At 34.2% G+C, this 61,464-nt stretch overlaps 4 protein-coding genes across 8 annotated transcripts in view; 3 read left to right on the forward strand and 1 right to left on the reverse strand.

Annotated features, from left to right (window-relative positions):
• Positions 1-3,716, forward strand: part of LOC136800497 (endoplasmic reticulum-Golgi intermediate compartment protein 1-like) — an 8,491-nt gene extending 4,775 nt beyond the window's left edge. Inside the window, exon 2 of the mRNA XM_067057154.1 lies at positions 2,538-3,716. Coding sequence (XP_066913255.1) covers positions 2,549-3,409 — 861 coding nt within the window. The 5' untranslated portion in view covers positions 2,538-2,548 and the 3' untranslated portion in view covers positions 3,410-3,716. The remainder of the gene's footprint in view (positions 1-2,537) is intronic.
• Positions 3,717-7,710: 3,994 nt separating this feature from the next.
• On the reverse strand, positions 7,711-15,730 carry LOC136800501 (peroxiredoxin-1-like). Of its 2 annotated transcripts, none has more exons than XM_067057160.1 (6): positions 15,514-15,730; positions 11,073-11,179; positions 10,620-10,773; positions 9,651-9,773; positions 8,972-9,137; positions 7,711-8,168 (listed from the first exon to the last, which is right to left on the reverse strand). In XM_067057160.1, exons 1-6 carry the CDS (start codon positions 15,666-15,668, stop codon positions 8,121-8,123), a joined length of 753 nt encoding a protein of 250 aa, XP_066913261.1. In that variant the 5' UTR covers positions 15,669-15,730; the 3' UTR covers positions 7,711-8,120. The 2 variants fall into 2 exon arrangements, with proteins under 2 accessions (XP_066913261.1, XP_066913262.1); XM_067057161.1 differs by lacking the exon at positions 15,514-15,730 and adding an exon at positions 14,927-15,045.
• Positions 15,731-19,088: 3,358 nt separating this feature from the next.
• On the forward strand, positions 19,089-24,188 carry LOC136800499 (uncharacterized). Of its 2 annotated transcripts, XR_010845716.1 has the most exons (7): positions 19,089-19,879; positions 20,092-20,361; positions 21,160-21,319; positions 21,679-21,798; positions 22,301-22,522; positions 23,038-23,668; positions 24,107-24,188. XR_010845716.1 is itself a non-coding variant. In XM_067057155.1 (6 exons), the coding sequence occupies exons 1-6, from the start codon at positions 19,172-19,174 to the stop codon at positions 23,418-23,420; spliced, it is 1,863 nt and encodes a 620-aa protein (XP_066913256.1). In that variant the 5' UTR covers positions 19,089-19,171; the 3' UTR covers positions 23,421-24,188. The 2 variants fall into 2 exon arrangements, 1 of the variants encoding a protein (XP_066913256.1); XM_067057155.1 differs by having other exon boundaries at positions 23,038-24,188.
• A 10,558-nt stretch (positions 24,189-34,746) lies between these two features.
• Positions 34,747-52,696, forward strand: LOC136800500 (uncharacterized). 3 transcript variants are annotated; one of them, XM_067057158.1, is made up of 2 exons: positions 34,747-34,814; positions 50,716-51,646. In XM_067057158.1, the coding sequence occupies exon 2, from the start codon at positions 50,718-50,720 to the stop codon at positions 51,501-51,503; it is 786 nt and encodes a 261-aa protein (XP_066913259.1). In that variant the 5' UTR covers positions 34,747-34,814; positions 50,716-50,717; the 3' UTR covers positions 51,504-51,646. The 3 variants fall into 3 exon arrangements, with proteins under 3 accessions (XP_066913259.1, XP_066913257.1, XP_066913258.1); XM_067057156.1 differs by lacking the exon at positions 34,747-34,814 and adding an exon at positions 41,081-41,306 and having other exon boundaries at positions 50,716-52,696; XM_067057157.1 differs by lacking the exon at positions 34,747-34,814 and adding an exon at positions 46,749-46,831 and having other exon boundaries at positions 50,716-52,696.
• Positions 52,697-61,464: the final 8,768 nt, after the last annotated feature.

Consider the following 61,464-nt stretch of genomic DNA (forward strand, 5'->3'; position numbering starts at 1 on the left):
CAATCAAGAAGGGTGCAAGCACTGTCTTTTTATTCCAAATACTTTGAAAGTTACATACTGTTAGACGAAGCTGTTTCGATTTTTTCTTTGGAGTGCCATCATCGATGGAATGGTTAGAGCCATCTGACGAGATTGATGAAACAGAAGTGTCGAATAATGATGTAGATAGTCCTTTCAGTGCACATTGGTAGCAAGTCCAGGAGAGGCTTTTGTCAGTAGAATAGCAGTCAAATACTTGGTCCCCCATGCGGCAGCAGTTCTTATGGTACCAGAGGTCACACATGTCGCAAGCAATGGAAACATCGGTTCTTTTGACGCGTTTTTGACAGTCACCACATGGAAATTTAATCTTATAGGTTCTTGGTCCTGGGTTCACTTCAACTGAGCCACTTATGATAAGAAGTATTTGTTGTAGCAAGCCATAAGGGTGGATATTGTAGCGACGCGAGTTATCCTGATAATAAAATGCAATTGACATCAAACAGGTTTCATTGTTTGAGAAGACTTTACAACATAAAAGAGAGTCTCCTTGAGGTATTGTAGTCAGTTCAGTAATTTGGAATTGCCAGAAGAAGGCAAATAAAAAGGATACAATTTTTAGGAGATTCATTGTTGGTGAAGCAGATAAAACAATAAAATAAGTAAGGAGGTACCTGCTCAGCTGTACGTCGATTCCAAACCGTACGTACAGCTGGTCCACGGTTATTTGCAAAAACCTCAAATCTGTTCAGTGTAAATGATAAGGACACACATGCGACATGGGATGTATACTTGCAAATGTTTGAGTGTAGATATATTGAACAGTTGATTGATTGGTTATGATTGATATTGAAGATCCAATTGATTACAACCAACACCAACAAGGAACTTCGCACTTCTCTAAGAGTGCCAGGTTGATCGCAACCCTGTTAGCGCTGTATTTGTCGGATTTCACAGCATCTACCGTTCTTTTTGTACTTTTTATCTTAAACCTTAGACTTATTCACTAATTCTTAATGGAGTGAATTTTTTTATCTGTTTATTTACTCCCAGTTCCCATTTTTGATCAGGCGCATTTTGAGAGATTTTTTCAGGTTTTAATGACGTCATAACCCAAAATGCCCAAAATTTTAGCCAATTTTCAAAGTTGTCCTGAGGCCTTATAACTCCTACCATAGACCTTTTTTCAAAGAGGCCACCCTGTTGAATAATTATGTAGTCCAGCAGAAAAACAATGATAAAACCCTGCATAATTATTACAATATGCATGATACAGTAATTATGCATGGCTCTATCATTGTTTTTATGGCTGGACTACATTATTATTCAACAGGACGTCCTCTTTGAAAAAAGGTCTATTGAACTCAGGGCTTATCTGACCCCCGCTATTGATGATCTGATGGAAGCTTTGACGGGGGATATAAGCCCTGGTACGCCTTAAAAACGTACTTTTGGGCATGATGCGAAACAGATGCCGATAAGCATAACCTCTCTGGTGAGTTAGGGCGTGTCTAGATTTTTAAAAATCCCAAATCCCAAATCCGCGACCAATAGCACCCATTCTCAGGGATTCATTTATGGATTTTTAGATGACCTATACCTGAAGGTTTCAGGACCCGGTTGTTACGTAATTAAATATTAACCTAAAAATTAATTATCAAAGAAAGTGTGAATTATGACGTCATCAAATTATGGCATCATAAATCGTAAATTAGCTCTAACTCTATAAGTACATGTCGAATCTTTCTCAAATTTGGACCAAAGATGCATCTTTAAATGGTGTCAAACTTTTCAATTAAAAATATTTTGAAATTTTTGACGACGTCAGCAAAAAATGCAAAAAATCGAAAAATGCAATTTTTTGCTGGCGTCATCAAATTTTCCCAAAACTTTTTTCAAAAAGTTACATTTCAGTTAGATGCATCTTTGGTTCAAATTTGGGAAAGATTGGACATGTATTTTTAATATTATAGCGATTATACGATTCATGACGTCACCAAAATTCGATCAGATTATGACGTCATGATTACAATTTCTTTAATAATTAATTTTTAGGTTAATATTTAATTACGTAACAACCAGGTCCTGAAACTTTAATGTATAGAGGTAATTTAGAGCCCTAAGTGGATCTCTGAATTTGGCTGCTATTGGTAGCGAAAACTTAAGGTAAACTGTTAGGTTTCTGAGACTTACCCTAAGTCACTCGAGCTGCCATATTTACAAATTCTGGGAATTTCTCTGAAAGCAAAATCAAAACAATTTCCAAATAAAAAAGGGAAAAAAGATTTTAGTATGTCTTTTTCACAAGAACCAGTAAATTTTCATGAAGTGAAAGCTGCAAAATCTCTAAAAAAAAATCTTGGTGCCACAAACCAAAATTTTATTTTCAAAATCAAAACCCTAAGCAGAAATGAGTGAAAATATACTTTCAAGATTCAAAAAAGAAAATCAAGTTCATTTTATATCTTATTACTGCTTGGTGTAAAGTAAATGTCATGCTGAAAAAAAGTTAATAATAGGATTGCAATCAACTGACTTTTTGTTATTATTTATTTCAGGAACCAAAATTATGCAGTTTGACATTCGTCGCTTTGATATTTATCGCAAGATCCCAAAGGATCTGACACAACCAACAAAAACTGGCGCTTGTGTTTCTATTCTAAGTATCATCTTTATTGTGTTTTTGATGCTATCAGAACTTTCAAGTCTGTTATTCATTGATGTCAAAAGTGAAATGTTTGTGGATATTTCATCATCACAAAAACCAGTTTACGTTAGATTAAATGTATCTTTACCAAAGATGGCTTGTGATTTTGTTGGGCTTGATCTTCAAGATTCTCAAGGGAGACACGAAGTTGGATTTTTGAAAGATTCAAAGAAAGTTCCTATAAATAATGGAGAAGGATGTCGATTTGAAGGTCATTTTGAAATAAACCGAATCCCTGGTAATTTTCATCTTTCAACACATAGTGCAGCACAACAGCCACAGAACCCAGATATGACACATATTGTTAATTCTTTACAATTTGGCGACATCATCGAGACAACAGGTGCTTTCAATGCAATGGGAGAATTAGATATGACTGAATATCCAGCAATGGCAACTCATAATTACGTCATCAAAATCGTCCCAACCAAGTTCAAGCGTCTTTCAGGTCAGATTGAAGACACTTTTCAATATTCGTATGCACAAAAAGAATTCATTGCTTATAATGGTCACCGACAACAACTAATGCCTGCTATTTGGTTTAAGTATGATTTCAACCCAATCACCATTCAGTACACTGAACAAAGGCAACCCTTTTATCACTTCATCACAATGTTTTGTGCTATTATTGGTGGCACTTTTACAGTTGCAGGTATTATTGATACAATTATTTATACAGCACACAACATCATAAAGAAAGCTGAGATTGGAAAGTTATCATGAGTGTTGAAAATTTAAATCTTTTCGTACAATTTAAACTCGTATATGTTGAATTTTATGTCAGACACTTTTAGAAATTTTGTTTTAGAAAAAGATGTATGAGATTTTAGACCTTCTATAAAAACAGTATATATATAAAAGTTTAGGATTTGCTCTGTATTTTGCTTTATTTTGAACATGCTTGTACAGTAGCGTAGACAAGACGGGTGCACAATTTATGTTAGATAGTATGTTTTATAGCACAGTAATTAGCTTTTTATATCATGAATGGATGATAATAGTGTCAAATCTGATCTCCAACACAAATTTTGCACCCCTCGGGTAACTTAATGCATGTCCTAGAATTGCATTAATTTTTCCGCCCCAGTTCCAGTCCCTAAACCATAACAAACTATACATTTTTGGAAGCGTATTTGGATATAGAATACCGTATTCGGTGTAACTTAAATTCTTTCTCAGTATAATTAGAGATATCTTAAGGAAACCTGATTATGACGTCATGATTAATGACGTCATAAATACAAAAAGTTGAATATCTCGAGAAATATAAATAAAAAGTTTATGAAATTTGAACCAGTGATAAAGTACATTGAGATGTTTCAAAAAGTTTTGAAAGTATTTCCCAAAATTAATGACGTCAGCAGAAATTGCAAGAATTCGAATTTTTGCGATAAAATGCTGACATCACCAAATTTTCAAATTTTTTGAAAAGAATTCTCCTCCTCTTAATGGGTTCTATCATTGGTCCAAATTTCATAAAGCTTTGAGTATTAGTTCTTGAGATATTCAACTTTTTAAAATTATGACGTCATAAATAATGACGTCATAATCACGTTTTCTTACAAAACTCAAATTCTGCTGAGAAAGAATTTAAGTTACACCTAATACGGTAATCTACATCTAAATACGCTTCCAAAAATGTATAGTTTGTTATGGTTTAGGGACTGGAACTGGGGCGGAAAAATTAATGCATTTTTGGGACATGCATTAAGTTACCCGAGCCCTGTCCTTCCGAGTTAAATTTTTAATAGATCTTCGTTTTTGCATTCAAAATTTAGATCTTTTACCCAGTCTCTTAGTTGGCTTTTTTCTTTCTTTCTTACATTGCTAGCACTTATGAAAAGGGCAACGTATACCTGTATTAAATTAAAAAAATGCTTCTTGCACAAAATGGTCTCGTAGCGAAAAAAGCGGAATTTGTTTATGAATTTAAATTTTTCAAGGTTCTTTATAAATTGATGTATTGCAGTTAAAGAAACAATTTTGAAAAGAGCTTCCCATAAGGTCAGCCCAGGTCTAGGTCCCAGGCAAAAAAATAGGTGCCCCCAAAGATTTAGGTGCTCCCAAATATTAAAAGTTTTTTAAACAGCCCCCAGTCCTACCTAGTTTAAAATATTTGTTGATTTAATATCGTTTTTTAGGAAAATCACATTTCTATTCTTTTGCCATTCTTGAAATCTATTTCGTGGGTGAAAATGACTATTATGGTTAATTCAAGATGGTAAGCACAAGTTAAAAGGTTTTTGGATAAAAATGTGGTGATATAAACAAAAATAATAGAAGAATAAGTCGGCCCCAGCCTTGCCATTGAAATTCCAGCCCCCTAAACATATCAGGTCCCCCAAAATATTTAGCTGTATTTTAGCTAGCCCCCCCCCCCCCCCAAAAAAAAAAAAAACGGGGGTTGACGCTATGCTTCCTTGAAGGAATCTGGTTGATGTAATAGTATTGTTTTTATAAGTGGTTATGTAGTCAGTAATATTTTGTAGTATTTTGCAATCTAACTTTTGAGTATTTGAATATAATTTTTGTATTACTTCGTTTGGTAACAATATTTTTGTAAATGTTTTTGTTTTTATTTAAGAATTTATTGTGTATTAAGTCAATTTCTGTCATATTTTATATTCTGTAAAAGTATTTTATATTTGCATTTCCATTTTTCAAATATCCACTTTCATCGTTTACAATAAACGACCAAAATTGTTCAATTCTTTAATATTTTGCACTCTCAATCATGGTATACACCAAGACCAAGACTAAAAGATATGTCATATTATAAACTAGCGCCGAATTTAAAGCCCTGTTCATCCCGAACATTGTGTCAAAATGTTTACTTATGGTAATAACTTAATTTCAATCATAGGTCGTAGCAATCAGTTTTTGCACTGAAAAGGCTTTGTTGTGATGTTTCTCTCCATTTTCGAACATACTTTTGTTTGAAGGGCTGTAACTTTTGGTCCTAGAATTATATGAATACATTCTGAATAATTAACAAATTGCAAGGCTCCTAATTTTTCGGAACAACTTATACATTTTTTTTAAGCAGCCCCAATTTTCGGTTTAGGGCTGGAGTTGGTAAGGATTTTTCAGATTTCTGCCAAAAAGTTGCTAATGAGCCAAAAATGCCCAGCAACTTCAAAAAATTTGGCTTTTTATCTCATCTTATGTCTAAAAATAGCTAAAATTTAAATCAGTACACATTTTAATGCTGAAAATGCCTCTTTTTGTTGGATACTTTTGGTTGCTTTACCGGTTCATATCATATGCTCAATTTCAGGAATAGGTTACTAAGGCCAAGTTGCTTAATTTTTTGGCCATTTTCAGGACCCTTATCAACTTGGTTGCTTATGAATAAATGTGCACAGTTTCTGCACCCGAAAAATTTCGGTCAACCCCAAAATGTAGGTTTTTAGTTTGACGTCCACTGGGATTTACCAGTGTGCTGTGGTTAAAAGAAAAAACTATACCAGGAAACTTTGGAAATGGAAATGGAAGGGCTATGAATATATCAACATATCTTTATCGAATTCGCTTATTTTGATAATTCTCTTATGAAACCAAAGATTTTTTCAAAGTGACGTCTGGATTTTCGGTCAAATTTTCAATCAATTGCCAATATTGGTAAACCAAGACATGTTCATTCCGCACATTGTGTCAAAATGTTATGTCGATAACTTAATTTCAATAAATGGTATGTCATTTTAAAGCCATCCTCATTTTTCGAAATTTTGACAAAAATGACGTCGACTTCAAACAGTACTTTACAAAGTTAAACATGGAACTAAAACTAATCAAAATGCTACTTTACAATATCAAATTTTGTTCATTTTTTTTCAATTGGCCGCTTGAAAAATTTCTAGATCTTCAGATTCGAAAATAGTTGACCTAACAGAAAATGCATAACATGCTAAGGTTTTGTTGGCTACATCAGGCAGAAATTTGTATTTTGTAAATGCCAAAAATATGAAAAATTTACTATGGTCAGACTCAGAGCCCTTAAGTGACTGCCGCAAGAAAAAGGGTAGTGGAAAAATGCTAGAATAGGACGAAACGAACTTTGTAGGTTAGACAAGATACGAAGTTCTCCTTTTGATAAGTAAGGTGTGGATAAACCCTTGCAATGGTACAATTCAGTTCCCTTCAAAAAATTTTAAAATTTAGATGGTTGAAGAAAGGGTTTTATTAAAGTCTGTCTTAATATAATTTGCAGCGGAGACTAAAAAAGCTGTAACTTTAAAAGATTGAAAGACGAAGATGAAAAATGAAGAAGAAAAAAATCAACCTCTTGTAGAATAATGCTATTATGTTCATTTTTGTATCAGAAATTCTTTAATCTTAGCATCTTAGAACGTCATGCAAGGCAGGCAAAAAAATCAGACCAGGAAGGTAATAAAGATATAGATGGAGAGAAAACGTCGCGATAATGACCTACGGTAATTAGTCGTTTAAATCTTTTATAAATCTATTCAAAGCGGATTTCCTTTGATGTACCATCATTGAAAGTAAAAAAACATTAATTTATAATTTTATAAGAACAGAAGAGGCTGTTTCCGTTGATTTAAAAAAACTTAATTTCGCGGCAAATTCTTGTTAAAATGCGATTCTAAATAGTTTCAACTGATGAACGACTGGATAGCCCTGAATTAGTAGTATCCGAAAATGGTATGGTTTGTTAACTTTCGAAGTTTTTAATCTTGAGATATTTCATTTTTGGTGGTAAACATGCTGAAAAACTGCCGACTATATCGAAAATTTTCAATATTTAAACCAAAATATCTGGAGATCTAGACATCGAAAGCTGACAAACCAAAAATCGATTCACTCGAAATTTGCAGGAGATTTGAAGGGCAATTTTTTTGTCAATTCTACACCCTATTAGCTGCATAATATCAAAATTTTGCCCTGATCTAAGGGGTGCCCTACCAAGTGACACAATTCATTACCTCGGCCGCTGGTCTACCGCTGCAAATTTTATTGAGGCAGACTTTAGTGGGACAATTTTGGGTAAAAATTTAATACAGCGGTTTTCCTCGAAATACAGTTCTTTACTCTACTACCAATAATAATATTAAAGAAAATAGAATTTGTCCTAAGTAAGTACAGAGCAAAAAAAAATATGTAACAAAAAGTATAAAAACATTAACAAAACATAAAATAGTGGTTATGTCCCCCCTTTAGGCAGTTTGGATCAAGTTTGTGTTCACGAACAAACCGCAAATGCTCTTACCACGTTCTTTTAATGGTTTAAAAAAAGACATGATCTTACAGCCTCCTAAACTTTCCCGACAATACGTTGGGTAGAAAGAAAAATTAAAAATAACAACATGTCTAATATATTAGTACTAATATTTAAAATCCATCAAGTCGTTCTTCGATCAAAGGGGTAACGGTCCCTAATGATATTGGTCTTTCTCATTTTTCGATTGAAGACAATCTATTGTTTTCCAAAATATTCTTTCGACTCGTCAACTGATGGCTTGATCTGAAAAAAGAAAATTAAACGTGGACTCTAAAATTCTTTATCTTTTCATCTTTTGAAAGTGTTTTGTCTAGTATCTTCAGTTCAATAAAACAAGCGAGAGAAAAAGAGAATTCGCGACGTGATTTGTGACAAACTTCAAAATATCGTTTTCGAAAAACATTTAAAATTGGAAACTTAATATTTTACAAAGATATAGATATGAGAAAAAAAATCATCTTTCGTTTCCAAGGTGTAAAGTAAAAGAAATCGGTAATTCAAAAAGTTCAGGAAAATCTAGTAAGATTCACCAATATATATTGTTGAGATGATGACGTCAAACATAAAAGATTTTTTCTTGATAATGCATGTGAAACAAAGTCTCTACACTTCTTCATATCGGGATTAAGACGGGTAAGGTTATGTATATAACTCAACTCAACTCAAAAAGTAAGATAAAACTTAAATGTTTTTAATCAAAAACGTTTAAATATTACCACAAAAATTTTCTAAACTTTATAATTTAATTCCTTCAACGGGGAGATGAGATTAATTAAGCCTCAGCGTAGCAGCCTGTAAATCTAAACTCATCTGATGGCAAAACACTTTGCAGAAACACTTAAGCCCCTGAACACCAAAAAACCTATCAGCTTTCCAGCTTATGGGTTAGACAAGGTCAAGGTCAGTTTACACTCCTGAGAACCTCGCTGACATTTTTAAAGCAGTTTTGATGAATTAAGTTGCATCACATGAACAGCAAATGCTATCTTCTGAACTGGAGACCTGGAAACTCAAGAGCTAGACAGCAAAACAAAAAAAGAACTTACGGTGTCAGATCCTGGTTTCCATCCAGCAGGGCAAACTTCTCCGTGTTCGTCAGTGAATTTGAAAGCTTGTACTAATCGCAAAGTTTCGTCGACAGATCGTCCAACCGGTAAATCGTTGACGGTGATTTGTCGCAGTGTTCCTTTGTCGTCAATAATAAATAATCCTCTAAAGAAAACAAACATGGTTTAAATCGCCAAATATAGGAAAGATTGATCAATCTTAGACATAGATTAGAGAAGGTTCATCCATGAAAAAAATCTCATTTTCGTACTACCAACCAATTGAAAAAATTCAATTAAAATCATTTTATTCAAAGCCATGAAGGGGCTAGACTTCAAACTCCAAAAACGCATGACTCGCCTGGTTTTTACATGAACCCGTCATTCTTAATGCGGCGCAGATCTTAAAACTTCACTTTTTCTTACTTAAGAAAGATTAAAGATTAATCTCTAGCCCATTTGGGGCTAAAAAACCATTTCCAGACTTATGGATTCCTAGGAAACGCCTTAAAAATCTTAAAACATGGGTTTGATCTGAAATCATCAAAATAAGGGTTAGAAAGTACATCGCACTTTTATGGCAAGCATGCTTTTTGAATCTTGAAATGGATGAAAATTAGTTGAAAATTACAACTTTTAGCTTTTAAGTAATCCAAAAACGTATCGAAACCAATCTTACCTGAGAGAGATGCCTGCATCTTCAAGAAGGATTCCGTAGTCTTTGGAAATTTGTTTTGTTAAGTCAGATACAAGTGGGATATTCATTTTACCTAGGCCTCCTTTGTTTCTTGGTCTCTCAGTCCTGACAGGAGAAAAGAAAATAAAATCAAATATTGTTCAAGGTTGATCAATGCAGACTAATGGTTTAATAAAAAATACATGTGTTATCAAGACCATAAGGTTGCTATGGAAGCCAAATTTTAATCATGTTTTTATTTGCTATTCATAAGAAGTTCAGCTAAACATTTTGGAATCCATGGGAAATATATTTCATAGTAATTGTAAATACCTTCAGTGGATTAAGTTTTGTAACTTTTGGTCATTTTCCATAATTCAGTCCTTGCCAAAGATTTAGGATCAGGATTTTTGTTAAAGTGAAAAAGAGGCTAATTCCTGAAATGCTATCTACTTAAATCTTGACCTTTGATTAGCGAAATATCAATTTAAAAAATTAGCCACTAAGTTATTCTTTAACATGCAGCAATGCACAGAAAATAAGATCCATAACATAACATTAGGCCATACTATTGGAAGAATATTTTCCATGGGATAATGGGAGAAGAATTTCCAGGACGTATAAAGGAGTATTTTTTCATTTTTCCAGGGAATAAAAAACTATTTTAAATTCCCAGGTGTTTAAAAGATTGATTTTTATTTGTCCAACCTCACTTTTAAGGTTTGAAAAAAAATTTCCCAAGGGTTCTTTTGCAAACTTTGCCATTTTCCAAAGGGTATCCACATGTGTCTAAGCAGGTCTAAGAATCTTTTTCTGCCTTAAAAAGGTTCATCCCAGTTCGCTGAGTATGACAGCCTCAAAATTTGCACCTGCACTCGACTTTTCTCAAGTTGTGCACTCAAGATGCCAAACACTCTGCAAATTGGGGTTCATCCACCCCCTGTTTGGAAATTTAATGAAACAGCCAATTACCATGCAAGATGTGAGAAGTGTGAGTCGACTGAGCATGCGAGGACTTCACAGTTGATTGCACGGAATTCGGCAGCACGGTCACTAAAAGCAATGATTTCTGTTGGGCACACAAATGTGAAATCCAGAGGGTAGAAGAACAGGACAACATATTTTCCTATGAATGATAAATGAAAAACAACATGAAATACATTATACTTACAGATATATTTCATAACATAGCCTGGACGTAACATTTAAAAAAACAACATGAAATACATTATACTTACAGATATATTTCATAACATAGCCTGGATGTAACATTTAAAAAAAACGAATTTCTGAATAGTCATTTACTTTTGCTTGATAATTTACCCTAGGTAGACATGGGCTTATTGCTTATTGAGCTGATTGTGAAAGGTGCCAAAGTGCTGACAGCTACCAACACTTAATAAAAAGATCTTTAAATCAGTTTACCTTTGTAGTCAGAAAGTTTGACCTTGCCAAAACTGCCATCAGCTAAAACAGATTCAGCTTCAAAGTCAGGTGCTTGTTTTTGGACAAATGCTTTGCTCATGATTGCTCTGCAAACAAAAAATAAAAAAAAGAAATTAGAAAACAAGTTGTATTTTGCCGAATTAACTTCCCTAATAGTACATGTCCAAAACGCAAGAATTTGTTCTTTCAAGGGTATCTAATTTTACATTGAAAATCCAAGCACAGCAGAAAAATATTATTGTGCCTCAAATCATAAACAAGTCTTAAGGATCATCACGCACCGGTGTATTTTTATATTTTTTTAGGCATCCATTTATCTGATGCCGTCCCTATTGAAATCAGCCTATCTTGACTGATCTTGAGAAAAACACTACAAAAAATTCTCTTTCTGATCACCAACGGGGCTACCCTGTAGCTTTCTAAGATTTCCCTGGATTTCCCTCAAAATGTTTATCTCATGCAAAATGAATATCTCAAGTTGGCAGGTCTGCTTTAGTTGTTTGATTAGATTCAAATTTTTTAAATATTATTTGGCATAGCCAGACGGTGTCAATCAAACAAATGGAATGCCAAATCAATTGAACACAATCAAATATTACCCAAGATTTGCTGTTCAAATGCTTGATTTTAAGTTTGATTGTATTTAATTACGTTTGATTGATTCAGTTGCATTTGCTCGCATAAATCGCTCCCTTATTTTCAAGGATTAAGCATTGTATTTGTAAAAATAAAAAGAAATGTATTGAATTGGATTTATTTTCAATCATCATAGAGACTGATAGAGAGATTACATTCTGATTTTGCTCACTATCATCATCTTTTTGAAATATTTTGACACAAAATAAATTTTTTCCAAATATTGAGTTTTAAAACTCAATTCAAAATTAAGTCTCTTGGCCGTATAACAGCCACAAAAAAGTGCTTGGAATTTTCTAGGGCATTTTCAAAAAGTGAGTATAATAAAGAAAATTACTGACTTCGCTTGAAACACAACATATTGGGTGTAAACATACCAAAAATAGCAAGGGGCCACTCACATATTGATTCTTCCTACGACTAACGTCAAATTGACGAGAATGTTACAGTCTGTGACGTGAAGAAATTTCACCAGAAATATCAATTTTTGAGACGTTTATTCTGTGCCAAATGTTACTTTCCATATTTCTTCTCCTCCTTTTATCAACTAAGATCTGCTAAGATCACATACCTAGGTATTCATCCGCTTTACTATTTCACCGAACAATTTTATCCAAAACAAATGGCCTGATGTTTATGTCTCGTGTTCCTTTTGTTTAGACGGTCCACAGTACTAAAGTGCGCATTTTTACCTACCGTTTTCACGGTGGAGATAGTGAAACTCTTTTAAACGGTGTATTTGGCGTTAGTCGTGGGAAGAATCGATAGGTGAGTGACCCCTAACAAAGCTAGTGACAATAATGGTCAGTATAGACTTGAACTCGTATATCAAGATTACGGGATTTGGAGTACACGGGCTGATTTTATTTTCGTTTTGAGTGGTTTCATTTTCGATTTCAAGCCAACATCTTAGCAACGGAGTGCTCGCACATAATTACAGGGGTTTGTGCAAAAATTAAAATTAAGAAAATTTTCCAAATCCCCCTATTCGATTAATGCAATGAAAAATGAAACTTTTCTATGTTTCACTTTTTTGCACCTATTCTTCAAGATGAAAATATTTAACATTTTAAGTTCTTCTTTTATTCAGTGATTCTTTATACTGTTTTGATAAACACCTGCAAAGGAGCACAGGGAAGCAATCAGTAGTAGAAGAGACCATTTCCGTTTTTGTTGCAGATTTTGAAATAAACTTCTCTCAGGGATTACTTGTCAATGTACATGTACACATATGTTGTGTCAACTTGTCAGCATTGTATTATTGTAAAGGAAAAGATAAAAGAGGTAAGGCTAGCCTAGTTTCTAATCCTGATATAGAAGTTTGAGTTTAGACTGATGGTAATTAAGTGTAACAAATAAGAAGAAAGTCTTGGTCCATGTTGCAGCCCTGTGAATTCAGACAATCGGCACGCAAGTTTTGCCAACCTAGAGGTCATTTAGGTCGGCAAAGCCGTCCTAAGTAGCTTGTTTAGGTCGGCAAAGACGAACTGCTCTATAATTGTGTTAATAAGTTTTATGTTTTATAAAGAGAATGAAACGAGGCTCAATTATCATGTGTTATCAAATGATAACACAATTTTAGATTAACCGAACAAATAATATTTTCCCCCTTTAGGTCGGCTTTGCCGACCCAAAACATTTCTTTTGTCGGTACGCCAACCTAGAGTGTAAATTACGTCGGCAAATAAAAGCCGACTTCAGCTCAAGTTACGTCGGCTTGCAGGTCGGCATTGCCGAATGCCGGCCTTGATTCACAGGGCTGATGTTGTATTTCATTTTTGAAAATTTTGCGATTTTTTGACAATTTTTAAAATTTTTCACGTGTATTTAATTTTGCAATTTTGTATTTGATGACAATCACAAATATCTTCGTTTTGCGACGCCTGACTGACTCTTGAAAATTGAGTAGAATTGAGTCGGTAAGTCGGTAAATTTGTCGGACCTTTCCTGTCAATGACGTTTCCTTCGTTCAAAAATTTTATATTGCCGGTTTTTTGAATTTGTTTATCATTATATGCACCATTTTGAGTCGGCGGTCACAGTGTTCCAAGTTCATAATTTGAAACCACCCATAAAACGCCGTTGTTTTGGCTGCTGGCTAGCAGGCAGTTTCCTTCAATAATACGGTAGATGTTATATCGGATGACCAATCGTCACCTTTTTTTATTTCCTATCTCTTATCCTATTTTTCTCTTTTCTGACTATCTGAGACTTTGTTTTTTATTTTCTAACTATCTAAGTTTTCTAGGTTTTGATCTGTCAATCATATTTTGTCCAATCAAATCATCGCACCGTATGGGGTTGGAACCCTCAGTTCCGGAAGACAGCACTCTATCCACTGTGCCATCGTTGCATATCAAATTCCACAATTTGAATAAAGTTATATCAAACGGACAAATCTCTGGATGAAACTCCCAGCCCTACTGATGCCCCTACAAGGATCCCTTCGGGATCCAAAGTAAAGCCACAGGGTACGAGTGCCCCTATAAGGACCTTCGGTCCTTTATTGTGACTCTCGAGCTCCAACACTGACCCTAACTGATGATAACCAAACCCCTGTCTTCCAGGGTGACTTTTAGCGATGCGCGGATAAGAAAATAAATAAGGTGACTTTTGGCCATTCGATCTAAGAGCATCACAATAATACACTGGAGGATGGATGAAAACCCGAAAATTCTTACAACCGACCGACCGACCGACTCACTTTTTAGACTCAACGAGAAGACAAGATATTTGTGATTGCCGCCTTTTTGAAAATTTAGCATACTAAATTTTGCAAAATTTGACCTAAAGAATTGCGAGTACCTGCAAAATTTTACATTATGCAAAATTTAATACCATAGAGGTAATTTAATTACAATCAATCTAATTGAACATTGTAATCAAACTAATCGAACATAATCGAATCTCAACCTAAACTAATTCAAACGCAATCAAACATACATTCCAAATAAACACTCCCCCCCCCTGCTTGTTAATTTTTCAAAAATTTTCCAACCCCCAGACCTTATATTTTATTAGGACCCCCTAACATCATGCAAGTTATCTGGAAAAGTCTTTGGCTTGGAAGTAGAATCTTACCCCAAACTACTACTGAAAAACCAAAACACCTTTCACAAACATCAAAATGAGACTGTAAATGGATGAACATGATTAATACTTATAGAGAATTAAGAAAAGTGACGTAATTTAATTACTTCTGCTAGAAGATTCCTTCCTTTGAAACTTGGATGGTCAGTTTCGAGTTGGCCTGTTGCTTCCTCTTTGTTTGAGGAAAACGTGAAAAGTGATGTCAGCAAGAAATCGCAGAAAAAAGAAAAAGGTTTGGACGACACAGCGTATATTTTACCGAACGATTCGAAATTCAATATGGTGGATTTCACGTGAACGAAGAGATCAAATTACCAAATTACGCGCTTTGTTTACTTTCATTTTGCAAGTTGAGATCAGGGCAGGAAGGAATTGAAAAGGAATCTTTGATTATTCTTAATATGAAATGACATTAAAAGTATTTAATTTCTTTACTAATATACCAGTAAAAATTGTACGTTAAACCTGATCTTGCCGTGATGCCTTTTTACGTTATTATGATGTAAAACTCGTAACCCTTAGCTAACGCTGTCATAGGCAAAATCGGCAAAAATTAATAGGGTGATGGAAAATTTATATCGCTCTTTTTTATCCATTTGGTGCTTAATCTGTTCACGCAGTGGGGTATGCAGTTTAATTAAATTTCGGATAGTTTGAATTAGAAAAAATGAAAAGCAAACATCTAAAGGTTTACCTTGAGTATGATAAAAGTCTCGTTTGCTGGAATGGCGTAACATTCACAGGTGTTATTGCGGCGGCCAATTTCGCCCGCGTGAGAAGGTTTTTCGAGCCTGTTACTGTTGATACATTTTTAGCGTGTTGTAATGCCCTTCTTGCAAAAGTTGCCATCTCTTAAACTGCAGAAAATCTCTTCTATTGCTTTCGAAATGATACTCCCTCGCGATTGCTGTTTAATGTTTATGTTTACAAGAATGAGACCGTTCTGCATTTTACAAAAACCCACGATACAAACATAGGCAATATCATTTAAAGTCCAAATAGGGGTTCTTGTGAGAGAATTTTAGGTTTTATGAAATAATATGCCAAAATGTATGAGAGCTTAGAAGTTAGATGAAATTTGAGTCCTAAATTCAGAAATTATATAAGTTTTCATTGAAATTCAGCAACTTTTATCATATCTTATTTGCTTTTATGGGTGGTTTCAACTTATAGCTTCTAAAGAGTCGTTATTTTAGCACGTGCGCTTTAAAAAATTCAGATTCGGAACTTTGTGGAGCAAGACACAAAGCTATGATCCAATCCAGCGGCATCAGCATACATTTCACCTGCCATCCTTAAAAAACTGCAAACAGGCAGAAAAAAGCAGAATAGAATGAAATGGACAACCAAATACATCTTGCTTTCAAATTCTTCAATGTATCCACGTTGGTAAGAGAATATCTTCTATTTAATTTGGTCCCTTTAAGAAATAAAAGAAAAAACGGAAGCTGTTTAAAAAATTCTTCTTTGGTTTGAACAATGTTTCTCGGGTAGGTTTTATGGCGGCATGTCTCAAAAACTGAATATTATAATAATTTTTAGATCGCATTAGTCGACAGAAAATGACCAAACAAATGACTGAACGGGTTCCCGACTGAACACGAAGGGTACTATGACGAAGTTTCTAACCTGATGTGTAACCTAAATGTTTTTTCACTGAATTTTTGAGAAAAACTGCAAAAACTGATTATAATGCGGCTAGTTCGAAACACGGGTCACAGGGCACAGGTCCGGGTCACGGGTTACGGGGCACAGGTTACGGGGCACAGGTTACGGAGCACAGGTTACGGGGCACAGGTTACGGGGCACAGGTTACGGGGCACGGGTCACGGGGAACGGGGAACGGGATGAGGGGGCAGCTCAGATCAAAGTAATTCAAACAGAAAATGTTTTAAAAACACTGAAAATTATCAAAAAAATCAATTTTAAGGTATTTTATCCACTTATGACTATTTAAAACGTCTAAATCTAACCACATGCTTTCCACGTGCTTTTCGAAGTTTGTTTCGTGTACAATGCAGACCAGAAAACACCGCAACATATTACATGCATATAACAAGCTTATAATATCAATATAGCGCTTTATGCATGTTATATGTTATATGTTAGTAATATACATATTACAATTCCCATCGCCTGAAAACCAAGCTTTCTCAAGGAAATGATAGTACGGCTATTGTTAAATCATATCTCATTATATCCCCTCCATCACCTTGAGTATGAATATAATTTTTAATGGATAATAACGTAAAAAGATGGTACTTTATATTTTCCACCTACCATTATGAATTTTTAATAAAAATAACGCAATTGTACTCATATCTCTATAACCACTATCTTGCAGCATTTAATTGTTTTAAAACATGTCAATCTATATCTAGTCACATAATTAGCATCCTATTGAGTATGAAAAATAATTATTAATAATATTTATATACTATTCGTATATAATTGTTTTAGACATACTATACTAGTACTATTATATGTGCTATGTAGTACGTATATATGAATTATACATCATAATTTCGTGATATTTCTTTCTGGTCTGTAATTTGTATGCCCCGTGACCCGTACCCCGTGACCCGTAACCTGTGTTTCGAACTAGCCAATTATGATGTCATATCAATGACGTCATAAAAACTAAAAATTGAATTTCTCGAGAATGGTTTATCCAATTGTCTATTTCAAGATTTTGATGACGTCAGCAGAAATTAGTAAAAAATGGAAAACTCTTTTTTTGCTGATGTAATCAGAATTTTGAAAGAAATTTTTTTCTCAAATGATCGACTTTAGTAGGATACATCTTTGGTGAAAATTTGAAGACAATTAGGTAAACAATCCTTGAGAAATTCAATTTTAGTTTTTATGACGTCATCGATTATGCCGTCAATGATGAAATTTCATGTTTATACTACCAGTCAAACTGGAGTTATTCAAAAAACAAGTTTTTTGGTTTTTGCCTATTACCTATTTTTGGGTCAGAAAATTGATTATGATACAGCCATTCCAGTGACCTACACTCCAATACGCTTCTTTCGTAGTAATATGATTTGATAAGTGGGAAAGGTGATTAAAAATTACGGTAAATTTGAATGTGCCTTAATTTGCCCAAGTTTTAAATTTTGTGACGTCATCGAGTATTTTCTGCGCCAAACTTATGTCCTTTTTTGACATGCCTTAAGTTACACGAGGAGTAGCATGCATGAGAAAAAAGCCACTGGACAACAGTTTTCTTGAAAGATTTAGTACTTAGTTTTAGTGATTAACATTTTGAATTCTCAACTAAGAAGTGAAAGTTTTTAAATTTAGTTATTTTCCAGATCATATTTTTTCATCCTTTGAGCTTCAGACTAAGAAAAAGCAAATTAGATGAATAAATTATTCCATGTGACCCATAAAAGAAGGGTATAATAGCTTATTAAGGTGTCTGTAATTATGTGAATTTTTATTGAATTCTTGTTTCATTTTAAAGAGAAAGACAATCTTAAAATTGGTCTATTATTGGTTTAAAGCTTATGAAGTCAAAATGTCTTGGTAAAAATAAATGTTGTGTTTATTAGCTGCAGAGAAAAAATATTGTTAATTCTTGCCTCTTAGGTTTTAGATATTATCAGGTGTTTGCAACATAGGGAAATAAGTAATGGTAGACTGAAATACCCAAAATTATATGTTTCAAAGAAAATAAAAAGTGAAATTTTCCTTAAATTGTAAAATTGGATTGGGATATCATTGGTGATGCAATCAGGGTCTGAAGTACTGGCTACATTGACCACACCATTGTATAACAAGCTTAAGACAAGAATTTGACATGGAAAAACAAGATAAAAAAACAGAACAAGGAAGATCAAGTGAAGGAGAAGAAAAGGGAAGATTGGGAGGGGCAATTAATTGTAGTTGTAGATGAGTATAAGGCTGACTTAAAAAACCCTTATAAGGCCCCAATTAAAAAATGCCAGTAGCTGAATGTCTATTTCATACCGCCTTAGTATGGGTGGTGACTCATCAGTTGTAAATCCACAAAGATCCGATCAAAGAATAAAATGCTCATTTTTTTTACAAATTTGAGCTCAGTATGCTTATAAGCGTTATGCTTATAAAAAAATAGATTGTATACAGGAAAGCCCATCTCATCAGGATTAAAGATTTTTAAGTATTGTTATTCTTCCAAACACTACAAGTTTTAATAAAAACATAATGTACACCAATTTGTTTATTTTTGTCAATGAACAATAAATGACTTATAGTAGAGGCCTTTTTGCTTACAGGGGAAAATATCATATTCTGTTATAAAAGTAAATGCTAAATGCAAGTATTTTTCAAAGAGATTAAGCTTTTCTGTTAAGGAATTTATAATGGCTACCAAGGTAGACCCAGAAGAAGCTATTGTACCAATAAACTCTGAAATCCATCGCAATAATTATCACCATACAGTTCAAAATGACAACTGTAGTAATCAGACAAACAATGGTAAAGTGGCTGAAGGTTTATCAAACAAAGGTTTTAGCTTGAATGCGGAAACAGAGAAACAAGGATCGCTGCAGGATGAAAGTTTAAAAGATGGTTGTAACAGTAACGATGCGGATTATGATAACTGTGATAATCAGCTCCAAGGAGATATTATATTTTGTCCAACAAATGCTGAATTAGATAAACATAACTTGGTTGATAAAAGCGATGTTCCGAATCACAAACCATCTGAACAAAACACAATCAAAAATAATAGTAAGACTACCCAACAAAAAGAGCGCAAATCTTCAAATGATGTTATCACTGACCAAGTTGACGAAAAGAAACCATTGCTACAACCACCAACTTGCTCAGAAAATACAGGAGAAAGATTACCTACATGTAGACTTATTATCACTTCAATGAAGCACGTTCTGTGGATTGGCCTTTCAGCTCTACCAACTATTATTATTGTTTGTATGGCAGGTTTTGGTTATTCTCATTTAAAATGGACAAGAAAAATTCTAAATAATGGAACTACAACAGACGATGGTGGTATTAACTATTATTTTAACCGTTGGACTGTATTCTGGTTTGATGACGTCATGAGAACAGTAAGATTTAAATTGATTATTATGCATGAAAGATCTTATATCAGCTCCTACATGAAGTAATTTGAATTTTGACATCAAATGAATATTTTGTGTTTAAATTTTTTCAAATATCTTTCAAAATATTTTATCAATCTTTTATTATAATCAATCAAATTAAATTCATCTACTTAGTTTTCATTATCTTAATATTTCTATTTCTATTTCGATTTCAGTTCCTGATTACTCTATTGAATGTTATCGTTGCATGTGTATTATACAACCTAAGTATGCGTAAAACATTATACCTTATTGTAAGTGTGGCACTACCTATCACTTTGACTGGCTCGTTTTGTTTTTATTGTATGTTGCAATGGTATACTTCAGATCCTTATGCTGTGTGGTTTTACTACATAGACATTGTCATTTTCATGATGGCGTTCTTCCTGGTTGTACCATTGGCTCAATTACTAGCAGCAAAACAAGTGGGCGCAAAACTTTTAGAGGTAAGGTAGGAAATTACAATGGTTATACTGAAGGTACTCAAAATTAATGACGTGGAGATCGCTTCTTTTGTTATAATCCCTTTTATGGGAATGATTGCTCTTAGTTTTCGAAATCTTAATATTTCTGGGTTATATACCAGAACAATTTTTGAGTACCTTCTGTACCGCCATTGAGTTTTATATCAGTTAAGCCAGCTTATTTTTTAATTCGCAACTAATCGATAATCACTTTATTTATTATTTTACTTCTTCTTAGCCACTTATATTACAACAGTTGAAGTCGTCTATAAAAGCCTCTGTAATGAAAGTTCCTTTTGCTTGAAAAACTCAAGTTTCGAATCAAATGAAAAGTAAATTTCTAAATTATTTGGTGCAATCTCTTTTAAGCTCATCCATCGACATGTGAGTAATCTCAAAATCATACCGACTTCGTATCACGTGACTATGTAATAGGCTGAGAAGACTATGACTATGTTATAGACTGAGAAGCTCCAAACGAACAAAAATAGATTCATGATACTTTCTTGGTATAATTTTGATAGTGTTGCAATTTTTCCTTCTTTAGGGCAAAAACTTGTTCAATTAAAATACAAATACACAAATACAGGCACATTGCTATTACGAGGAATGTTCTGGCAAATAACCCACTAAGCTAATTATGTCTGAAAACCAGAAAATTCCATAAGAAGAAATCTTACTAAAAATTATATCAATAAAAATAGAATTCAATTATCAAAACAATTCTCACTTGGAAATTTGTTTATATTCTAATCTATAATTTCCTGTATACATTTTCAGGCGACCAAGCTCTACATTTTACCAATGTTTTTGATGGCCCTTGGGATAGCATTTGTGGATATTTATTTCTCAAAGAGTTATCGTGTTGAGGAAGATGGATCACTTTTGAAATACAGTCAACGACTTATTGTGTATCCAGTTCTAATGGACAGCTTTTTGAGTAAGCCAACCTCTTACTTTCTTGAAAATCAGAAACTTTATATCTTTATCTTCTTTGGAATGAATTTATCGTTCAGTAGAATTCGGTATATTTTAGGAAATGTGTTGTCTGAACATAGTCAGAACCTAATAATGGAGGGTTATGCTTCAGTCAAAATATAGACTATTGGCGAACAGATTTGGTTGGAATTTGTCAACAAAATGGCAATATAAATTGGTACTTAAGGGCCTACACTTATGAGATAGAACAGGGAGGGTGCGATATAAATTTTGGGTTGAGACCTTCCTGTACACTTTGACGAGATTTATTATCAATTTAAAATGGATTTTTTGAATACTTATCAAATACTTCTACCGCAGGTCTTGGTGAATTCTTTGTCAGGAGATTGGAAGGTACAACCGTTCGTGGTGAAGCTCATTCATTGTATCTTATTCAAGTTCGCTTCGGAATCCTTGGAAGATACATGAATCTGACTGCAGGTATTCCTCATGAAAATATTATTCATTTTTTAGTTATTTGTGAAATGGCTTATTTCTAAACAGCTCATTCCAAATTTTGAAATTTGCTTTATGCTTATCGCACTAAATGACTGGCGGTGTACTCTGAGGAAAAAAAAAGTTCATTGCAAGTATCTGTTGATAAAGAATTAAAGGCAAATGTCTGAAATTAAAAATCTATTGTTCTTTTTTGCGATGGAATAAAGAATAATCAGTATATAAAATAATCAATAATGTATCACTTATTTATTTTGGCCCTATCGCAAATATAAGAATAGAGGTCTGACTTGTGTCTGGATTTGTTTTTTTTGTGCTAATCAAATCCGCGACGAATTTTTTTTCATCCATCGCTTTAATTAATATCGGCGAATAGCAAATATCCTTAAAACATTTATTTATTTTAGCGGGGACTTATTATGGAGATTTGACGATTATTTTTTATTTTTTGTGAGAACTAATTTTTTTCTAATTATTTTCATTTTAGGGAATTTAACCATGCTGACCATAACATGTAGCCTGGTCATGCTCAAAGATGTTGTATTGCACAGAATGGGTCGAATACAATGTTGGATGTTCTATAAAATCCGTCGGTTTTTTAAACGTGAGCAAAGTTCAACTGAAGAATTTCGTGCATGGTATTTTGAGGAACGTTTCTGTAATTTTCGTGCTTGTGTTTTGAACAATGACTTGTTACATGAGTTCACAGGTAGGGATAATTATAATACTCTTAGGTGCCAAATAAACGGGCCCCCCGCTTGTTAATTTTTCGATTTTTTTCCACCCCCCCCGGACGTTATTAGGACCCCCCCGGACGTTATTAGGACCCCCCACGTTTTAGGACCCCCCCCCCGGACGTTATTAGGACCCGCGTTTATCCTTTTTGAAAAAATTCCCAGCTCCCAAAAGGAAAGTTTCTTATTTTACTCTAAAAGGCCTAAATTTAGTCTATTTTGACCCTTTTTATGGGTTTTTTTAAAGTCCATTTTCCGACCTCCCCGGTAATTAGGTCCCCCCGTTTATTTGATTTGAAAAATTTTTCCAACCCCCCCCCCCGTTTATTCGAACCCCCCCCTCCGGACACAATATGTCTTTCACAAAATCTTTCCTTTTTTGCTATTAGACTATAGCAATGGCAGATGCTTTTATTCGTTTTAGTTTACTTATACTACTCGCCTTTTTTGTACCAAGGGAGTTAATGTTTTTAAACCTTTTTCATTTCAGCCACCATTGTGACGCCCATTCTCTTAGTTTTCTTCCGCCCTCACCGCCTCTTATTCCGCTTTGATGACGATCTCTTCATCAACACTAAATCGGGATTATTCGAACCGGGATTATTCTACGCCCAGTTTTTCATCCAAATCGGATTTCTATTCATCACATACGTTTTTATAGTATTTATTGAAGGACGTTTTAATGGAGTGCATCTCCGCTATGCTTTCGCTCAACGCAATCTGCTTCAAGAAATATCCCAGATTGTTATTTATTTGTGGGGCATGTTGCAGATTTTATCGGCTGTTCGCGTCATACCGAACTACTTTCAATGCGACACATCGAACATTTGTAGCTGTCATTTCAATATCAATAAAACTGAGTATGGATGTTGATTGTGAGTGCTTACGTAATCATCATACTTTAATGAGGCGAAATTTTGCGAGGATTATTAAATTTCGCGATTTATCTTGCTTGCTTTAAATTTTAAGATTCTGCGGGAATCTGGGGAATTAAATGCGGAGATGGTACTATTGGGTGTCAAGATTTTATAACTACAATTTTATTAAGGAAACCTTACAGTGTGAACGCGCCCTATACCTCCACGATTGACGGAAGAGCTGATGGAAGAGCACGAATAAGAGTAATCCCATCCCAGCTGACACACAACGTTGTTTAAACGTTTATCTAACGTTCACAACGTCCACATAACGTTAGATTAACGTTGAAACAACGTTGTGTACCAGCTGGTACACTTACGACTTTTTCTTTTATTCTTCTTTTCACTCGTCAATAGTTTTCCTTTTTTGTTCTTCTTTTAAGATTTTGATTCCAATCTGACAAATGGAGTGAAAGCATATGCTTTTATACTATTTTGAAAGGTCGAAAAAAGGTCAAAACAAATAATTTTAAAATAAACAAAATATTTACTTATATTTTTGTTGTTTACCCGTACCAGGTTAAAAACGTCATAGAATATTGGTTTTGGCTTTGAGCTGATGGTTCTCAGAAAACCTCTTAATTTTGTGCCTAACTGCACGCTGTTTTTTTCATTTCATAATGGATATTCTTAACTTTTTAGGGAAAATCCTGAAATATTCTTGATGTGTATTCTAAGTTTAGGATCCAACCCAACCTAAATCTAGCATGTAATACATACCTCACGCAAAATGTGCTTTATTTTGTGAAGGCTTTTAGCATTGCTCGAGGATAATTGGCAATTTAAAGGTAAAATGCTCTAAAAATTGGATTTTTTTTATTCAGTTGCCAAATTCCATGATAGTGTTATTCTTAGCATATTCTTAATTTTTTGGCCAATGTCATCATGAATATTCTTATAAAGTATAATTCTTACAAAGAAAGCGTAGTGTATGTGTTTCCCAGAAAACCTCTTAATTTTGTGCCTTACTATATTCTGAATTAGGGTTATATGAAAATATAACAAACGTGTGAGAACCAAAATTGAGACAAACTTCCAAGAGAAACTTTTAAATTTGGTACGTACTTTGAGGCCCCCTTATTAAAGAAAAGAATATATATATGGATAATTACGCGAGAGAATCGACCACGAAAATATTTTGATAATTTGCGACCGACCGAGTAGTAAAACTCTTGTTTAACTTCACGAATATTTGGAATTTTCAATTATTAAATTCATTCGCCACTTACAGTCTGTGCCACTAACTCGATCGGGAAGATTCTTCCAAAATTGGAAGATTCTTCCGAAATGGGAAGAATCCTCCCGAACGGGAAATTAACTTAACACCCAAACGGGTTAGCGGACTTCCAGATCGGGGAGAAGCGAGAAACTAAGGAAAACTCGATCGGGTTGGAACTTCCCGTTTGGGAAGTTTACGCAGTTTTTTCACAATTTAACAAGATTTCTACGGTAAAGTCTACTTTTCTTTGGGTGAAAAACCTTAAAATTTGATGCTTCTTCGCCTCCAAAAAGTTTCAACTTTCGCCGGTCATCGTACAGCTTCGCCGAGATTCAGTCAATTTTTAACTTCCCAAAGAGGAAGAATCTTCCGAAACGGGCAGAAAAAAATAGAGTAAGTTCTTCCCGTTCGGGAAGGTTCTTCCCATTTCGGAAGAATCTTCCCGATCGAGTTAGTGGCACAGACCAAAGAGATAGAAAATAGAGGAGGTTGCACGATTCTCTTTCTCTATTATACTATGTTAGTTATGATCCATGAATAATTAATGAGGGAAGAAAAAAAGAGGGAAAGTTTTACGGAACCGACTAAATTAAAACAATCGGTGTTTTATTCAAAAAGATATAATCAATGCCGTAAAAAAGTGCTTGAAAACGAAAGTAGAACGGGCAAAGAGACAAATATGAAAAAATGGCTGCACTGCTGTTTTCCTTGACAGCTCGAGTCTTTTGGAAATTGTTTCTTAGATATTAGCTCTCTTGAAATATACTGTTCACTTTCTCACGTTCTAAAGAAAGGTTTACTCCAATGAAAGTCTATATAGCTGCAAATAGGTAGGTAAATATAGGGAGAATCTAGCACCAGTTGTCAATTTTCTTTTTTATTCAGCTAAGAAAATGTTTGTTTTCAACAAAACCATAATATATAATATATAAAATATATTAACATAATTTATCATATAATGAACTATATCAAAAGATAAAATCTATGCAAATGTATGAATCTATAATTTCACAGTGTAAAGGTAAGAGGGATCCTTCTGTCGTTTTATCTATGTTTATTTACTTTTTCTGCTTACTGTAAGAATTTTTTTCGAAATTCCACAAAAAATAGGGAATTTATCCAAATCAAATCCAGCTAAAATCTAAAAAAAAATATTTTAAACAATAGAAGAAAACCCATAGAACGACCTGCCCACATAAGTTGAGGTTGGCGGACTAAGACGACCTGATCCCAAAAGTAAAATCCAGGATATTCAACAGCAGCTCCTGCAGATGAAAGTGAAAAGTCGGATGAAAGAATAAAAGAATGAGAAAAATGTCGGTTTTTATATTAAAAAAAAACACACTAAAAACATGCAAGGCCAGGACACTCACAAACATTATTGCTAAAATTAACATTGTACTATTTCAACTAAAAAACCTTTGAATGCAAATCATAACAACCTGTAGTTTGCATGCGCCTTTCAACAGTTGAATAGCCAGGTAACAGTCTCCTTTTTTTTCTTCTTTTGAACCCAGGTGTAGGCCTCTGTTTCCATTTTCCAAAATGTATCTGTCACCACTAAAATGAGAAAAGTTATAATTTGGTCACAAGTGAACCTTGTGACTCTAGTACTGAGCCTAAAATAAAAATGAAGTAACTTTCAAAAGGAATCCAGGACAAATAATGAAAATAAGCTAGAGTCTTTGTCACCATCCAAACATTCAATATGTGTGTTTCACAGCTGAAAAAGCCACTCGAGAAGTTTTGATGTTGAGCCAGAAAAATTATTCAAATTTCGTTTATATCACTAGTCATCAAACTAAAATTATCTAGACCAGACTTGTAGCTATAGTCATTTCAATGTCATTGACAACAACTGAATACATATCATGGGATTTTTTTTGTTATAAAAAGGCCATTTTATTTCAGACAGACCTAATTTTCAGACAGACCTAATTTTCAGACAGACCTAATTCTCAGACTTTACCTAACCTGATTAGATAACATATATATGCACATTTTTTGAGCGGCTAGTTCGAAACGCAGGTCACAGGTCACAGGTCAACAGGACAAAGGTCACAGGTCAACAAAGTGCAGACCGGAAAAAAGATAATAAGATCATAACATATACATAACATAACATCAATACATAACGCATTAAATTACAAAAAAGTAATACATGTTATTTAGATATTATAAAATATGATGCCTAAAAAGACAAAAGCGCGAAAAATATTTATTATACAGAATGTGATGTTGATAGTGTGAATGGATATAAAACGGCACCAATCAGAAGCTTGTGAGGTCCCTAAAGAGTGGTTTTTTAGAAGATGAAACTAATCAATCATAATTGTTATTTAATGACTTAAGACATTTTTGAAAAAATGTTGAAAGAATCACAAAATATCATGTCTTACAAGAGAAAAACACCAAAAATTTAGCATACCGAAGTGATGATAAACAATATGGGCTGAAAAATTACACCAATCAGAAGCTGTTTGAGTTCTCTGAGAGGTAGTTTTAGAGAGATGAGTTTTTATTATATGTAACCATATATAACATTAAATTTAATATGTAATATACCTGTTATACGTATATATGGTTTTAAATTTTCTGGTCTGCGTTATACACGGCGCAAACTGCGAAAGATCGATAAAAGCACATGGTTAAATTTTGATGTTTGAAATGGTTTTATATGGATGAAGAATTATGTTTTTGATAATTCTTGTGTTTTCCAAACATTTCTCTCAATGACATTGATTAGAGTCCCTGTCATCACGACCTGTACCTGTGACCTGCAACCGTGACCTGTGACCTGCGTTTCGAACTAGCCGTTTTTTGAGTTAATATGGTAATCATCTAAGTTACCTGAGCTGCAAGTTTAAACGTTCATCATATTTAGTTGATGCCGGGAGTTGATGTGTTCTCTTGCTAATTTGATCATGTATATGGCCTTGGGATTTTAGTATTCTCGAACTCCCAGAGTTGTACCAAATGGTTCCAACTGTTTGAGTGTTTGTCCAGCTAAAAGGAAAGGAATTAAACCGTATAATTTCAATCATTTTTTTTGAATTTCAACACCTGGTCGTGATAAATATTTCAAACAAATCATCATTAATATCATTTAAGGTATTTCCTCCGGAAATGACAAACCTTGACTTACACACTTTTTGTTGTTCTATTTTGAAGTTTTCAAAATTGTTTGTCCTCACAAAGAAATAATACCGTGATTGGGTACTTGCATCAGTGGAGGCTACATGCATAGCCCTCAAATGAAGACCTGGCTGGTCATTAAACAAAGTTGACATCAAAACAAAATGGCAGAGTAGAGCTGCGAGCGAGGGGGCTGCGTAGTTGTATTTTGATGCCCGCCGGTCTTTTATTTGAGGTATGCATGTTTGCCTCCATGATAAGTTTACCCATCACGGTAGGCGCTTTTTCTATCGAAGCACTTTATGCATTCTTTTTCTTTTCTTTGAAAATAAAATGAACGGTTGTAGAAGCTCCATCAGACCAAACACACTTTTCAAACTTCAAATATTCCAACACTTCAACAGTCCCAGCAACAGGAAATAACTCATCTTGAAGAAAACAAAAACAAAAGTAATCCAGTGTAGATACCTACAATAAAAGCTAAAACATGCGGGCTGATATCTTGTTGTGGCCCCTCACAATTGCCTTTCACCTATTGATTTCCTATTTATTTTCACCCAATCAAAACAATATAAGTCTCAGCATCAATAATTAGACAAGAAAGCCACGGTTATCTTTCTGAAATTTTCTCTCCATCAAACAATCTGCGAGACCCACTGGTTCAATATCTAATGTTGTTGTTGTTTTATAACACACTGTGTTGACTTATGCCTAAATTTCTCTTTTTTCTAATTTCGCTTGGGTGCTCTGGGTTCCTTTCATGCTGATTCAAACTTCGTACAAACCTCTCACTTTTCACAGATTTTCTAGGATGAACATCAACGCGCATCATTAGTAATATACAGAATTGTGATGTTGAGGTGTATGGATATAAACGGCACCAATCAGACTTGTGAGGTCCCTAGAGGTGTTTTTAGAAATGAACAATCAATCTTCAAATTGTTTTTTTAAGGACTTAATGACATTTTTGACAAAAATGTTTGACAGAACCAAAAATATCATGTCTTACAAGAGAAAAACACCAAAATATTTAGATACCGATGTGATGATAACAATTGGCTAAAAATTACACAACGAAGCGTGAGTTCTTGAGAAGTTTTTTAAGCCATAAATAAAAAAAACAATATGAAGATACCTGTTAACTAATATGGTTTAAATTTCTGGGGCGTTATACAGGGCGCAAAAATGCGAAAGATCGAAAAAGAACGGGTTAATTTTGATGTGAAATGGTTTTATAAGGGAGAATTTTTTTGGATAATTCGTGTTTTTCCAAAACTCAATGACTTGATTGAGTCCCTGCACGAACCTGAGACCTGTGAACCGCAACCTGTGACATGACCTGCGTTTCGACTAGCCGTTTTTTGATTTAATGGTAATCATCTAAGTCCGAGCGCGTTAAACGTTCATATTTTAGTTGATGCCGGGAGTTATTGTCTCTTCTAATTTGATCATGTAATGGCTTGGATTTTAGTTCTCGAACTCCAAGTGTGTACCAATGGTTCCCAACTGTTTTGAGTGTTTGTCCAGCTAAAAGGAAGGAATAAACCGTATAATTCCATCTTTTTTTTGAATTTCAACACCTGGTAGTGTAAGTTTCAAACAAACCACTTATATCAATTAGGTATTTCCTCGGAAAAAAGACAAACCATTGACTTAAACTTTGGTGCTCTAGTTTCATGGGTGTTCAAAATGGTGGTTGCACAAACATGCATGCCTCAAATGAAGACCTGGCTGGTCATTAAAATACAAAGTTGAATCAAAACAAAATGGCGAGTAGAGCTGCGAGCGGAGCGGGGCTGCGTAGTTGTATTTTGATGACCAGCCAGGTCTTTTTTGGGGCTTGCATTTTGTTTCCCTGAGCAGGTTACCCAATCTCACGGTGAGCTTTCTATCGAAGACATAGATTATGCTGAGAAAATGAAATCTTCCTATTCTTTGAGTTATAAAATGAACGTTGTAGAAGCTCCAATCAATACCAAACACCTGACTTTTCAAACTCAAATATTCCAACACTTCACGCTCCCGACAAAAGAATACTCATCACTTGAAGAAAACAAAACAAAAGTAATCCGGTAGATACCTCGTACAAAAAGCTAAAACATGCGCGGCTGATATCTTGCTTGTGGCCCCTCCTCATTGCCTTTCCACCATTGATTTCCTCATTTATTTCACCCAATTTCATAAAAATCAATAACAAATAGAAAGTCTTTCAGCATCAATAATTAGACAAGAAGCCACTCTATTTTCTGAAATTTTCTCTCCATAAACACAATTGCGAGACCACTGGTATCAATATCTATGTTTTTTGGTTTTATAAACATGTTGATTATGCCTACTTTCTCTTTTTTCCTAATTTCAGCTTGGGTGCCTCTGGGTGCCTTTCAATGCTGATTCAAACTTCGTACAAACAACTCTACACTTTTCACAGATTTTCTCAGGATGAACATCAACGCAGCATCATTAGTAATATCAACTCCCAAAGCATTGAATTGAAAGCATCTTTAAAAGAAGCTGTCTCTTTAAGTTTTCTACAGTCCGCACCACAGTCCACAGTTTTCTACGCACCGGCCGCATAATAATCTATACTACTTTACTACAGGCAGCTAGCTGTTTGTTCGATGAAATTCAAATTCTTCTTCATTCCGTGTCTCTTCCTTCAGTACGGTAATAAAAAAAACAAATCAAGAAGCAAAATTTTTGAAATTAACCGCCAACTTTTAGCTGATCACGTAAACAAAGTGAAAGACAACAAGAACTGCAAGAACTAGATACCTAGTCGATGGTTGAGTACATGAAATTAAAAAATGGGCTGAACTCAAAGAGCCAGACCACAGTGAAAATAGCCAGACCACACTAGAAACTTCAGATATACATACCTCAAGGCATCCTCTACCAAGGAAAATTGTTCTCTATTTGAAAAAAATGTCCATCTTTTCGATTTCGAGCGATTTCCATCAGTAGGTGCTGTTAGCTACTCAACAAGACAGGCTATCTTTCTTCGATGATAATTTCACTGTCTCCTTAGTCAAAACGTAAACAAATCATTTGATTGGTTGAAATAAATATATCCAAAAGCATTTGAGATGTTTTAAACAATGTAGTACTTGCTGTAGACGTTGTTTTAGTCATAACTCGAATAGACATAACAAAAATAACAGCAGAAAAATCACCGCTTCGACCCGCCATGTTTGCTTCCTTCTCGATTGGCGGCATAACTCAGCTCGCGTCAAAGGCGATTTTTCTTTGTTGCAAAACAAAGGAAATTGAATAGAAAACAAGAGTCGCCCGGCTTTAAAGCAGTTGTGTGCAACCTCCTCTAATTTCTATCTCTTTGCACAGACTGACTTATATTTCATCCATTCATTCTCATACACATATCCTTATTTTTCACACTCTTTTACTCTCTACACGTTTTTTTAGTACCGGGTGCGCCACAAAAAGGTTTCTCTCTTTAAAACTAATTTTCTCGAAATCTAAAAAGTTTAAAAGAACCATTCCTACTCCATTGGAAAGAAGAAGAATAGACTTAAATTTTGATGGGTCATCTAATGAATTCGGTACATTAAATCGAAAGTTATGCTCAATTGAATAAAAAAGTTACTTTCTGAAAGTGCTTAAAAACGTTAAAAATTGACCTATCAAATTAAACAGAAGCATAATTACATGATGCACCAGTTTTTTCGCTTCAGTCATCAAAAATGATAATTAGCTGTCTAAATGTCCTTTTGCTATATAAAGGAAGGTTGAATTACATTAAAAGGAAGAAAATTCGTTGAAAAAAGCCAAAAAATCTGGTAAAATTCATAAAAATACATCAAATATGGGTTTCGAGGTACATCCAGCCTTACATAGACTTTATCCAGTCTGGAACCAACAATCTGTGGAAAATTTGGGTAAAAATAAATTAAAATGATTTTGATGAAGATTTAAAACCCTTTCGACCCATCAGTTTCAAAATTTATGTGTTTAATTACTGAAAAATGCTCTTGATCGTGTAAAGGCTATTGCGATTGGCAAATTTAAAATAAAAATTTGATAGGTCGATTTTTAACGTTTTCGGGCACTTTCTGAAAGTAACTTTTTTTATTCAATTGAGCATAACTTTTGATCTAAAAAACCGAATTTGATAAATGACCCATCAAAATTTAAGTTTATCTTTCTTCTTTCCAATGTAATAGGCATGGTTCTTTTAAAAATTTTAGATTTCAAGCAAATCAGTTTCAAAGAGAGAAACTTTTTTGTGGCGCACCCGGTAGAACATCCAGTTTTAAGCCTAAAAATGTTCTTATTTTCATCATTTTATAAGTATTTTTGTCCATTTTTTTATGAAATTGGATGTTTTGGATTCCGCAAAGCCTTAAAGCATTATTAGTATTTTGGCCATCGAAGCTTTATGCTCCTACACAGTTTGTTCTCATAAAAAACGTATATCCATTCATTGATTCATTCATTATGGCACTTCTTTATTTATCTTTTACCCACTCACACAACCATTATGTTCCATCCATTAATTGGGAAAGTCGGTACTAATTTATAGGAACCACTCCCCCGGTGGGTGAAAAATCTTTATCATGTTTAAGTATGGAAGAATAAAATGACTCTTATACATTCATGATGATTTCAAATTCTTGGTGTTTGACTTATTGACCTTGTTTAACTCCAAAATTTCCTTTTTTTATTGGATTTCTAGCTTAAGCTTATCAAAATTATCCTCAAGACTTAAATCTGGTAGTTTTCCTTGGTAAGTGAAGTAAAGCTATCAAATGGGCCATTCCATTTTATATCCATAAAGGGGGTGGACGAACATTTCCAGGGGGTATAAAGGAGTGTTTTTTCATTGTTTCAGGGGGTAAAATGTTTTTCTAAAATTTTCAGGTGGTAAAAGACTGGTTTTAGTTCGTCCACCCTGCACTTTTAAGGTAAGAAATAAATTTTTCCAGGGTTCTTTTGAAAGTTTTGTCACTTTTCAGGGGGCATCCACACATTTCTAAGTTTCTAAGAATCTCTTTTTGTCTTGAAAAGGTTCGCCCCCGGGGGGGGTACTTAGGCAAATGGGGGGTACGGTATGTGCCGCCCTTAAGGGTACCTTTTTTGGACTTCCAAAGTCCCGCTAAGGGTCGGAAAAATCAAAAAATCAAATTTCAGTCCCACTAAGGGTCGGAAAAATAGGAAAATTTCAACTTTTTACCCCCTAAAGATCGAAATGTGGTCAAATTGGTCAAAATTATACGAAGGGTCTTAAAATTCACAAAATTTTCCTTGGTTTTCTCTTTTTTAGTCCCGGTAAGGGTCCAAAGTTCGAAAGTCGGGCGGCACCCCCCCGTCAGCTCGCAACCCTAGTACCCCCCCCGGGGGTTCGCCCACCCCCTGTATGGAAATTTAATGGAACAGCTCAATCTATCAAGATTTTAGGGACCTCAGCATGGCTCGTAAAAATATTCGATTGATTCCATATTTGATTGATTCGTTTTGCTCACTATATACCCTACTTTTGGTAAATATCTTTTGAATATACTGCCCAGGGCACACAACGTTTTTTCGACGTTTATCTAACGTTTCCAACTTCCATATAACGTTAGATGAACGTTGAAACAACGTTGTGTGCCAGCTGGGTGTGTTCTTAAAATTGTGGAACAGTATAAACCCTCTTACTTGACATACATTTTATGACCTAAAAATTTCATTTTTACAAAGCTTTGTTTAATTACCTTGAGAATTGAATATCTATTGATTTATCAAAGAAATAGAATCTCATTTCAATTATTCTAGAATCTCTAGTGAGATGATGAATTTTGAAAATTTGTGCTTAACACGTTTTTTTTTTTACTTTTTGAGTTTTGAAATATTTTTAACATGTTCTTAATTTTGCCATTTTTTGAGTTTTTTTTGTCCACTTTTCTAAGAAATTAAAAGAAAGTAAAAAAGAAAGTATTTTAAGAGTCCGTAAAGCCCCAAAAAGCTCTTAACTTGTTCTCATAATATTTTGGCCATCGAAGCCTTATGTAGTTATTATATGTTTGTTCTTATAAAGAAAACGTGTATCTGTGACCTGTTCTGCTTTCTCCCGGACACTTGTTTGTTGTGATTTTCTCTATATAAGAACATAAGGCTTCGATGGCCAATTTCTTAGGAAAATAGGTAAAAATGGTCACAAAATAGTGAAATTAAGAACATTTTTAGGCTTAAAACCCCAAAAGTTAAGAACATCCGATGGCTTCAAAAATTTTGGATGTTCTTATAAAAAAACGTGTATTCCTTTTCGCTAAATTAGGAAGTGTTCAACAAGAAAAGTTATTTCACAAATTTACTTACGTAAATGACTTTTAATGTTAAGTACCTGTAATTAATAGTTTGTTGCTAATGAGTTTTCCTTCGCTATGTAATTAAAGAACTTATATAAAATTATGTAATTTGACAGTATGTAGATTATCTCTATGTCAATTCAATTCAATTAGTATTTTCAATAGCTTTATAATAAAAATCTTGTTTTTTGAGTATAAGCTGTAAGAATTTTTTAGATCAGTAATTTTGGAACAACGAGGCTCAAAAATACAAAACCTTAAGAACAATGCTGGACCAGAAATTAAACCTGAGTTTTAAGAGCAAATTTTTGGTTTTGCCCTAAAAATAAGAACAAAATAAGAACAATTTTAAGCTTAAAGTGTCAACAGCGGAGCCTTATCAAAAATTGTCTTGTCCTTATATAAAAAAAGGTTTTTTGCCAAAAACATCCAATTTTCAGATCTTTAATGAGAAACAATCATACTCCAGTTTCTGACGTAAAAAAATGATTTCAGTGATTTATAATGGGTTGTTTTGGTTTATGGCTTTTAGGTTGGTTTGAACGGACCAATCATCAAACATGGTGCTGACTTTGCTACCAACAAAAAAAGCATTGAACCGACAAAGTTGGAAAGAAATTTTGGCTGTACAAGGTTTGAAAGCGAAACTTGAAACAGAAGTAAAAGAAAAACAGAACTTATTTCCAGAAAAAAGGTACGAACCTCCCCAGCTGGCACACGACGTTGATTCAACGTTTATTTAACGTTCACAACGTCCATATAACGTTGGATGAACGTTGGAACAACGTTTTGTGCCAATTGGGTCGTCATTTTTTCCCATTTCTAGCTTTTGAAGTACTAATTCGACGTTCTACTATTTGATACGCTTCGACAATATTGAAAGTCCCTGTCAACAAGAAACTCTTATAAACGACGCTCTACTATTCGATACTCTCCCTTATTCGATAAAAATCACTGAGATTCCCCTTGAAAATCGAATTAGGGAGCATCAACTGTAAACAATACAAAAACATAAAATTTTGACTGAGTCTCTGACGTTCTTCATTTTTCGTGATTTTCAAGCTTAACGGTTTTTATAATATTCTTACTATTCGCTTGTTCGCTGGTTCGCTTTAAAGTGCCTCAAGTTCAGCCATTCAGTAGGCCTGGGGTTGGATATATGTTCTAAATTTGTTGTTTTAAGTGTAAAAAACAAACAAAACTTTTGAGCAAAATCTTTCTCATTTTTAAAACGGACAAAAACGTTAAAGCCGTTAAATGTTAAGGCATGATTTTTTGCCCAGCATTCAAGTTTTCAAGGGTAAGCGCTAAAATTCAATGTGATGGCATATTTTGAGGCATCAAAATAAAATCTATGTAAGACCTAGCTGTTTAAAATCCCAAATAACGTGTGTATGTATACACTCCTGTGTCACAGAGCCGATGTGATTCCCGTCTCACTGAAAGTTTGGCCAAAATTTCGTCCCCGACGGGAAAGAACCTTACAAATTTCAGCCCACTGGAAAATTGAATTTGTTTATATCTCCCGTTTAAATTCAACGGGAAAATATTGCACTCCGAAAGATTCTCTTAGCTTTATGTAGGTGTTTCACTTCAATTACTACCCTTCAGCAAAATACTTTTTGCTACTTCTTCTGTTTTAAATGACTTGCTGACGTTTTTATGGTTAGTTAGTAATTATCTTTAATGAGTCGTTAGTGATGATCCATTACTATTGTTGTGAAATGTACATATTGTTTCATTTTCAGTTCATTATGTAATTTTTGTTCTACCAGAACAAATACACCTTTTCGGCCGTAGTCACGCGTTCAGGCGCGTGCCAATTATTCAATTATCCCCTAAGCTCGATCCAATACTTTTTTGACACCTTTTTGTAGGTGCGAAAAAAAAAGTGGGACGGTTTTATGGTGATAAAACGGACAAAAAATGCCCGCGCGGCAATTGGCGGCTGCGGTCGAAAAGGTGTACTATTAGCCGCAATGTCGAATGCACTCGTGCTACACGTTTTTATATGTTTTATGAGAACAGCGAGTTAAGGCTTGGGACACACGAGAAGTTTTTTTCGCGTTGGTGCAATGCAACATGCTCCATCCCACCAACACAAGAAAAAAAGTACGTGTCTCATGGTTTCTTTTTTTGTCTAATGGGACGAAAAGTGAGCGAAATACCCAAAAGACGATTGATTCGAATCAATTTTGCTCCATTGTCCTAGGGACAAAATTGAGTGTGTCCCAACTCCCAAGCCTTTAAGCTTTTCATAGTGTCCTCCCCCCCCCTTTATAAAGGGGGGGGGGATCAATTTTCCAGTTTTGAATGGGTGAGAGGGGAAAATGAAAATTTGAATAGTATGGAGGGAAAAAAAGAGGGGGGGGACATCGATAGTTGGCAAATTTGGTCGGGGGAAGTGTGAAATCACTTCAATTTTATCTCAGCAACCAAGGTCAGTCCACATGATATCATGTGATTAGATCATGATTGAAAATTAACCAATTTTCGTTCTATTTTGTCTAGTATTCCTTTTGCAGCAAAATTTTACGTCTGTGTCAGGTTGAAATTTGAGAAATTTATACGGGTATATGGGGGGGAAATGATATTTTCAGAATTTTCTGGGGGGAAAGCAAAAAAGAGGGGGGAAACTAAAAAACTGAAAAGTCATAGGGGGGGGGAAAGAGGGGGGATATTTAAAAAAATCAAGAATTTGGTGGGGGGAACAAACCCTGGAGGACACTATGGCTTTTACATATTCTTATATTGTTCTTAAGATTTTGGCCAAAGTAAAACTAAACTAAAGTTATGAACATCAACTAAAAAGGTTATGAACATTTGAAGTCTTCAAAAATAATGTAAATGATCTTATAGTATGTCAAAAAAGGTTGTTTTGATTTGGAAATACGATAGATGAGGATTTTCCCGGGATTTTCGCATTTCAAAGTTATGTCTTGTTATTATGTTTTGTAATAAATTTCTCTTCCTAAAGTTATGAAGATGAATTATATAAGTATAAGATTCTATATCAGAAACAGAAAAAAACGCCAAAGTTGTTTTTTCTTTGATTCTAAGGTATTTTTTGAGAATTCTAGCTAACATTAAAAAAACTAGTCTTTTTTATGAGGCTCGCCTGTTCTTTTGTTGGAATTTTGAGCCTTAATATTTATGTTCCTGTTGCTAGGACAGAACTGGGGTATTCCAGGTCTAGTAGCCTACTTTTACTAATATGGCCCTAAATTGGCTTAAATTTCTAGCCATTCAAGAAGTACCATTCTTAAACTGTTCTTATTAAAAAAGAAAGTGTTCTTGGCTTGACCACTAACCTTTCCAGGGTGGGTCTACAATCTATGTATAATTAAATGTAGGCTGAAACTAGCCGTATTATTATATAACGTTTGCGAAGCGATCCAGACTATTCCTCTACCTCAATTCGCAAGTTGCTAGCAAAATAAAGAGACACTCTGATAGAATTGATAAAAGAGACAGGGTTGTAAGCTTTATGAATAATACCCCAAACACACCACCCCAACCACGGCGACACAACACCCGCCGCCCAGCGCAACGCACTTTCTTTCCTTCTAGTTCTTCTAATGTAAATGGTGCTTTAAAAAATCAAACGATACATGTTTTTTTTTTTATAAGCATAACGCTTATAAGCATATGAAGGCTCAGATTTGCAGAATTCCTAAGCATAATATGAGCATATATGTCAGCCTAAAATATTTTTCAAGTGGTAATTTTTATCTGTTTTTGTTTCATTTTTAACTGGTTTGGTAGAGGTCAAGTAAAAAATAAGACATTCCACGGCTAGCTACATTCCACTGCTCCCAAAATCTGAACAAATTTTTTACAAAATTTCTGAAATTTCATTAAAAAACTTGGCTCGGGGTGAATCATAGAGCATAATTCTTAAGCATATAATAAGCATAAACTATGCCTGGATGCTTTGAGAACTTAAGCATACACGAGCCTGACCAAGGGGCATACACTTGCTTATAAAAAAAAAAACATGTATTCGTCGAACGTTCGAACATTTTTATTCGAATCGTCTGCTGTCATCTGTCAAAATCAAAACAAAACAAACAAAAATGTACAAAGATGGCTTGTTGGTTCTTGGCCAGTTTTGATTTGTTTTCTTGACAAGTACGACAAATTTGATTTACCTCCGTACCTCTTTATCATTGAATATCTACTTGATTTTGCAAGGTAAGTTTAGTTCACTAAAAGAGCACTCCTCCCGCTTGCGCCAATGACAACAGACCCTCTACAGCATTGAATTTTGAAATTAGTCTTAGATACTGGGTTTGTGTACCGGCAGGTACAAAATGCATAAAACATAATGCATATTGCATAATGCATAATAGTATTGTGTAATTTACAGAACGATTTTTTATTTTCTAAAACTCTCCTTTGTAGAGGCAAAAACTGCGAAAACCTCTTTAGAAGAGTTTCTTAAGTAAACATTCCAATTAGAGGGATTCCGGGGATTTCCCCAAAGATGATGTTTACTTTTCGAATCAGAACGAAAGAGAAAACATTCGAATCATAACAACAAAGGGTTTTCCATCAGCATAAATAATAAGAAGATGCAGCTTCTTATTTCTCAAAAAAGGTAAACATAAACATTCGAATGTAAAAAGATTCGAAGTCTTTTTTCTTTTCTTTGGTGTTTTCTTTGAAAAAGCATCCACATTGGTTAATGATTTTTAAGAGGGAAAACCCGTTGAACTTTATTAGCAATTGTTCGAAAAGATCTCTGAGAAAACCCAGAATAAAGATCTTGCTATAAAATTTACGTTTTCGAGTAAGAAAAGTAATATACGGAGGAGATATTTTCGTGTTTTTTCTACACTATACTACGTTCTGTAAAATACAACTATGAAAATCAAAATGGCGACAAGCATTTTCACTGGATCATGGACTTACTTCATCATCCAAAATTCAAGTTTGCAGCTTTCTACCCTTTATTTTCTGGTTGAAAATGGTATATTTGTTTTGTTGAAAGTATTATCTCTCAGATTCTCCTTATTATAGCCTCTAAAATTGACATTTTTCAAATATTATGCATTATGCATTATGCAATATGCATTATGTTTTATGCATTTTGGACCTGCCGGTTTGTGTACAGACAACAAAAAGTTGGGTGTGCTGCAACTAAATCAAGCAAATATACGCTTGCTTAAAGAACTTGAATTTTCTTAACTTTTTGAGTTTCAAGCTGCTTTTGAAGTATTCCTACATATTTGTCATTTTGTGGGTAACAAATTCGAAAATTCGAAAATATTATGACAATTTAAACTATTATTTATAATACACCTTTTCGACCGTAGTTGCGCGGGCATTTTTTGTCCGCTTTATCCCACTAAAACCGTCCCAATCCTTTTTTGACGCATTTTTCTATTGTCTATTGATGCGAAAAAAGGATTGGGACGGTTTTAGTGGGATAAAGCGGACAAAAAAATGCCCGCGCGACTATGGTCGAAAAGGTGTATTGAAATGAACTTTTTAACAGATAATCACATAATAAATGTCCTATTTTTAAAAACACTACTATTGTTCTTCCTATTGTTTCCTATTGTTTTCAGTTTTGGAAAATAGGATATTTATTATGTAGTATTCTGTTTCTTTGATCATATCAAACTTTTAGTTTGGAAACCGTTATGATGACATTTAGTTGTATTTCCTCTTTTATTTTAAAAATTGACTAATAGAAACTTAAGTTCATTCGTTTTAAAGTAAATGCGAACCCTTTCTTTCTGTCAAAAAAAATCACGAAAATTAACAAACAAACAATAAAACAAAAAAATTCAACGTAAGAATCGTTTAGGAGCCAATTTTTAGAGAGTTCAAACTATCGTGTCTTGAAAAGAGAACACATGTAGATTTTTCATGACCGAGAGCATCTGGTTGCGGTGCGCTAGATCATGCGGTGGATTTAATTTCTGGTCGGGTCATAGCAAAGACTTCGTAGTTAGTACGATAATGGTACACAATGGTACTTGATGCCTCTCTGCTTGATGCTCAGCAATTAGGAGAAAGATCAATGGAAAGTGGAGTAATCCAGAGAGAAAGTGTTGTGCCCTCCCCTACCTTCGGGTTAACAGCTGTCGAAAAGGGAAACCTTGGGTTCACCTCTGATTGCGGTCGAAGACTAACTTTAGGGAAATAGTAGTAGGTACGTAAGGTACGTTATGTCCTTTCAAATGTTATTCAAAAACCTTTTTCAGCATCGCACTCAAAAAGAGGATTTTCCTGCAAACACCTTAGAATGTTGCATGCTTCAATAAGGAATATTGGCTTCTCTTTCTTGTTTTGAGCTTAGAGAAAACTATTTTAGCCATTGAGAGGGGGGTGAAAGTTTTTTTCTAATCACGAAAAGGAGATCTCTCGCCATATGCGAAACTTTTTTTTCATAAGAACATTTCAGTTAAGAACATCATTTGGATATGTTCTTAACTTTTTGAGTTTTAAGCCTGATAAAATGTTCTTAGCATGTTCTTATTTTTACCATTTTGTGAGTACTTTTGTCCATTTTCTTTACAAATTAGGTGTTTTAGAGTCTGCACATCCTTATAAATGTTCTTAACTTGTTCTTAATATTTTGGTCATCGAAGCCTTGTGTTCTTATATAGTTTGTTTATGCGGATTTAAAACCTCGAAAGAAATATAAAATGATATCAATCATTTATAACATACAAGAATAAAGTGTAAAAAGTTAAATTAAAAATAGAAGAGAATTGGGAACAATTGGAAATTAATAATTGAATAAATCTCGCCATCTGATTGGTCGTTGTAATGTGGTACTGAACGCTGATTGGCTAGGCAAATTATGCAATTTAATAATGATTGGCTCAGACGAAAATCTCCATTTCTCGTCATATAGTGATATAGACTATTGCATAACATTAGAATTTTGCTTGGCTACTAAGACAGAAAAAGGGGAAAGCAAAGAGAAATCTCCTTTTCTATAATATATTTTCTTTGTCTAGAGAATAAAAATATAGTATATATGTGTTTGAAAGTTGAAAGTTAAAGTTATAAGAATTACATCACATTAGACGGTGACAATACTGACATAATTTTTGAATTTTTTTTACTGGAAATTGTATTGCTGTTGAAACAACATATAAAGACGAAGTTATTCAAACGAAAAAATCATCTTTCTTCATACCAGAATCGATAAACCCCATTTTACAAAGTGAGTTTATACCGTTTACGATAATATTATTATCGTTTTATTTATTAATTTTTCGTCTCTAAACTTTTGGCTTTCTTGCCCTAAAAGATGTATTCCACACTGTAATCAAAAATTCTAATTTATGTCTTGACTTACTAGCATTTTTATGCAAAATAAATGACCTAAAAGATGCACTTGAGTAATTTGTGGTTTTCCGGTCTCTTCTGGTTGCAATACCTCTCAAAATTTATTTTTATGCTCCAGTACTCCTAATCAGGAATAAGAGTTTTTCCCTTTTGATTATTGCATATACAGTCGCTCTCATGTTGTCTTACTAGCTATATGCAAAGTTGGAAAACCAACAGATTTAGCCAGACTCGAACGCACAAACATATCATTCGCTTGCATTACACGTTTTTTTTTAAAGAACATCCAAAAATTTTGAAGCCTAAAAATGTTCTGAACATGTTCTTATTTGGACCATTTTGTGAATATTTTTGACCATTTTCCTAAGAAATAAGGTGCTTTTGAGTCCACAAAGCCTTAAAATGTTCTTAATTTGTTCTTAACATTTTGGCCAACGAAGCCATATGTTCTTATATATTTTGTTCTTATAAAAAGAACGTGTAGCTCTCACCATTACAGCCACGATTTAGTGATTGTTTACGCCACATTTTAATTTTTAAAGAGATCTTTAAAAAGGATAAAATATAGCTGTAAGCTGTAAGTAAGTACTTTCGAATACCCAATTTTTCCGCGTTGTCCCTTTTTGGGAATTCTTTTATACTGTAGCTGAGACTTCGTTGATTTTGATTCAGTTGCGAAGGAAACGGGGAAGAATAAAAAAAGACTTCGAAGACTTCATCCTACCAAGTTGTGAAAATTCTTTATCATTCTCTCTCGTTAGTTATTTTGTGTAATAATTCTCCGCTTGCTAAAAAGCTTTTTCTCTCTGATAATTACGACGTTTATACGTTTATACTTATCGAAAACATTTTTAAAAATCAAACGTTTTTTTCAAGGAGGGGGATTTGCGAGAGAAAAAAGTTATCTTTCAATTAAAGGGCGAAACATCAGTTTCCAATTACATGAAAAGAAATATGATAAGAAATTTAATATAATTGAAGCCAAAGGTTATCCTAGGCTGCACGCATTCCCTCTGATTATTTTGATATAGGGGATGCTAATGGCATATAAAATTTCCTATCCAAGAGTTACCCCCGTCTTTGTGTTTTTGAGTTTTCGAAAGTTGATTAGCTTGATTGGCTTGATTAGTAAACTAGATATGAACTGTGAACTAGATATTTATTGGATAATCTATATGAGTTACCCTGTTGAGAACCAAGTCAAATCCTGTCTGGAGATCCCCTTTATCTTTTCCAAGATAGTAAAGTTTAATATTTTGTATTGCCCGAAAGGAAATGAAAATATCAAAATAAGCCTTGAGTTGAACTCTAGACGGAACCAAAAAGCTCGTTTGATGAGCCTTTTTTTAAAGCTAAGTTTATAATAGTTTAAAAAGTATTATTATTTTACTGATAAAAATAAAGATTTTCCATTTTTGTTATGAAACTTTGAGTTGGTTGAGAAAGGGGAAATCATAAATATTCAACAGGGCGATGATATTTTTTATAAGAATTTTTGAATAAAACAATGAAGGACGTTAAAAGAAAATAAGATAATTTTTTTTATAAGAACAAACTATATAAGAACACAAGTCTTCAATGGCCAAAATCTTAAGAACAAGTTAAGAACGTTTTAAGGATTTGTGTAGAGTAAACCCGGGGGGGGGCAGTCAGGTCGACGGGTATGTGCGGCGGTTAAGGGTATGTTTTTCAAAACATCAGGAATGCACTGTAAGGTTGGAAATTTCAGCAAATCTTTGCTCGAAAATCGTGATTTTTTTTTTGCTCTAAAAGAGTTTAAAATTTGAAAAAATGCACTGTAAGGGTATGAATTTCACCGATTTTTTTCTGCACTGTAAGGGTGCGATTCTAAAAGCCAATTTTTTTTGCCGCACATACCGTCAGTTGGTAAATCCACGTTCATGCCCCCCCCCCCACTTTTTGGTAGACCATGTCATACGTTTTTAAGAGTTACTTTTTTAAGCTGGTTTTAGACCAAATCGAACCACAAAAACTATTATTCTCCCCAATTAGATATCGTTTTAAGGTGTAAAAAGTGAAAAAAATTTCTTCCTCGCCCAACCATGGTGGGCGACATTTTTTTCAAAAATGTTGGCCCCCTCACTCAAAATGGCTCGCCGGGGCCCACGCGAAAGGGCGAGAGATGAAACTATTGAATAGGAAATGAAACCTTGAACCATAATAACCATTATTTTTCCCTTGTTTTTTAACCTCGATTTCAAAACTAAAATTCGCTTATTTTTGTTGCTGTTCAACTAAATGTGTGATATCATACCCATTCTGGCACTTCATCATTTTTTCTAAAGTTATGTAAATTACCATTTTTAACTAAATTTATTTCGAATGGTAATAAATCTTTAATTTACTTTTATTATTCATAGAGTGCTCTTTTTGAGGAAGAACTCTAAATAAATCTATTCACCTATTGATTTTCCGAGATTTTCTTCTTTTTTTAAATTTATTTCAAATTAGCGTCAGAAACCGTTTGCCAAGGGGAAATCTCCAAATTATGAAATAGATAGAATTTTGAAACATTCATAAAACATTTCTAAGAGCTAAAATATCTTCATTGTAAAAAGTTTCAGTGATTTTTAGATATAGTCTGACTTTTTGCTTCACTTTCAGTCACTTTAGACCAACATTTTAGTTAAATAGTTAACCCAATAAAACCCCCAAAAACTTGTCAAAGTTTTTTTGCATAATACTGGAACAATTTTTTAAAGAACGCATAGGATAGCAATGAAAATTAATGCATCAATGCATGCTTGCATACACATTTTTTTAAGAACAAACTATATAAGAACATAAGGCTTCAATGGCAAAAATGCTAACAATAAGTTAAGAACATTTTAAGGCTTTGTGGACTCGAAAACACCCGATTTCTTAGGAAAATGGGTAAAAATTGTCACAAAATGGTGAAAATTAGAACATGTTAAGAACATTTTAAGGCTGAAAAATCCAAAAAGTTAAGAAAATCCGAAGGCTTATTAAAAAAAACGTGTCTGAGTATCTGTCCAAAATTTAAGACTTTCGGTCTATGTAGTAAGCCTGAACATCTAAAGCTTAAAGATTCTGAATATGAGGCTATCTAGGCTATCTTCGAGAATTGTAATTGAAGGTGGTAGATTCTATTTTCCCGCTGGGGCTACAAATATTCGAAAAAGGAGGGCTAAATGTTAAGTACGGTTCAGGGAGTCAGTTCATCGTTTAGAAATTGGACTTCAAAACCACCCCCATTGAATTTTTTAACCTTGGAACAATAGAATTTTTATCCCCATTGAGATTTCAATAGAAATTTTTATCCTTGCTGTAGGAAAAAGTTTCACCGGGGCTGTGAGACAGGGGTGTACTGGTTTTATGTCACTCACAATAGTTATTGGGTCCGTTCCGTGTTCCGTGGTGTAATGTCAGAAGACATTGCATGAATAAAACACACACGGTATGATGACATGAAGCAAAGTGTTTTATTTTGAAAATAAACAATGATTTTTAAAGTTACATCTCTATAAGTGTTACATAATTTGATTTGCGCTTACCCTGTTAGTAATCTTTATTATAAAATAAACAGAGTTTAACCTCCGTTTTCCTTAGCTATTTTGAGTGTTGACATTGTGTACTACGTCAACATTAGACTATGCTATAGTAGAAGATCGACCAAGTAAGACTGTAGACGATCCTATCGTCTACACAAGATCACTAAAAAGGGAATAGTTTAGGAGAGGCGTGATAAATTCGGGTGGAGTAAGCAGTGGCGGAGATGTTTACAGTGTTCCAAAACTCTACCGCCACTTTTTACCCGTAAACCACCCTGACGCCCTAACTCTTTCTCGCATTTACTTTAAACGGACGATAGCATCGTCTAGTAAGACTGCAGTCAACTGCAGCTCTAAAGGGGCGGGCCGTTTGCTATCGGAGAGGAATAGAGTAGTATTTATTACAGAGGTGCCAACTAGCATGCATTGACAGTGAGAATGACGCTTTCCCACATTGTCTTACGCAATTTTTGAACAATTTGATTTCTAAGTCACGCATTTTCGTTAATTATTCAAAAAAAATTTCCCAAAAAATATTTGCCCGATTTTCCGATTTTTGGAATAAGGTTTCCCCGATTTCCGATTATGGGAGAAAAGCAAAAAATCGGACTAAGATTACGGTCATTACGGATTTCGCGCAATTTAAGGAACTTCTCAAATTATCTTCGGTGGAATCTGAAGGTTTTTTTCTTAACGTTTTTTTAGCCTCGAAGCCTTATGTTTGCGTTATATTTGCTCTTATATAAAAGAGCGTGCACTTTGTCCGCGCGGTTTTGTAGTATTACGTAGGCGGTCCGAACTTAAAAATAGTTTAGATATAGCAATTCCTCACTAAAGACAAAAGAGAAGAGAGATTATAGAAAATCTTCATAAAAAAGCCAAACGTAGGAGAACAAAGCCACAAAATTTGTTATATAATATTAATCATAATTAATGAATAAAGAGAACACTCCTCCGTAGGGTTGTTATGACTTATTGATTATGAAATTCTCCTTGCTATCAAAATAAAAAATCCTCAGTTAGGCTATGAATACAATAGAAGGAAAGTTGTCTTTTTTGTGTTATGTAATTTTCAATCTCTGTAGTTTTCGTAGTACAGTATTTTGTTTTTGTCGGCCAAAGGATATTACACTCAACTTATATCTATAAACTTATGCTATATCGTTTCTGTAAAATATTCGTGTTTCACTCTCATTACATAATTGTGTGTGTGTACAAGGAACTTTAATGTGTACTTGTGTTTTCTAGATAATCTGAAATGTTTTCCAGAGTTTTTTGGGCTGGATAAAAATTATAATAATGACAAGTAACTTCTTTGTATTATTGTATGGTGTTCGCATTACATAAGTCCGACAACTAACTTCATTGTTCAATTTCTGAACTATAATATTATATAAGTGAATTTTGTTTCTTCTGGGGAAATCTCAAATATCAAAATCCTCTTTTTTTTGGATAACTATGATGGTTTGATAGATTTTGTAGTTTAGAGATGACCGAGTGTTCGTTTAGTATTTATTACATAAGTGAATTTTATTTCGTATTCTGGAAAATTTCGAATATAATATTCTAAGCTGTTTGGTCGATGATAACATACTGTACATTATATAATATTAGGTCATATTACTGTATATAACGAAATTCTTCCTTGAACTTCTCCAGAATTCTTGGGGCCGTTTTTTTTTGTTTGGTTGGTAGCTATTTTTGAAAAATTTACAGAAGATTTTATAGGTATTTCTTTGAAAAAGAAAATTGATCATATTTTATTCTTTGATTATATTCAGAGATTATTTCATGAAAAAAATTAGTTAAATATATAAAATTTTTGGAGTTTTTGATGTTTTACGAAGAAATCAATCATATGTAATGTGTAAGTATGTTTTTGTTCTTCCTTATCAGAATTAGTCTTCAATAAATTACATTATTTTTTATATAAGAACATTCAAAATATTAAGCCTAAATATTGTCTTAAAATGTTCTTATTTTCACCATCTTATGAGTATTGTTGTACGATTTTCTAAAAAGAATTGGGTGTTTTACATTCTGCGAAGCCTTAAAATGTTCTTAATAAACTTGTTCTTAAAATTTCGGCCATCGAAACCTTATGTTCTTACATGATTTGTTCTTATAAAAAAACGTGTATTTAAAAAAAACAGGGGTGTAACTACTCAAGAAAGTATATGTGCTCTTATAAAAAATCTACACTTTAACTAAGTGTGAGCAAACCCAAAATCTCAATCTAATATCAAATACGCTTTTTTTATAAGAACAACGAGGCTCAAAATCAATAAGAAATAAGAACAATTTAAAAACATTCGGAGATTGGAATTGCCTAATTTCAAGGAATTTTAAGGATCACATAAGGTATAATCGGGTATAAAGCTTAAAAATACATATTTTTGGAACTTCCCTGGAGGTCCTATAAATTAACTGATGTTCGTCCGTCCGTTCGCTTGTCTGTAACCAGCTTTTAATAATTATTCTCTGGCCTCATTGCTTCTGTAAAACCAAATCTTTTTTCGATATAGGAGTCTATAAGTTTGTATATGGGAATTAAGAGAATTTTTGAACCCTTATCGGGGCATTTTATTGACATTTAGCCTTATCAATGACAAAAGCTTATCCCCTTTTTTTTGAAAGTTTTCTTTTTGGCATTCTTAGCTTGAGTAGCAAAATTCCATGATAGTGATATTCTTAGCATATTCTTAATTTTCTGGCCATTTTCATCATGGACATTCTTATAAAGTGTATTCTTATTAAAAAAAAGCATCTATATACCCGTAACCATCCATGTGCCTGGGTACCCACCAGCCCCGGTTATATGTCATGGTAACTATTTTCTCACGTGTGAATTGAATTTTTGAAATCTGTCTTCACAGATCAGATTTCTGTTTCGGCCTGTGCATCTCGTCTGTAGCACGTGTAATGGTGTAATATCTCGTGAAATTAATGATATAGAAATGAGTATAAACATAAGTCCTGAGAAGGACGAAACACCTGTCTGCGGATAAATGTCGGTCTGTGCATCTCCTCTGTAGCACGTGTAATGGTGTAATATCTCGTGAAATTAATGATATAGAAATGAGTATAAACATAAGTCCTGAGAAGGACGAAACACCTGTCTGCGGATAAATATCCTTATATGATATTCGAAATAATATCTGGTATTTAGATTAGACACACACAAGCTGGCACACAACATTGTTTTAACGTTTTTCTAACATTCACAACGTCCATATAACGTTAGATAAACGTTTGAAACGTTGTGTGCCAGTTGGGAAAGGAGTACAAGTATTTGAGTAGAAATATTATGTGTCTGTATCCTTAAGCGATACGAAACTGTAATGTCTGAACATGGTCTAAATAAACCCCTGGAATGGGGTTGTTTATAATCTGTGTAATACCGCAATATGAGTGTTATATGATAACATGATAATTGTTACGGGATAATATCAGTTTGTAAAAACTGAAAAAAAATTAAAAAATTACGATTTTACATTTTATTTTTTGCTTATTTTCTACTATGTTTGAATTAGTCCTCCTAGCTTGCAAGACTACTAAATTTGTGAAATTTTGCGAATCTTCAAACACAATAGTTATGTCATCATCGTATAAACACATTATTGTGAATATAAAAAATGTTAAGAACATTTTTAGGCTTAAAACTTAAAAAGTTAAGAACATCCGAAAGCTTCAAAAATTTATTATCTGATTCTTGTTTTGTATGTATTTCTTTGAATGATGAATGCAGTATTGACACTTTCTGAATAGTGAGGATTCTCAAGGCGGAATAATGATGATGAACAAATTGCATAACTTGTCCTAATTCTTATTTTTTGAAACATTCATTTATTTAAAGAAAGTTTTAGGAAGATTCATCGATGTTTTGGTGTAGTGCAATGATTCGACTATGATTGATGTTTAATTCCTTTGTGCGCTAGTAGACGAAGTTATCTTTCGTTACAGTGATAGTATAAAGGTCGAAAAAAAGGAAGAAATTTTGGCGGGAATTTGATTTGGCGGATGGCTGAAAAAGTTTTTTAGAGGGAATTTAATTTGGCGGATGGACGAAAAGACTAAATTTGGCGGGAATTCAATTTTGCGTTTGCTGAAAAATTTATCCTTAAAATGGCGTAAAAACAGCACAAAAAAATGCAAAAACACCTTAAAGAGATCATATTTTCAAAAAACACTTATGACCAAATCCTCCAAATTTTCTTTCCGCCAAAATTTCTTCCTTTAAGGTATGGAGACTGATTTAGAGGGTGTTGCTAACTGGAAGGACAAGAAAAATTGAGGCTCGAGTACTAGAGACTCCAGTGTATTGATATATTCTTTTTTGGACCTACCCCGGTGGGGTGGAGGTCCTATAAATTAACCCGTGTTCGTTAGTTAGTTAGTTAGTTAGTTAGTTAGTTAGTTAGTTAGTTAGTTACCAACTTTTCTCGAGATTGGCTCATTCAATTTTTCTGATTTTTTGCACAAAGGTGCATTACTATAAACCCTCGAATGTGACGGAGCCCGATTTTCGAAAAAAATATTTTTCCGGCCGGTAGAACCGGAAATGTCCCGAAAAAAGCGGTTTTTTGAGATTTTCTCGAGATTTTATCATTAGTTTTTTGCGATTTTTTGCACATAGATGCACATTAGTACTGCCGAAAAGGTGTCGAAAACCGTTTGCCGAAAAAAAATTTTTTCCGGTCTGTAGAACCGGAAATGTGCCGGAAATCGTCGTTTTTTTCACATTTCCGTCACATTTTTTCAACTTATTTAATTGTTTCTTTACAGAAAAATGTTCTTTATGACGATGCCCAAAACTTAGCATTGTTTGATTTCCAAAAAAATCATCCTTTGAATCCGGAACTCCTTAAAAATCGCCGGAACAGGCGAAAACCGGTGTAAAAACGGTTTTCCTTCATTTTTTCAACTTATACTCGACAGATTTTCATGATTTTTTGCACAATGATGTAAAATGGCAATGCCCAAAATGTGACAGAGCCCAATTTTCGAAAAAAAATTTTTCCGGCCGGTAGAACCGGAAATGTCCCGAAAAAAGCGGTTTTTTGAGATTTTCTCGAGATTTTATCATTAGTTTTTTGCGATTTTTTGCACATAGATGCACATTAGTACTGCCGAAAAGGTGTCGAAAACCGTTTGCCGAAAAAAAAATTTTTCCGGTCTGTAGAACCGGAAATGTGCCGGAAATCGTCGTTTTTTCACATTTCCGTCACATTTTTTCAACTTATTTAATTGTTTCTTTACAGAAAAATGTTCTTTATGATGATGCCCAAAACTTAGCATCGTTTGATTTCCAAAAAATCATCCTTTGAATCCGGAACTCCTTAAAAATCGCCGGAACAGCCGAAAACCGGCGTAAAACGGTTTTCCTTCATTTTTTCAACTTATACTCGACAGATTTCATGATTTTTTGCACAATGATGTAAATGGCAATGCCCAAAATGTGACAGAGCCCAATTTTCGAAAAGAAATTTTTCCGGCCGCTAGAACCGGAAATGTCCCGAAAAAAGCGGTTTTTTGAGATTTTCTCAGTTTTAATTTTCTCTGAATGATTGATTAAAGTGTCGATATTATTTTTCTTTCACCGTTAAACATCGATGCGTTTCTTAATTGCTTTCTCCGTTCCAATAGATATATAAATCGAAATTTAAAATTATACATTACTTCCATTAAATTCTAATTATTCGTTTTATAAATAGGTAGGTCCATTAAAGTATTACTTGTTTTTCCTTTTAGAAATGGAATGGTTAGTCCCTCATATAGCACGTATAGATAATTTCTGCAACAGACTTGAAACCGGACAGAAAACATATCTCAACATTTCACGTGACCGCGCCACATACTACGAACAACGAGCTCAATTATCACGTGATTATTTACATCGCGTAAGAGAATCTTCCGACACCGACGAGAATAACAACATGAGAGAAATCGAAGAAGTCGATGTTTTGAAAACATCTGATGATGGCGGTTCCGCATTCGAAATGAGTCCCTCCCAGGAAAATAGTTCTGGGTCGTCACACTCTGGTAGAACGTCACCCGAAATTGATCTTCAAGGTCAAATAAAGAGATATAATGAAATAATGCAAGCTAAAGCAAAGACATTACCTGTTTCTGTCATTGTTTCCGATCACACGTTCACCAGCTCTGCACCCTCACCTACGTCCAGTATCACAGGAAGTGAAAGTTCACGCCTTGAGGGCGATATGAATAATATCGGACGCCCCAAATCATACAATTACAAACCCGCCCCAATGGTACGGAAATCGGAACGTCGTTTTATAAATGCGGAACAGAAGGATCAAAGTTATTGGGAAAGGCGTAAACGTAATAACGCGGCGGCCAAAAAATCCCGCGAGTCACGCCGCGAGAAAGAAATCGAGGTTAGCCGACGTTGTGACGCGTTAGTCAAAGAAAATGAGGGTATGAAATTTACTATCATGAACCTACAAGAACGTAATACACAAATGGAAAATACAATGAAAATCTACAAAGACATTTTAGTCAAAAATAATTTGATTTGATTTTTTTCAAATTTGTTGGTCTCATTTATACAACCCATTTCAATGTATGAGAACTTGTATAATATGACATGAATGATCGAGGTAAGAGGAGGTGATGACATTTAATCGAGACAAAATACTTTGTGATTTGGACCAATACCACAAACATAAATTCCGTGTCACAACTGTTTATCCGACTTTGAGGGCGGGGAATCGCCATTCTTCAACAACGCCCGTATGAACAAGATCATGGAGGTCGCCCCCTGATAAACAACACTTTTTCATGTCATACACATATCGCTATCAATCACCGGGGCTTATATCATCGACGTTTCCTTTTGGATGTTATAAATATTTAGACAATCAATCACAAAGACATAAAGCCAAGGGACGAGGTTGAGCAAATAAATGATATTTTTTAGTTTGTGCAGAAAAGGAAGTAACGAAAACATTTAAAACTGACAGTGCATTCTCACCCGCAAGACAAAAAAAACCCTGATTGGAAAAGAAAAATAAATATTTGGGCCCTGTAAATATTATATCCAAATTTTTATTAGTATTGACGATAATTTTCTTAGTGTTTTTCTTTACTTTATAGGACTGGTTCATCTATTAGATGAGAAGTAATATTTCTATTCAAGGGGAAAAATCTACGAGATCTGCCAGTCTCCTTTAACCTTTTTCTGTTACAAACCCTGAAAAAAAAATCTTAAACACCCCTGTGTCACTTCCACCGAAAGATTTGACAAATATTATTTTTGTCCCCGATGGGGAAATTTCTATCCCTATTGGGATTTTGATAGAAATCTTTATACCTCAGCCAGATCTATGAGACAGGGGTGTTCCACCAGGTTTATGAGACAGGGGTGTTCCACCAGGTTTATGAGACAGGGGTGTTCCACCAGGTTTATGAGACAGGGGTGTTCCACCAGGTCTATGAGACAGGGGTGTTCCACCAGGTTTGTGAGACAGGGGTGTTCCATCAGGATTATGAGACAGGGGTGTTCTACCAGGTTTATGAGACAGGGGTGTTCCACCAGGTTTATGAGACAGGGGTGTTCTTCACTTCACTGTTGTTTCTATTTTCGAAATTATCTTTTGTTGATATTGTAAATTATTTTGAACATTATATCAGTATTTTAAAGGTATTATTTTAAGTGCTATTTGCTCACGAAAGTCTTTAATAAGAATAAAACAGAAATTCTTTTAAATAATTGAAGAAAAAAAACCTTAAATCTTTTTAAGGTTCTGGACCTCCTTGAATTAAGGCTGAATTCTCATTTGGTATTATCGACCGTGTAGAGCATTCGAATAGTTAGCTTGTTTAGGCTAATTTCTCTTTGGACCTCCTTGAACCCAGGCTAATTTCATTTCAAGGAAGACTGAAACGCTAGCCATTGCTCAGAACGTACTCTTAGGTTCCAAATAAACGGGGGGGGGTTCGAATAAACGGGGGGTTGGAAAATTTTCTAGATTTTAATAAACGGGGGGGACCTAATTGCCGGGGGGGTTGGAAATTGTACTTCTGAAACCCAAAAAAAAGGTAAAAATAGGCTAAAATCAGGCTATTTAGAGCAAAATAAGGGGCCTTCTCTTTGACAGCTGAAAATATTCTTAGAGATTAATAAACGGGGGGGTCCGGGGGGGTTGGAAAATTTTCGAAAAATTAACAAGCGGGGGGGGGCCGTTTATTTGGAACCTTAGAGTAGTCTCTTTTGAACGGGACCCGAAGTGTCAATAGCTACTCTACCCTTATCCCTTATCAATCCTGATCGACAAGCTTATGATGCATACTCCTCGAATACACAGTTTAATAACTCAAAAATAAAATAGAAATATCAAAAATTATCGTACACCAATTTTTGAGTGATTTACCCCTCGCCGGGGAGGTTAATTAGGCAAATCGAGGATACAGGTATGTGCCGCCCAAGTTAAGGGTGCCTTTTTGGACCACTATATCGGTCATAAAAACCATAATATCTAAAATTAAAAACATCATTTCTTATCCCTAAAAAGGCAAAATTGTAGCCGGTAAGGGTCCCAAAATTCACAGAATTTCGGTTTTTCACAAACCTAGTACTATCTCCCCTAGAGCCAAATAAGTAAGTAATTGAGCCTGGAAGGTTTGTAGATTGTGACAAGGGTAAAAAAGCAACGTCAAAATTTCAATTTTTGGTCAATTGCTTTCTTTTTTGGAACACTTAATATGTTCAAATAATAATGAAAATATTTACTTTCGGAACAATCTCGTGCCCAGAGCCACTTATGCATCACCTTGTTGATTTTACTGCCATGGACCACTATCAGAATCCTAAAAAGGCGCGAACTAAGACCACCTTCACACGCTACGTTCCGTTTCTCTCTGAAACGAAACAGTTCCGAAACAGTTGGTGAACCTGAACGTCAAAAAAGAAGACGTTACACAGCAAAACAGATCGAAACGGTTTCGCTCCACTATTTTCATCGGAACGGAACTGCTCCGTTTTCTTGCTCCGAAACGTTCCGAAATGAGTATGACCACTTCCTATCCGTAACAAAAACCACACCGGAGTGATACGAAAACGTAACGTTCGAACATGGTCTAAGCAACTGGGCTCGAGTCTGCTTTCAGAAAGTAAAGCGTTGACCTATCAATTTTAGAAAAAACGTATGATTATGTAATACATCGAATTTTTTATTTCAGTTGATAGCAATAGATGATCAACTGCTTAATTGGCAGTTTGTTATGTAAAGGGAAGTTGAATTTCATAATATAAAGAAGAAAGTCGAAAGAAAATGCCAAAAGATGTGGCAGATTTCTTGAAAATACGTCAAATATGGGTTTCAAATTAAATTCCAGCGTTTATTGTCTAGAAGTCTAGAAATAGTGATGTCTGTTAAGACATAGAATACTTTATTTGGTGATAAGGCGAGGCCAATTTTATAAGTTCTTTTACGGGCCCGATCGACCGTGAAATTCCGAAAATCGAAATAAAAATAAAATTTATTTTGGTATTATATTTTCGTTTTCATTGCTTTACATACTGCCAAATTTTCAAAATGTTGGTAGTTCTTCCAATGTTTTAAGAATTTCATGTTCAATCTTTCATTTTATCCATAAATTCGAATTTTTTTATTTTCTATTTCGCAATTTGTTTAAGATGTAATAGTTTTTGCTGCATTTTTACGAGATTTGATAAGTGAAATTCTACGGAAGTTAGAGAACTTAAACTTAAAAACTTAAAATGGTTTTAAAATCTGTTCAAATCATTACCGTGAGATTGGGTAACTTGCATCAGTGGAGGCTAACATGCATAGCCCTCAAATGAATGACCTGGCTGGTCATTAAAATACAACTACGCAGCTCCGCTCGCATCTTTACTCTACCATTTTTGTTTTGATTTAACTTTGTATTTTAATGACCAGCCAGGTCTTTCATTTGAGGGCTATGCATGTTAGCCTCCACTGATGCAAGTTACCCAATCTCACGGTACTTTCTTTGTAATTTCTGAGATCCGAGGCTCAGAGTTGTTCTTAATTTGTTCTTAGGTTTTGGCCAATATTCAGCCAATATACAATTTTATAGGACACGATCCTATAAAATTGTTCTTATAGAACAGGCGTGATACGCATGCAGAAACCTTGACAACCCAGCTGACACGCAGAGTGCTGTTTCAACGTTGTCAATCCAAAGATATCCAACTGGCACAAAACGTTGTTTCCACATTCATCTAACGTTATATGGACGTTGCAAACGTTAAATAAACGTCGAAAAAACGTTGTGTGCCAGCTCTTCATCAGGGAATATACTTTCTGAGAAAAGATTTTCTTGGTTTGACTCAACATATTATTTTTTAACCAAGACTTTAAAAAAACTTTCATAAATTGTTTATTCGATATCCAAAGAAAAACATACAATATGAATTCTAAGAATTTTTACCAGTGAAGTTTTTTTTCTCTTTTTTCCACATTTAGTTGTGAGATACTGTAAGTAATGTACTTTTTACAACAGGGTATAAGAAATTCCCTAAATTCCACATTCCTTTACCCAATTCTTGATATTCATGATGTAATGTTTTCTACGGAAAGACCCCGGTTTTTGCCAGTAGTGACAAATTTTACACAGCTTGTGTCTAGTTTCAATTTGCCACTACTGGCTAAAACCGGGGTATTTCCGTAGAAAACATTACGTCATGAATATCATGAATTGATATTGAATCTAAGACTTGTCAATTATTAATTCAGTTTGCTGCACATTTTGAAAGTAAAAATTAACCTCATTCCCATGCTTAAAACTCATCCCTAAGATCATCAAATAATATCCAAATACAAACTTGGATGATGTTCGCCCTGGTATCAAGGGCAAAAATGATAAACATTTAAACTGATAAACAGCAATGGACTGTGTTCGAATCCCAAGCACTTCCAGGCAGGATGTTTAGTTAGGGAAATATGTTGATAGACTCTCTACCTTCACTCATATATCACTCTCACTCTCAATCCGGCTAATAATCGACGTATCGATTGACGTCAAATGAGCTTAAGTAAAGCTCAAATTGCAGATGTAGTACGATAAACTCGGTATACATGATAAACATTGTCAAACCAGGAATATTATAGCATCCAAAAGCCACATTAGCTATATCCAATCGCGCAATAGAAACAGGGTCAAGTCATGCCGTAGATAGAAAGTAGGACAGTTATTATTTCACATAACATAGTCGAACGGTGTCCGGACAATTCCCCCCTGGTGAATTCCCCCCGGTGAATTCCCCCCAGTAAATCCCCCCTGGTGAATTCCCCCCCCCCGGAAAATTCCCCACCCGTGAATTCCCCCGTGGTGAATTCCCACCCCTATATTTTCATATGTGCTTTTAAGTTTCGAAATCATGGACTGTAACCCCGGGGGGTACTAGGGTTGGCAAATGAGAGGTATGTGCGGACGGGACCTCCGAAATCCGACCCTTAGAGAGACTGATTTTTGCTGAAAAGGTGACCCTTAGACCCTTAGAGAGACTTTTTGAATTTTTTTTTCGATTTTTGAAAAAAGCCATACCCTTAGAGAGACTTTATCTTTTTTACTCTGGAAATGAAAAAATTTCCTAAAAATCCTGAATTTTCCGACCCTTAGAGAGACTAATTTAAAACTTTCAAAACAAACCTCCGATTTCAGGGTCAAGGATTCTTACATGATAGTCTACAAAGTTTTAAGAATCACAACGCCCATTTTTTTTTATTCTGAGAAAACAATGAAAGATTTTTACATGATAGTCGTCTACACAGATTTTTCTATAATAAATAGTAAAATCGCTTATTTCAAATTACATGATTTTTTAGTTCACCAGGGGGGAATTCACCGGGTGGGAATTTTCGGGGGGGGGATTCACCAGGGGGGAATTTACTGGGGGGAATTCACCGGGGGGAATTCACCAGGGGGCAGGGGGGATTGTCTGGGAATCAGTCGAACCCAGCCTTTAGTTCGATTTATTATGATTTTGGAAGCGCACCTTCATCAAACAGTACGTGCTCATTGATTCAAATGGCTCTGAATACAAAATTATTTTTTTCGTATACCCACAATACACATTTTCAACTGTAGCCGCCGGATGCCGTGCGGGCATTTTTTGCCACCCTGAACTCAATCCAATCCTTTTTTACATTTTTTTCTATTGTCTTAGGTGCGAAAAAAAGACCGGGACTGTTTAGGGTGGTAAAAAATGCCCGCATGGCAATTGACGGCTACGGTCGAAAAGGTGTATCAGAGAAATAGTTCGTAAAAAGGATAATAACCATGATAACCGAGAAAAAGCCGTAAGTTTGGTTGGGAAGTAAATAAAGCGACGTAAGTCTAGTGTTATCCGCTTAGTGTAATCATGGACGTAATTAATTTCTATTACAAAGGTGTGTTTACACCGGAAGATTTCCTTAATTAAATTCATCAAAGTCAAACGAAGAGATTTTTGATGGATTAATACACTGGTTTACTACAGTTCTTTGTAGGTTGACGATAGATCTATTGTATTATACAGGGTGTCCCGAAAGAAAGTATCGAGTCGTACCACTTCTATAGAAAGAAAGTTCTTGTGTGTGTTTCACCGAGGGGCAAATCACTCGGAAAATGGTGTACGAGATTTATGATTTATTTTTCATTTATGATTTATTTTCTATTTATCTTTGATTTATGATTTATTTTTGATTTATTTTTGATTTATGATTTATTTATGATTTATTTTTTATTTTTTATTTATTTTTGATTTATTTTTGATTTATAAAATTGTGTACGAGATTTATTTTAGTGATTTGCCCCTCGTGTTTCACTAAATTTGTAATGTTTATCAAAGTTTCTCTCTGTGTCATATTAATTATCATGAGCCATCTTTTATGGATAAATTAAAAAAAAAAATAATTCTCAATAACTTTAACGTCATAAAAATTGCAAGAAAGTCAATTCTTTTTAATCATAATGACTGTTTTTTTTTTGTTTTTTTTTTATAACCTAACCACGGGATTTCCGTGGGCGAACATACAAAAATATTGCTAGTACATTCGGTATAAAATAACCTACTCAATAAATTCGTTTATTATCATTTAACCGTTCTACGTAAAAAATAAAAATTAATAATAATAAAACTATACCAATCCACGCCACAAAAGAATTAGTATGGTGGTAAAAGTATTTAGGGAGTGTGTAGAAAGAATTTAAAGCTGAACTGACTTTGGCCAGAAAATTTTTTAAAAAGAAGGTAGGAATTAGCACAGGAAAAATTTTTTGATTTCGAAGGTTGGAAATTCAATATTTTTGGGTTGGAAATTTTGGTTTTATAATTGAAGGTTGGAAATTTGAGCGATTACCTTAAGCTGATTTGGAAAACGTAAATTATCCGTAGGTTTTGTAGAATAAACCAATGCCCTTGAAAAATCAAGTGAAAAAAAACCATGTAGAAATGACAATTTTTCAAGGCTGGTTGGAAAACATGACTTTTTGGGTGGGAAATTTGTGTTTCTCCCAAACAGTATGGAAAACGTTAAAAATCCATTTGGAAATCACATTTTCCTAAGATTGAGACCCTTTCTTGGAAAACTAGACTTTTTGGATTGGAAATTTGTGTTTCTCCCAAAGAGTTTAGAAAACGTTAAAAATTCATGTGGATATTACATTTTTGAGAAATTGATACTCTTCCTTGGAAAACTAGACTTTTTGGGTTGGAAATTTGTGTTTCTCCAAACAGTTTGGAAAACGTTAAATATCCATGTGGAAATTACGTTTTTTAACCATTTTCTGCGCATGTCCTTTTGGATTTTGGCTTTTTTCCAACTGAATTTTAACAAATTCCAACCTTGTTAATTTGGATTTTGGCTTTTTTCAACCTGGATTTTTGAAAATTCCAAGCCATGGAAATTGCAAAATTTCCAACCTTGGAAAATGTCCCACATTTTCAGGTTGGATTTTCCATTGGATGTTATCTTTTTTCCAACTAAGAAAACTTGGAATTTCCAACCTTGGAAATCGAAAATTTTTTCCTGTGTAGTGTATGGATGAATAAAGTGGAAGCTAAGTGGAATTAGCAGAATGTCTAAAGAATAAAAAATTAGGATATAAGAAAATTAAATTTCTATCACCCTATTCTTCAATCGTGAAAATAATATATAAGTGCTTCTTTGTAGGGCTGCTTTATCATCATTTCCAATCAATGATACCGTTTTCGCTAATGATGTCGCCAAGATAATTGTATTTACTTCACTTTGATATCTTCCCTTGTTTGACTTCATTTGTAATTTCTTTTTTTGGACCTACCCCGGTGGAGGTCCTATAAATTAACCATTGTCCGTTCGTCTGTTCGTTCGTTCGTTCGTTCGTTATTAGCTTTCCTCATGATTGGCTCGTTAGTTTTTTCTGATTTTTTGCACAAAGATGCATAACTATAAACCCTCGAACGTGACGGAGCCCGATTTAAAAAAAAAAATTTTTGGGCAAATTTGGGCCAAAAAACGGCTAAAAAACGGGTTTTTTGGACTTTGTGAAAAATTAGGTCCTTAATTTTTTCTGATTTTTTGCATGAAAGTAGGGTATTATCGTAGGTAAAAGATGGCTTAAACGAATTTTTGCAAAAAAATTTTGTGGGCTCAAAAAACGCATGTTTATCTATAAGAATCACTATTAATAAGCATACATCAATGTTCTTAGTCAAATTACTCAATATTTTTATGAGATAGATGTTTTTTTTGCTCAGGAGGGCTTACTTTTAAAGAATATGTGTGTTTAGACATGAAATTTTGGTTGCTTGGCGTGTTTTTATAGAAAAACTGGCCAAATTCGATATTTTTTATAAGCACACTATCAATTACTTAGGTATTAGCTTTTCTCGAGATTGGCTCTTTTATTCTTTATGATTTTTTGCACAAAGATGCATAACTATAAACCCTCGAATGTAACGGAGCCCAATTTTCAAAAAAAATTCTTGGGCAAATTTCAGCTAAAATACGGCTAAAAAAAGGGTTTTTTGGACTTGTTATTTTCTGACTTTTTGCATGAAAGTATGTAAAAGATGGCTCAAGCAGACTTTTGTAAAAAAAGAATTTTTCAGCATATTTATCTATAAGAATCACTATTAATAAGCATACATCAATGTTCTTAAAATTACTGAATTTTTTGATGAGATGTTTTTTTGCTCTCGAAGTCTTGAATATGAAAGAATACAATGAAATTTTGGTTTCTAAACGTGTTTTTTTATAAGAAACAAACGACTAATTTTAATAGATCGTCACTATTTGTGTTCTGAATGATTGTTTAATGGTCACGCTTATGTAGATATCAATTATATATGTGTTAAATGCATAACTAGGTAGGTCCATAAAAGTATCACTTGTTGTATCTTCTTTTTGTTTGTCGAAATTGATTATTTGAAATTGACTTTTTGTTGTTTTTTAAAGTCTTTTTCTTTTTGCTTTCAAGAATATTACAGTTTTTAACTGTCGAGATTCACATCCTTCTTCGTCCCCGGCGTTACATATATCGTCTACATATTAGTCTACAGTTCGAGTTGTGTCTTACTGTAACGCTCGTTTACTTTCAACCCGACTTTCTTAACTTTTTCAGTTGCTATTGCACACAAATTCGGGCCCCATATTGTATCCTCCTCTCTTGTCTCTCCATATGGTGTTAATATAGAAATAACAGCCTCTTCATTTAGAGCGTAGATCATCATAACTTCTTTGAGATTCATACCCATTTTTGCTAATTCAATAATACTGTCTTTTAACCACAATTTGTCGAAGCACTTTTGTAGGTCTCCATAAAATATATCTATAAATTTATGTTGATACCAACTAATAATATCTCTTCTTGTATCTGTAATCGTCAATGATTGCACGAATTTGGAATAAATGGTCTATTGTACTGCGACCCTTTATCCCACCGCATTGAAAGCTTGACATTAGTCTGGAGATCCATACTCTCATTCAAACTTACAACACATAAGCAAAAATACCATCAAAAGCTACTCATTGAGAGTATGGTATTTTTGACCTAGTTTGAATTTGTTTACATTTGGTTTGAATTTCGTGCCAAAAAAGCCGTTGATAAAGTTAGCCAATCAGATTTGCGCACTTCCAATCAAAACAATAATATCACATGATTTCAACAATTGTTTAACAGCCAATAGAATTCTGCGGACAGATTTGGCATTTGGGATTTGGCTACTCTGTTATTTCTATCAATATTTCTCCATTATTATTCGTTTTAACTAAATGCTATACTTCGAAACCACACGAACAGAGTAGCGGGTCTCCCAGCTAGCTTGACATATGATTTTCTATCATATTTCTATTCTTGTTTAACAGGATTCTTTCGAAGATACCTCGTTGATTTTGCATATATTGTCTGTTCCCTTTCTTCTTGTACATCGATTTGATTGCCATATTCTTCCATCTATAATAATTCCCAATTCCAGTACTTCATTTTGCTTAAGATCATCTCCTCCAAACTTGATGAATTTGTTTCTTA

Source organism: Clytia hemisphaerica, unplaced genomic scaffold (genome assembly GCF_902728285.1).
Source record: "Clytia hemisphaerica strain Z4C2 unplaced genomic scaffold, Clytia hemisphaerica genome assembly, whole genome shotgun sequence".
Taxonomy (NCBI): Eukaryota; Metazoa; Cnidaria; class Hydrozoa; order Leptothecata; family Clytiidae; genus Clytia; species Clytia hemisphaerica.

What these genes read in the sequence shown, in the direction of transcription:
- LOC136800499 (XM_067057155.1), top strand. Translation starts at nt 19,172, where the DNA reads ATGGCTACCAAGGTAGACCCAGAAGAAGCTATTGTACCAATAAACTCT. An exon ending in TGGGCGCAAAACTTTTAGAG is followed by an intron (nt 20,362 to 21,159) that starts GTAAGGTAGGAA and finishes ATACATTTTCAG; the next exon opens with GCGACCAAGCTCTACATTTT. An exon ending in CTTGTTACATGAGTTCACAG is followed by an intron (nt 22,523 to 23,037) that starts GTAGGGATAATT and finishes TTTTCATTTCAG; the next exon opens with CCACCATTGTGACGCCCATT.
- LOC136800501 (XM_067057160.1), bottom strand. Translation starts at nt 15,668, where the DNA reads ATGGCAACTTTTGCAAGAAGGGCATTACAACACGCTAAAAATGTATCA. An exon ending in CACTTCTCACATCTTGCATG is followed by an intron (nt 9,774 to 10,619) that starts GTAATTGGCTGT and finishes TTCTCCTGTCAG; the next exon opens with GACTGAGAGACCAAGAAACA. An exon ending in GGAAACCAGGATCTGACACC is followed by an intron (nt 8,169 to 8,971) that starts GTAAGTTCTTTT and finishes TTCTTTTTTCAG; the next exon opens with ATCAAGCCATCAGTTGACGA.
- LOC136800500 (XM_067057158.1), top strand. Translation starts at nt 50,718, where the DNA reads ATGGAATGGTTAGTCCCTCATATAGCACGTATAGATAATTTCTGCAAC.